Below are 71406 nucleotides of genomic sequence, written 5' to 3'. Positions count from 1 at the left end.
AACTCGGACGAGGTCTCACAGCTAGTGTTTGCTTTGGATCCAGCATTAAAAAAAAATCACATCATTCTGAGCTCAAAGTACTTGTTATTTTTACTACAACGATCCTTTTTAGGAAAAGAACAGTCAAGAAAGGGGAGGTGTTCAGAGAGGGTGTATAAGACTTTCTGGAGAGGTAGCAAAACCTTGCCAAAAATATAACTGGGTACCAGGTCCTACTTCAGAAACTCTATGAATAGACTCTAGAACAAAATGATGGGGGGAAATAAAAAGGAAAGAAAACAATCATAAATCCAGACTATGAGATGAGGTGCCTAGTGTCCCAGGTCTGTGACTTCAGTCCAGTCCAGTCCAGAACTTTCTTATGTTTCTATAATCAGGTATTTAGGGCTCACTTAAATTTAATAAAATGTCATTTTTTTAAATTCAGAATACCTGGGGTGATGACAGTCAAATTCCTTTTTTTTTTTTCAAGTTAGTGATTTTTATACCCTACAGGTGTGCATATGAGTCAGCGTTTTCTAGAGAAACCGAACTAATAGGAGATGGTCTGTCTATGAGGAGATATTTAGTCTAGGAGATTGGCTCCCGTGATCCGCGAGGCTGCCAAGTCTGGAAGGGGCGGGCGGCAGGCGGCGGTGGGACCCAGGAAGGAGCCGACGTTGCCGCAGGAGCCTCCCGGCAGCCTGGAGACAGAACTTCCGCTGCCTTGGGAGGAACCTTAGTTTATCTCTTCGAAGACCTTCGGCAGATCGGATGAGGCCCACCCACACAATGAACAGGCATCTGCTTTGTTCAGAACCCACTGACTTAGATATTGACCTTGTCCATATGCAAGAAAAGAATCTTCGGAGCAACCTCCAGGCTGCTGTTTGACCAGCGCGGGAGTACCGGGGGCCTGGCTCACGCGCCGCAGAAGCAACCGTCACAGGTGTGAGTCCTGCACCAAGTGCTCACATCGACGTAGACGCTGCGGACGCCTTCGGTCATGGGATCGGCGGGGCTGTTCCCGAACACGATGGCCCACTCTCACGTGTCCGGTTGCGGGCAGAGGAGTGGGCGCACCACTGAGGCCCACACGCACGTGCGGGAGGTCGGAGCAGAGCCCTGGACGTGAACATCAAGGCGCAAGGAGCAACAGAGACCTGGGGCCGCAGAGGCCGCCCTGGGCATGGTTCTGGAGCCGTCGCCGTCCTGCCCCAGCCCTGGCTCCGGACGCTTCTCACGTCGGTTGAGCTCCCTGCTGCCACTTGTCTGATGCTTAACTTTTCTCCGTGGGTTTTGGCCTCTCATCCTCTTGTAGCTGACTCGGAACGTATTTTTCTCTTTTTTAATAAGCCGAACACGTCCCGTGGTGTCATGTCACATTCCAGGATCTTTCATCCCGGAGTCTTCTCTGCCGTGTTTTCGCTCCTCTAGCAATGGTATCCCTGGAGGCGCTTCCATCCATGTACAGCCAACAGATAATTACTTTCATGGGAAATTGTCAGGTGGCACAGTTTTCCTTTGGGAATAGATATAAAAAAAAATCCACCGCAAGCACATCTTAGCAAGTTATAATAAAGAGCTTAATTAACAGGAGATGGCATCGATCTGTGATGAGCGGCCCCACGTCGACAGCCAACCGTATCGAGGACCCAAACGGGAAGGGAACCCTGCTCTCCTGTCGTCTCCGGCCGTCCTTTGCGTCCAGGAGCCACAGCTGCACGTTGTCACAGGGCTCGCCCGGGCGTGCTCCTCGCAGAGCTCCTCGCAGAGCCCTTGGCACCCCTGGCCGGGGCGTCTGCTCCAGCCTTTGCTCCATCTGTCAGCTGCGTCAGGTGCTGGAAGGCGTGAGCAGGCCCTCCCTGAAGAGCTGCGCTGTTTTCTGTTTTTTCGTTTCTGTCTTTGTCTTGAGGATGCCTCCAGCCAACGCCTTAAGACTTCCGCTGGGATGCCCTGTTATTGCCGTCGGCTGGTAGTCTTTGCAGGACGCGTCCCTGTTGGATGCTCATCTGGACTTCTCCAAATGTAAAGCAGTATCGCTTTGCTGATTCTAGAAGATACGGCCGGGACTTGATTTATTTTGCAGGTGGTCAGACCACCTTTGTGTTTTATTCTCTCGACAATGAATTATTTCCTGTTTGCATCTGTAAAGTGATGAACTTGGATGCCCTTTTCATCCTAAAACCCAATGAATAGTATCTCCACAAGCGAGCTGTACAATTTTTGGAATCGGGAACGGCGTTTCGTGTTCGTGGGGTATCTTCACACAGCAGCAGCGTTAGGTACTCTACAAATATTTAGTGAGTGTTAGAGGCTCAACTCCTGTGTGCCTGGATGGTCTTCCGTCAAATTGATAACCGGGCGACAACGATGTAAAGTCTGTCTAAAAATGTCTCCTTTTGAAATGTTAGAGACTAAAATTTGACTGAGGGACAGAGTGGATGTAAAGGAGAAAGTATCTTTGATAGAAAATATATTTCTAAATTTTTTTTTTTGAAAGGGGAGAAGTATGAAGAGTAAGTGAATTCCATGTACCTGGGTTACGACGAGACCCTCTGTAAGTCAGCATTTGGGTGAAAAGTATATTCGTGGAAGGAAGCACATGGTTAGCCGGGTGGTCACCAGGGTGACGGGCCACAAGCTCACCGCTGTCGGCTTCCCGGGCAGCTTTGGGAGGTCGGAGTCGGTGCCGAGAAGCGGGTGGGCAAGTCCCTTCTAATTGTGACCACGCAGGTCGCAAGAGATGACCTGCAGACACAGGAGATGCTGTTACTCAGGCAAAGCAGCCAACACCGCAGGACTTTGCCCGCAGTTTCCTTGGGGGCAGGTGTCGCCAGCAGTTCCCTCTCCCAGGGCAGCCTCCTCTGGCTCGGGCCCGGGGAGCGGCTGCATCGCCCCGGACCTGTGGGCCGCTGTGTGGCAGGGTCCTCACGAGCAACACGTCCGAGAGGGCCTAGGGCAGCGGGGACCACACCCCTCGGAGAGGGAGAAGGAAAGCAAGCAGGAGAGCAGGGGGAGAGAAAGGCCTACGGATGAAACGCCGATCTCTTTAGACTGGTTGGAAACGCTATTTTGGTTAACAGGAAGCTGGCCCTCCTTCCTGGTCAAAAAAGAAAAAATCCTTAAAAATATCCTATAACGCTAAAACTGAGCATCCCTGAATTTACTTGCTATGATGGTCCAAGTCCCAGGACTTTATCTTGTGCATCTTTAAGACAACTCTGGTCCTGTCGCGCCTCACGGGTAGATCCCGCTGTCCGCAGAGTGCGGCGGAGGCGAGGGGCTCGGACCCCTTTGCAGTCGCGGGTTACCCGGCTCTGCTCTGCCGATTCCAAGGTGTTACTTCAGCAGGACAGAGGAAACCCCTCGGCGAGGGAGGAGGCAGGGAGATCCCAGGGGATCGGCACCCGAGCGCCCACCCGCCTGTCTCCGGGACGGGGCAGGTGCGCCCGTCCACACATCTTCTCCTTTTTCTGGACACAAGTTAGGCGACTCCCTGACTCCCTGTCCCCCGGGAGCCCAGGAGACCGCTGGGGCTGGCTCAGGCCTGTGCGGCCGACGAGGGGTCCGTGAGGACGGGTCGTCCAGCGGAAAATGCCCTCTGCTCACGGTCGTGCCCGATGTGCTCCCACGCGCCTGGCTGCTGCGAGCCGACGTGTCGCAGGCCCTGCGGACGGTGGACAGCGTCGCTCAGAGGCACGCGGCCTGCCCTTACCCGCGGCCTGCGCAGGCGAGCTCGCGGCCTGCGCAGGCGAGCTCGATGGCTCTGCACCGGGCCCACCACTTCAACTTTTCTTTAAATATTTTATTCATTTATTTGAAGCGAGCAAGCATGGGGGGTGGGGGCAGGGGGGGTGGGGGGGAGAAGCAGGCTCCCCAAGGAGCAGAGAGCCCCACACGGGACTTGATCCCATGGCCCCAGGGTCACCACTGAGCCCGAGGCACACGCTCAGTCGCTGAGCCCCCCCAGGCACCCCAGCCACCACTTTAACGAATAAATTGTTTTTTCCTCTCAAAAGTAATTCTGGAATTCTGATGTAAATTACCGTAAGGCTCAAAGGGACGTTTTATTGCCGCGTTTTCTGAAAGATACCCCAGGTAGATGGACGGTAACCCCACGGTCGATTATTCAAAACCACACGTGCGACAGTCCTTCAGAAACATGACTGATTTCTGCTTTTGATCATTATGGACATAGGACATGACCTTAGGGTAAGAGAGGCGGAGGGAATGGAAAGTTAAAGGGAGAATGTGTGTTGGACTCCTACCATCTGCGGGAATGGCGAAGGCGCTGGGCGCGCAGTGGCGATTACACAGATTTCACGATTCCTTCCTCTGCTCAGTTACAAAGTTCTCATCTAATCCTAACAAAGTCGTCTTCTCCGCAATCCAAGCCCGTGTGCGTCTTACACTTTCCTAGAAAAACCTTAATTTCACTACTTGCTGAGCAGAGCCACCAAGTTAAGCACTTTCTAGGTGTTTTCCAGATTTCGTGGTTTTCCTCTCACACCTGTAGAGTCAATAAATATTGGTGCCCACGATTAGCAGGTGAAAGAACTGAGGTGACACCAAGTGACGTGCGCTGCCCCATAACACGGAGGCGCTGATCTGGGGCTTTCTCTTGCAACCCAATGACCCAACCAGTCGGGACATTAGTGCTCACTGCAGTGAACGTAGTCGGCGTCTGACACTGAACATTATCACAACCTTACTGAACATATTCCTTGTACTGTTTTTTAAAAATTTTTATTATTTTTAAGATTTTTATTTATTTATTCACACGAGACAGAGAGAGAGAGAGAAGCAGAGACACAGGCAGAGGGAGAAGCAGGCTCCATGCAGGGAGCCCTTTGTGGGACTCGATCCCAGGATCCCGGGTCACTCCCTGAGCCTAAGGCAGATGCTCGACCCCTGAGCCACCCAGGTGCCCCTTACACTGTTCTTTTTGTCTCTTGATTTATTTCGTAACTGGAGGCTTATGCCCCTTAGTCCCCTGGATCTGTTTCACCCGCCCTCCCCCCAGTTCCCCTCTCAAAACCACCCGTGTGTCCTCTGTATTTGAGGGTCTGTTCATTTGTCCCTGTTCTCCTTTGTTTTGTTCCTTAATTTCTACACATGAGTGAGATCATCTGGTATGTGTCTTCCTCTGACCGACTTCGCTCACTCAGGATCCTACTCTGTGGCTCCATCCAGTTACAAATGGCAAGATCGCATTCTTTCTTACGGCTGAGGAATGTTCCAGTGTGTCTATGTAGATCTCCTCTTCTTTATCCGTTCATCAATGGATGGACAGTTGGGTTACTTCTGTATTTTGGGTATTGTAAAGGGTGTTGCCACAAAGATAAGAATGCATATGACTTTTTGAATGATACCAGGGAGTTTTGTTGTTGTTGTTGTTTGCGAATACCCAGTAGTGCAATTACTGGGTCATGTGGAAATTCTATTTTTAATTTTTTTGAGGAACCTCCATACTGTTATCCATAGTGGTTGCACCAACTTGCATTCCCACCAATAGTGCATGAGGGTTCGTCTTTCTCCACATCCTACTGCCCTCCAGATAATTATACTGTAAAATTCAATGAAAGGTTTTATAGTCTGGGCAGAGCCAGGGCCCACCATGGTGAAATCTGATTCAGCGATCCGTATAAAAATTTTGCAGGTTTATTTTCCATCTAAGGAACAGAACATGTAGCTACCATATTGGATATTTTACGGTTCTTGATAGCCAGTGTTCATTTTGAAAGAACTTAATTATAACTGCCACCAACAGTGGGTGAAATGGCCAGAATATATGCCATAGTATGCTAAGGTTGGTTTCTCAAATTAGGGACGTGGATCTGAATTTGAGATGACATAGATGCTGAACATAAGAAAATGATCTTGCTGGAGAAGAGGAATCCGATCACTCTTTTGGAATCAGTCTTTAGCAGTACAATTTAAATGTGGAAACCCTGATTAAGAAATAAAAACAAAGGAAGACAGAACATGAGAGACTCCTAACTCTGGGAAATGAACTAGGGGTGGTGGAAGGGGAGGTGGGCGGAGGGTGGGGGTGACTGGGTGACGGGCACTGAGGTGGGCATTTGATGGGATGAGCACTGGGTGTTATTCTGTATGTTGGCAAATTGAACACCAATAAAACATAAATTTATAAAAGTAAAAAATAGAAATAAAAACAAGATTTAAAGAAAAATGCCTGCTAAGAAGAAAGGCTAATCTTTTCCAGTTGGAGAGAAAGTAGTGGACATCTACCGTATGGTGAGACTTATACAGAGCGCTTGATACTGGTCTAGTGGATGAGTTTATTGACTTTAACGATCAACTAATTTATGTTATTAAAGATCAAATGTAAAAAATATTTTATATATAGAATAGGTAAGACCGAAAACAAAAAATAGGTAAGACCGAGTGAATCTTGGTTTGCATAGAGCGCGTTGACATTGTTGTGCTTGGCCATTTTGTTTTAGATGGGAAGGTTATAGTACAATAAACATTTCAAATCCTTATGCAATTAATCTGTATGTTTTAAATTTGATTTGCACTTAAATCACTGCAAGGTTGGGTGGTAAAGACCACTATGTCTAAAGAAGCTTTTGGGTTTTTTAAAAAGAATCATTTCTGTCAGTTTTTAGTGAGAGCAAGATGAATTAGAGAACCAGAAGGCTTCACAAAGTAGAGCCAAGCTGTTAGAGCAAGTTGTACATTGGGTGTCATAAACCCTTTCATTTTTATCGAGACGCGTCTCTGAAAATAAAAATGAAAATAGACGATATTTAAAACATGGACGGCACAAAGGTAGTGAAGGAGTCCGTGTCTGAAGCCAATATTTTCATCATGTCATCACTTAGTAATAAAAACAGTACATCTCCTCATTTGGTCTCTATTTTCCCAGAGAAAGAATCTATTTGTGAAAAGGCTGGCTGAGCTCAGATTAGTACAAGCGGGAGAGCGTGTCCCTGCTGCCAAAGGAGCCTTGTCCCTGGCGGGGAGACAGACCAGGGCCGGCACACGATGAGTCCATGTAGTACGTGCTGGCGCGCCGTAGCAGAGCTTGGGGTGTGCTGGGACGTGGACCGGGAAAAGATGACCCTGGTAGAGGACAGACTGGGGAAAGCTCAAGGGAAGAGGCCAGAGCGTGAAGATCTCGCCAACTCCAACACCTTAGCTCAACATGGGTAGTTGTGCTGGGAACAGAAATAGAATTGCCTGTAGGTTTGGGCTTCTCCTGCCTGGAACGGGCCGCGGGTGCAGACCCATGCTCCTGGCAGGTGAGAGGAGGGATGTAGGGCAAGCAGGTGCTGGCAAAGTGGTGATAAGACAGTAGTGGGATTTCTTCTACTTTGTGATTTTAGTTCTGTGATGAAGGAGACTCTCTCTGCTTCTGTTCGAGTCCTTCTGCCCCCAGTGGGGATTCACCCCACAGCCCACCTGGCATCCTCTTCAACCTGTTTAAGGCTCAGCTCAAAGGACTGTCTGTTCTGTGAAGGCTTCTCTTACTCTCCAGGAAGAATTCTCTACTCTCTTCTCAGGGGATTTAATAATACTGCAGATTTAAAAAGCTCAAAAGCACCCAAATCTTGGAATCATTCCAAAAAAGATTAAAAAAAATCAACATACGATTTTTTTTTTTCAAATATGGTGCTATACTAACTGAAGGCTAATAGCTCGGGGTCCCAGCACACAATGGTGCCAATGCCGGGGGGTGGGGGCTCCCCACCAAGGCCTCGGCAGTCTCCCTGCTGACGTGTGGCGCAGGAAGGCTCTTGGCTCTCCTTGATCCTAATGCTCCTTTGGAATTAACCTGAGTTCCTTAATCTGGAGCAGTGAACTCCCAGGTATACAGTTAGCATCATCTACAGTATCTTGGTTCCACTTCCGCTCCGTCATAGCTCTCGTCGCTTTGCTTAAGGTGAGGCCCGGAACACTTGCCCCTTATGTGTGCTTCATGTGCAGTCGGACCTATAAACAAACCAAAGACAAAGAGGGGAGGTGCTGAGAGGAAAACAAGGAGAGAGAGCTAGATGAAAAAACCCCAAGAAAGCAGGAAAGAGAGAGAGAGAGAGAGAGAGAGAGAGAGAGAGAGAGAGAGAGGAGTTGATTGAAAAAGCATATGCACTTATTTAAAAAGGAGTGGGTTTAAGCCGGGAGACCTAAATCTCACTCGGGACCAGCTGAGCTCAGTTTCTCAAGCTCCCATTGGTGGGTAGCTCTCCCGCTGAAGAAGGATCTAGTATGTAAGTATTTCCCTTTTACACGTGATCTGAACCTGAACGCAGGACGACTGACTCCTTCACCAGGGACCCAATCAAAGAATAATCACTTCTCACCCTGGAGGAAAACCCAGCCCTTTCTTAAGGATTTTCAAGTGGAATCTGACATGAGATTTATTCCAATTTCACCCCGCGCGCTGCCTCTGGAGGGGCACCCCCAGTGACACGCGGTCCAGGCCACCGGTGTGCCTCTCAGGTGACGGGGACCAGGCCCGAGGCCAGCGGGTTCCGTGCCCGCGGGGCAGAGAAGTGCCCAACGAGCTCGGGTGAAGGGGGAGCGAGCACACGGGCATTTTTTCTGCACCTCAGAAGGGCCGGTGCCCACGTGCTCTGCTCCCAGGCCCGTGCTAGACGTGGACCCAACGGCCTTGTTTGCGCCTTGGCCCCCGTGCTCCCCGGGGGCAGTTCACAGTCTTCAGACCTGTCCCCAGGGAAGGGGCGCGGTGGGCCCGGGCTCTCCAGCGGGTGCGGCTGGCCCGCTGCTTGCTCGGCCACGGCTCTGGCTCCTGCCTTGGGGCGCAGACCAGGCTGAGTGGCTCTGGGGGGAAGTCGGGCCCAGCCTTCCTCCCACCGCTTGCCAGGCCTGGCGGCTGTGGGACCCCAGGGCTCGCTCCCCGCCCTCCCCCCTGGGCGCGGGCTGGGGGCACTGCGGGGGCAGCTCGCGGGGGCTCAGTGCTCCGCTCAGCTGTCTGGAGGCCGAGAACTGACCCGGCCGGAGAGAGGCTGACTCTCGGGGCGCAGGTTCAGCACGGCACTGCCTCCAGGCCTGGCCTTCCCGATGGCCTGGAAATGCGGGGGGCTGGAATAATGGGGCACTGACAGAAACCCCAGCGAACCGGGAGGAGCGACTTCACGCTTCAGATGATTGTCCGGCCCTCTCCGGCCTCCTCCCGGCCGTGGGCCTGGGGCCCTGGCTTGGGGTGCTCATAGAGCCTCACCCCTGCTTGGGGTGTTTGTACAGCCTCACCCCTGCGGTGCCTGCCATCACTGGGCCTCCGCCGCCACCAAGATGAGCTCCCGGGCTGTCGCAGGGCCTGGCAACCCGAGGAGAGCAGGCCGGACTGTGCAGCCTGCCGAGTGGGACGCCCTGCGGCCGAGCAGCACCTGCCGCAGCCCCTTGTAACCGATGCGGCCGCGGGCAGCCTCCAGGCCACCCAGGCTGCACAACCCTCCCTGGTCCCCAGGGACCTTGGCGGCGCGGCCTAGGCTGTCACGGCCCCGGAGCCCGATCGGCAGCCTCTACTTACCTCCCCAACGGCTTGGAAACGGGGAATTCTTCTGGCATCAAAGGACCTAAAATTTACACTAACAGTCAAAATGATCCCAAATCTGAGTTCTTAAGACCAATATTATATTTTGAAAAAGCCACAGGAACCCACATAACAGATTTTAAGGTGATTCTAGTTGACATCAAAAAGAGCGATTTCCCTTTGAATTAGCTTGACGGTAAGGAGCCAGGGGTGCTTATGTCCTCTAGGTCTTTTTATACGATGTTTAGGGATAAAATCTTTTTTTTTTTTTTTTTTTTTTTAACACGGGGAAAAGCAGCAGGTTCAAAGTGTATGGGAAACTCAGACGATGGTCATAAATATACAAGTAAGTGTACCACTGTTTATTTTCATCGGAAGGTGGAACAAAAGCCTTGGGTTCCATCAGGTATTAGATTGTGATGAAATTTTTCATTGATTCCATCTTCTGTTTTTTGGCACTGGTTTCCATGTGTCTGTAAGGAGGCACCGTCTTCCCCCAGCAGCCAGCACCTGGCTTCGTGTGTGCTTATCACGCAGGGAGACAAAGCCGGAGGCGTAGGAACTCTGTAGGACTAAATAAAAGGAGCACGGACCGAGCAGTAAGGGGCATTCTGACTTGGTTTTAAATATGATTTCTATTTGGGGGCGCCCGGCTGGCTCTGTTGGAAGAGCATGTGACTCTTGATCTTGGGGTCATGAGTCCGAGCCCCACATTGGGCCTAAATACATAAATAACTTACAAAATAACCCACGTATGTTCTACTTAAACAGACAAGAATCCTCTCACAACTTAGAAGACATTTCTAGGAAATCGGTTTTTTGGTTTAGTTTTTGTTATTTATTTTTTTTTTTTAATTTTTTTGTGAGGAGAACTTCAGTGGTAAAAACAGAGCAAGGAAAAGATACGGGGCCTCCTTTTCTTCTGCGCCCAGAATAAGTATCGCTCATATGTGCTGTTGTTTCCGGAGATGCCAGGAATAAGGGTGTGCGAGTCTGCCCAGCGCTGACCTTCTTGCCGGAGCCAACACACGACGAAGAAAGGATGAGAAAAAAACATTATGAAAAAAAAATCCCTCTGCCCCTCAAAAATCAGACCTTGAAGTTCGGCAGAAAGACAGGGACATAATAAAAATTACACTGCATTCTCTCTCTCTCTCTCCGTCTCTTTTTAAAGATTTTATTTATATATTTATTTGAGAGCAAGCGAGTGAGTGATCGCGACCCAGGGGAAGGAGCAGAGGGACAGGGCGAGGAAGGGGAGGGAATCTCAAGCAGACTCTGCCCTGAACTTAGAGTCTGGCCTGGGGCTTGAGCCCTTGACCCTGAGATCATGACCTGAGCTGAAACCTAAAGCCTGACGCTTAACCAGCTGAGCCACCCAGGCCTCCCGGCACTGAATTCGGGGTGTTAACATCAAAGAATACTTTGCAAACATTAAAATGTGAATTTCATACAAATACAGAATGAATACCTGCCAAAGACCTTATCCGACTCCTTTATTAATGAGGAAGTCACTAAATCATAAAGCTGGCTCAAAGGCACCTGAGGGGCAGGGGGTCTGTACGAAACTTAATAAAGGGATGTTCTGGGATCCCTGGGTGGCGCAGCGGTTTGGCGCCTGCCTTTGGCCCAGGGCGCGATCCTGGAGACCCGGGATCGAATCCCACATCAGGCTCCCGGTGCATGGAGCCTGCTTCTCCCTCCGCCTGTGTCTCTGCCTCTCTCTCTCTCTCTCTCTGTGACTATCATAAAAAAAAAAAAAAAAAAAAAAAAAAATAAAGGGATGTTCGGTAGATTCTATGTTAGAAACAAAGGGTCAGTCTCCACCAGTACGATGAACTATGACATTGGGGTTACTTTTTCATTTGGGCAAAAAAAAAAAAAAAATACTGTGTATTAGACACAGGTCTGTAAGAGGACATGTGACTTCGCAGAACCTGAGCCTTTAATGTCTGTGTTATTTTATTATTTTTTTAATGTCTAGTTTTATTTTTTATTTCTTTTTTTTTTTTTTTAAAGATTTCATTTATTTATTCATGAGACACACAGAGAGAGGCAGAGACACAGGCAGAGGGAGAAGCGGGCTCCATGCAGGGAGCCCGACACAGGACTCGATCCCGGGACCCCGGGTCCACACCCTGGGCTGAAGGCAGGTGCTCAACCAGAGCCCCCCAGGTGCCCCTAATGTCTATTTTCAATAGCAAAGTCAAGCAGAGGCGGATTGTTTTGGAAAACTAAGTGATCCTTGAGCAGACCTGTTCAATACTATTTCAGTGTGGCATGGAAACAACAACGCTCCGCCTTTTGTTCTTGTCTCCAAGTTACAGGTAACTTTTCTCAACAGGTGACATAAGGAATCCTGAATTCACCACCTAATCATCTCCTTTTTTTTTTCTTTTTTTGACAGCATGATGCTTGGTAAAAATGAAATTTTAATCGAGTCTCTGTCAACCTTTCGTCACTTCCTTGGTTCTCTCGGTACCGGTAGTCGGAGCGCGTGTCCTTTGCAGCTTATGAATCAGGCCGCTGATGGTCTCAGCCCTCCGCCGCCCCACTCGCCGAGCGGGAAGGACGCCAGCGACCGTGAGAATCTATCGTGTCCGTGGCACGCAAGGATATTGTGATGCGAGCTGCACCAAGGCCCCCCGGTTTCCTCTCTCTCTCTCTCACACACACACACACCGGAATTCACCCAACGGGAGTGATGAGTGTAGACGGTTTAATGAGGAGCAGAAAAGTACAATACTCCAGAGGGAGCTAATCGTCCTTTGGGTCTCTTAATTAGCTAAGCAAGAGAAGCACAGACTCTGCATTGGTCTGGACCTTGGAGGTGAACTATTCCCATTTCTCTCTCAAAGCAGAAGTCCCCAGAACAGTCTGTGATCTTTGCAAAATGCAAATTTTATCGTGTCACTCTTCTGTTAACATCAGTCGAGGGCTCCCCGGCTCGCCGTCGCCCTCAGATGAAGCCCGGCCTCCCTAACACGCCGTGCGAGGTCTGGCCCCTCTGGCCTCTGCAGCCCCGGACCTCTTCACTCTTCTTTCTCCCTCGGTTGTGGGCTTTGTTTTACTCCTTCAAACATGCCCTCTTCTCATTGGCTTGTGTGCCTAGGCCGTGTCGTCTCTCTGGACAGCCCCGAGTCCTCGGGGAATTCCCCCCGGAGGCCCTCGTCTGCCCTGGTGTAGCCCTGGGTCCCTTTACGTCCTTGAGCTGGAGCTCCGTGGAGGCCCAGGTTGGCAGACCAGGCGACTACGGGGACGACAGGCCCATCACACACCGAGCATTTGGTCCGTATCTGACCAGGCGCCCTTGGTCTCCTTGAGAGAAATGCAGGGGGTGCGGGTTCGGGAGTGCCGAGGGAGCTTTGCAGCCGGCTGAACCCGGGACCCCGAGTGGACACGAGTGGGCGGTCGGGAGCATGCCTGGCGGTCGTCTTTCTCACTGCCTTTGGCAGGCAGTTGTTTCCACGCAGGTGTGGGAGGTAGACTTGGGTGGCAGGATGCTGAGATCGTCAAGTGGGTTTGGGTTCAAGAAAGTTCGTGGTCTAGATGTCAGTTAGGTGACAAAACGCTCTGGACATGTCGAGATACTGGGTTCTAAGCAGGCAAATATTAAGTGGGTGATGATCACGAGACAACACGAAGGGAGGAAAGGGTGGCAATGATTTGGAACGCGGTTTTGTGAGTCACGGGAGTCCTCCCAGGGACGGGGCTTCCAGGGAGAAGGCAGACCCTTGGCAGAGGTGGTGAAAGCCCCAGCGTTTATATCCGTGAGGGTTTTAGGGTCGTTCTTAACATTATATTCATCAGGAAAACATGCTTAGTTCAGGGATGGGGATCTGTTTAGGGACAGGCACCGTATTTCAGGGTGCTGGCAAAGCAGGATGTGTTCGGGGGACATCCACGAGGGGGAGAGGTGGCCGAAGCCTTGTGTCGGGGAGGGCGGTGGAAGACGGCGGCGGCGTTTAGCTTGGACGCGAGGACGTGACTCTAGTAGCTGTTTTCAAATACTTGGAGGCTTAGTACGTGGATAAAAGATTTATTTGGGGCGGCTCCGCTGACAGGACTAGCAGTGACGAGGGAAGGTAGTAGTTAGGAAAAGTGGCTTAAAATAGCTCCCTTCTGATGGAGAGCGCGGCACAACCCCAAGCCCCCCCAGGAAGCCGTCAGTTCCTGGTCGCCGGCCACACGCAGAGGCCGGGCCAGCAGGGCCTCGGTGGTGAGGTAGAAGCCTCGAGAGCTAGGGGAGGGGGCCGGATCGTCACCCGTTCGTGTTCTTTCAACTTTTCTGTGATCGCCTCTTTATTAGGGCCTGTACTTTACATAACACATGCACGGAAGTATGTCTGCGGAGCCTCTTTCTCAATAGCTCCTTATGTAACTGGGGTGGCGTGATGGGAAAAGCCCAAGTTCTGAGAACAAATTGGCATGATACCATCTGGCTGTCTCGTCTTGGGCAAATCATTTAATTTCTCTGAATCCCTGTTTTGCAAACTGAAATAGGACTCAGATTCATTTTGTAGTTGAGATAAAGCAACAGGGGAACATGAATCTACATTAAAACTACAAGTGACAGCGTGGAAATGAGCTACGTGAAGGTGGCAGCACTGAAAATGAAGGTCACAGGAAGTCCGACGAGGACTGGATCCCTGCGAACCGGAGAATACGCGCCAACACTTCACGGCCCCGCGCCGTGCCAGGTACCGCTCCAAGGGCCTGCGTTCCGTAGCGCATTTCATCCTTGCCAGAGCCCACGCGGGAACGTCCCCGCCGAGGAGGTGAGCGACTTCCCAGGGGCCGCAGCATCGGCCGGGCCGGGAGACGGCCCCGGGTGCTCTGGCGCGGCCTATGCACGCTGATGTCCCCACTGCCCACCGGGAGGCCATCGGCTGAGCGGGACCGAGCCTGCCCTGCAGGGCGAGGCCTGCTATCCCCACAGCGTCGCAGCTACCCGGGCGGCTCTGGCTGAGGACTGAGTGCGCTGCGGGGCCAGTGCTGGTGCGGCCCGTCCCCCGCCGGGGGGTGAGGAGGGGGTCCGCCCAAAGCCACTGCGCCGCGGCACCTGGCACACAGCAGGCCCACCCGCAGCACTACGGGGCCCGCACGAGCGGAATTGCCGGGCTGACGGGCGGCTCCGAGCACCGTCCACACTGGCCCACCTGGTCCAGCTTGTCCTGCAATGAAGAGGTTTCGGGTATCTTCTGCGGCGAAGGAGGGAGACGCCAAGGGATTTAGCCACTGGGGCAATGTCACTCAGCCAGTGGCTGGCAGCAGGGGGTTCTCCTTGGACGCCTGGAGGACAGCCACTCGCAGCCACCTACGCCGTCATGGGGTGTGCTCCGGGTGCATCTCCGCCTGGCCAGGGCCCCTTCCTCCCACGCCCCCCTGCTCCCAGGCCCAGCGACCGCTGATCTTTGGTCTATCCTTTTGCTTTTCCAGGGAGCCTTACGGTGGGGCACCAGGCAGCTGGGCTCGGAGCACGTGGCCGTGGGGCCTGCCGCCACTCTGCTAGAGCTCCACGTGGGTCCCACAGATGTTGCCCAGCAGCCTTGCAGCCTCCGCGTGGCACCTGTCGGACTCGGGCTCCCGTGGGCTGCCCTGCCAGGTGTGTGCAGCGCATGGTGGGAAGCTGGGAGTGTGGGGCCCTCTCCTGCCTTGGGGCCCCGTGTCTTCCCTGTGACTCCCGACGTGGGCACAGCTAGGGTTCCCTGGCTGCCACCCGGTTAGGGGCCAGGAGCCCTCCAGCCTCGGCCAGGAGCCTTCGGGTGCAGCCCTGCTGCAGGTACCGCACCCGGAGCTCCGCGAGCTGTCCCCCCCTGGCTGCTTTGTGCCGTGTCCCCGAGGGCAGCTTCGGACAGTCACAGCCCAGCACCTGGGGCCTCTAGGCTGTCCCCGCCCCACCCCCCTGGGCTCTGACGCAGGCCTCCGGCCTCAGCAAAGCCCTTGACCCAGGCCCTGACTCCCCACCCTCAGGGTGCTCGCCCTTGGCTGCCACCCGCAGCGAGGGACTGTCGGGCCCGGACCTGTGTGGCCCCGTACTTGGTCTCCCAAGCCTAGCGGAGTGAGCTGCGTGGTGGGTGCTCCTGAAATATTTACTGCGTGGATACCTGGGCGAGTGCTGAAGATGCCAGCTGGGTCTGGCTTTGGCTTTGGGTAAAAGCAAGTGCATCCTAGACGACTGAGGCAGTGATGCTCTTGTAGCTGGGAAGGAAGGGGGATGCTGGGCCAGGAGAAGGGAAGGCGAACGGGAAGGGTCGTTCCCAGGAGAGGCCCGGGTGTCTCTACCCAGGAGGACCCAGGGGGCATGACCTTGTTTTCCTTGGGGCTGGGGAGTTTCTGGAATGTAATGGCCAGAACTGTGGTGCGGCCTTCGCTTCTCAGCCCTTCTGCCCCCGGGGACAAGGTCCTGGTGCCTCGACAGGTCACCAGCAGACGGCTGCCGAGCCTGCATCCGCGGGGTCCACCCGCCGCCAGACTGGAGGCCGCAAGCAACTGGGTGCAGGGCATCCCTCAGGCCAAGGACCCGCCTCTGCGGGCGAGGCTCCCGCACGGAGGCCCAGAGACCCCGGCAGGTGTCACCTGGCGTCATGCACGGAGACAAGCACAGAAGAGGAAGCGATTCCAGAGAAGGACTTGCTTTCCCCCAAATAGGGGGAGCTTGTTTTTCCCTTATTAACGTCCCCATTTATTTTTTTGTTCTTTGAAAAGCAGCAGGAACCATGGAGCTGAAATGTCTGCCTGGTCAGTTACAAATTAGTGACGTGGCATTTAGACCCCTCTGTACCTCGGAGGAATGAGCAAAAATTGGGAGCAAATTATCTTAAATGCTCTAGGACGCCGTCTTACGTCGTCTCCGTCCCTCATTTTTGGAGTGACGTGTTGGCTGTCACATCCTCACAGTCCCGCGTCAGACCCTGTAGTTCTCCTACAAAGAGGCATCTTCTGGAATGAACTTTTCACTCAGGAAATAACAGGGCGTAAGTCACTGGTCAGCGCCAGATTGAGCAAAAGTGGAAATTCAGCCTGGTTTTTACATGTTTTACCTACTTGCGATATTTAAATATATACTCTTTTAGATTTTTGATTACATTTAGCAAAGCTACGTTGCAATCTGTCATTTTTATTTATTTACAGCGAAGTTGCGGAAAACTAATGGTTTTCTTTCTGTTTGCGATCGCGTGGGGAAAATGTGTTACTCCTCAAGATTGTTGGAGCTGGAAATATTAGCTTGAAGTCTTGCATATTGATGAGTTGCAATACTTTGGCGAAAATCTTTGAGTACTCAGCGACCTGAAATTCAAGGAAGTGCGGCTAAAAAGATTTCCTTGTTATCATAAAGATGTGGAGGTGAGGTTGATGGTATCCCAATTTGGAGCTTAATTTGAGAGAAAGCACATTCTCAAAAGTTCTCAGAAATATTTATTGAACGCTTACCGGGGGCAAGGCTGAAGTCCCGCAGAGAATAAGTCGATGAATCGGATCCATTTCCTGCCTTCAGTGTACAAGTTAAAGGGAGATGAGGCAAAAGTAACCCTAATCCAAAGGGAGGTGGGAAGTGACGGATACGCTACGGAGTTTGGAAAAGGCACGTCGTGCTGCTCACAAGAGATGAAAGAACAAGCCGGGAAGCATTGGTGGCTCTTGAGTTATTTCTGGAAAGATGATCTAGGAAGGGAAACCCCTGCAGGCTGAGCAGGAGGTGACATATACGTAGTTTGCAAACCTAAGGGTACAGGTGCCCCTTTGAATTCGTGTTTTTGTATTTTTGGGGTAAATACCCGGTAGCGTAATTGCTGGATCAAAGGGCAGCTCTATTTTTAGTGTCCTGAGGCCCCCCACGCATCTCCACGGTGGCTGCCCCCGCCTGCATCCTCACCCACAGGCGAGAGGGCTCCCCTCCCCCCCACACCCTCCCAGCACCCGTTGATTCTTGTGTCGTTGGTTTTAACATCCTGACCGGTGCGCGGCGGGATCTCATTACAGTTTCGACTTGCATTTCCCCGATGCTGGGTGACCACGACCATCGTTGCGCGTGTCTGCCGGCCGCCTGGACGTCTTCTTTGGAGAAATGTCTCTTTGTATCTTCTGCCCGTTTTTAAGTCAGATTACTTGGGTTTGGGGTGTTGCGTTGTAGGAGTCCTTAACATATTCTGGCTACTACCCCTCAGATAAAGAGGATGTGGTGTAGCTACACCAGGGAATAGTATTCAGCCGTGAAAAGAATGACATCTTGCCACTGGCAATGACACGGGTGGAAACCGAGTCCCCCGCTAAGTGAAGTCATCCGGTCAAAGGGAAATGCCATGTGGTTCCACTCTGCCGTGGAATCTAAGAGAGCGAAAGAACCAGCAAAGGAAAAGAGACAAACGGAGAGACCGATTCTTGGGTATCGAGAGCAAACAGGTGATTACCGGAGGCGGTGGGGGCGGCTGAACCGACGGATGGGGGAGAGCAAGGAGCGCGCTTTATCCTTTGAACGTTATGCTCTTCGCCTGGAAGCAGCATAACGTTGTCTGCTAACTACACTGGGATTTAAAATAAAAATGAGGGCAGCCCCGGTGGCTCAGGGGTTTAGCGCCGCCTTCAGCCCAGGACGTGAACCCGGGGTCCTGGGATCGAGTCTGGCGTCAGGCTCCCTGCATGGAGCCTGCTTCTCCCTCTGCCTGTGTCTCTGCCTCTCTCTCTCTCTCTCTCTCTCATGAATAAATAAATAAAATCTAAAAAATAAAATAAAAATGAAACCCCAAATAAATGTCATTTAGAAATGACTTGTACTTCATTTACATATGAAGTAAAAAAAAAAACAACGTTCTTAGGTTTGGCCCAGGGGCTTAGCGGAGGTTAAGTCCATTCTAGTCACAATGTCCCTGGGATATTTTGTCCTCTTCTGGCCTGGGGGTATTTATGCTTCCTGTCCCGTCCCTTCTGCCTACAATGCGGCCTCTGAATGCTGCATGGCCTGCTGCCTCCAAGCCCCTTTAGGCCTCAGAGAACCATTTTCACACCAGTGAAAATTTTCGATGCCCCCGCTGCCCGCTGCCCGTCTTCCCTGCTTTGTCGCCGACACACTCATCATCACATACTGCATGACATTAGTATCTATTGTGCTGTTGCCCCTCACCAGAACATATGCTCAGAAAGAGGTTTTTTAAAAACGTTTTGTATCCCTACATCCTAGGACGGTACACAGTGCAGAGGGTGCGTTCACCAGATAGTTGTACCGCGGTTGAGGGAAGAACAGATATGGAGAAACAAAGTGGTTCCAAACAGTTTATTTTTTTTTAAGATTTTATTTATTTATTAATGAGAGAGAGAGAGAGAGAGAGAGAGAGAGAGGCAGAAACACAGGCAGAGGGAGAAGCAGGCTCCATTCAGGGAGCCCGATGCGGGACTCGATTCCGGGTCTCCAGGATCACACCCTGGGCCAAAGGCAGGCACTAGACTGCTGAGCCCCCCGGGCTGCCCAACAGTTTACTTTATTTATTTATTTATTTATTTATTTATTTATTTATTTATTTATGATTTTCCAACAGTTTGCTTTAAAACGCAGCTGACCCATGGGGCGCCTGGGTGGCAGGTTGGTTAAACATCTGACCCTTGATCTCAGCTCAAGTCTTGGCTTTAGGGTCTTGAGTTCAATCCCCACACTGGGCTCCACCCTGGGCACAGAGTCTACTTTAGAAAAAAAAAAAATCCAGTTGACCCTTGGACAGCATGGAAGTTAAGGTCATCCTTCCCTCGTGCAGTCAAAAATCCTGATACAGCTTTTGACTCCCCCAGAACTTAGCTACTGAGCCTACCGGGGTCCAGAAGCGTTACTGGACCAGGTAGCACATGTCGTATGTCATACGTAGGTACGCTGTGTTCCTACAATAAGGTAAGCTGGAGACAAGAAAATGTCACTACAAGGATCCCTGGGTGGCGTAGTGGTTTGGCGCCTGCCTTTGGCCCAGGGCGCGATCCTGGAGACCCGGGATCGAATCCCACGTTGGGCTCCCGGTGCATGGGGCCTGCTTCTCCCTCTGCCTATGTCTCTGCCTCTCTCTCTCTCTCTCTCTGTGACTATCATAAATAAATAAAAATTAAAAAAAAAAAAGAACTATTGGGCTCCTTGGTGGTGAGGGCTGCTTGGTCCTCCTGTTTAAAAAAAAAAAAAAAAAAGAAAAAAAAAAGAAAATGTCACTACACAAATCACAAGGAAGAGAAGACACCGACGGCAGTGGGCAGTGTACGTCATCACTGAAAACAACCCTCGTGTGAGCAGGCCCGTGAGCTCAGGCCCGGTTGCTCGAGGGTCAGCTGTAATTCCTGGAGGTCCTAACACGGTTCTAGGCTGAATGTGGCGGTCACCTCTCGTGCGATGTCCATCAGCACGTCATGGCTCTCATGCTCTCTCGTGCGACCTTGGGCCCAGTCACCTGACCGCTTTGGGCCTCAGTTCCCTCATCTGTAAAATAGGACAGTAAAGTAGGCCGGCGAAGTCCCCGCCGGGGAGGAGCACCGTAAGCATTGCCCGAGTGGCTAGACTTACGCGCACCTGGCCTGTGGCAATTGCCCCACGAGTGTTCACCATCCTTACTCACTTGCCTTTCACAGGCTTGAATCTGGCGTCGCCATCTAATGGGTCTTCAAAGACTTTGAGGACGTTGCAGGCCTTGTGGGCTTCTCTAGAGACGTGTATGCTGCAGGTTTCGCCCCCTCCTCCCGAGCGGTCACTCTGCCTCCCTTGTCAGACCCGTCCCCGGGGCTTGTCTTCGCCGCCGCCCTTGTAGCGCCCGTTCTGGTGACCTTCCATAGGCGGCCTCCTCTCGTCTTGCCTTCCTCCTTCCGTCTGTCCTGCCGGCGACTCTGGGCACAGAGTACGTGCTCAGCTAGCCTGTCTGTTCGTCATCTCGTACGTGGCTCTGGTGCTCCCCCTGGCATTCCTATGCCAAGGCATCATTCACTCCTTGGGTTTCCCCTGCACCGCACGGACACGTATTACCTGAACGTCAGAGCTGCTCTCTCCAGCCATTGCCACACCTTTTTCTACCCCGGACTATGAAGTCCGTTCTAGGTCTAAGGTGCAAATAGCAACAGAAGGAGCCACAGAAGCCTTTTTTTTTTTTGAAGCCTTGCTCTAAATGCAGTTGGCATCTTATCCACTTGCAATGAGAAAATGCCACTCCCTCCTCATCCCATCAGTTGCCTCCCCTTCCTGCACCGGCTCAGTGTGCACCGAAGAACCCAGTGGAATGTTGACAGTTTCTTTTAGATGTTGGGACAAACTGTAATCATGAAGCTTAGTGCCTGGAGTCTCGGTGCGCCCGGTGGCTTGTAGGCACAAGTCCAGACTTTGTCTCTCTCCTTCCCCAGATCTTTGCCGTCCAGCGGAACACGTGCACAGAAGCTCAGCTTCTGGGGCAGGCCCCTCTGAGCTGGAAGGCTGGATGCATCTCTCTGGTTTTTCTGTCTCTGGAGCCACTGGGGAGCTCAGGGTTTGTCATGTATAGTGTCTGTCCCCAGGCTGGTACAGAGACGCTGCCTCCAGGGGAGAAGTTGTCTCTGTCTGGGTAGCAGAGACCCATTTTGGGCACTTAACAAAATGGAGAAAAATGTTGAACAGACCAACATTATTATTATTATTATTATTATTATTATTATTATTACTTTTTACATAAAAGACTTTCCCCTGTGCCGTCATGCATTCTGGGACTCAGCAACCGAGAGCAGAAAAGTGAAAAATGGACTGTCTTTTCCCTCCTAGACTCTCTGTTCACTCCATCGCTGACAGTGAGTTAAAAATACTTGGCTGGTGAGAAAGGTGAGAAATGGATGACTCAGTCCCTCCAAATAAAGAATCTGCCGCTGGAACGGAAGGCTGGTCAGAGCCAGCGCGCTGAGGAGTCGTTTTTAGGCCCTGTCCTGCGAGGCGACATTCAAGGTGAGCAACAGGGGCTGCCTACATCTAGACGTAAGAACCTTGATACGAGTGACAAAAACGTCAACCTGACAATTTTGCAGGAAAAGAAGAAGTCAGTGCCTCCTCCTAATTAGGGAGCCCAGGGAGGACACGCCCCACAGGGGCTCTTGCGACAAGCGTGGACTCTGTTTACCCGACACTTTCCTCCTTGGTCACCTTCTCTCATTTTAGATGCTTCGTTGCAGGACCTGCTTACGACCCTGGGCGGCTTGCTCGCCCACAGCTGCCTTATTTTTGGGTCCTAGTCAGTCAAGGTGCTAATTGTGTTTATGAATCCCTCCCAGCTATTCTTAACACATTGTTCCAAACAGCTCCTGTTGGCATTTAGAGACGAATTTTGACTTTTTTTTTTTTTTTTTTCCCTCCAGGGCTGGCAGTCCAGGCTCCAGCGGATTGTGGCTAGGAACTTCTATTTCCTTTTAATAGCCACCTCTTACTTTTTTCTTTTTCCTATATCCAACTTCATTCTTCTTCTTCTTCTTATTTTTTGCAATAGAAAGATACAGAACAAGATGAAAAAGAATACAGGGAGCATCCCAGAAGTCCGTTGCCCGGTCTCCCCCGTTATTAGAATCTGACATTAGCATGCTGTGTTTGAACCAGGGTGGTTCAAATTTTAACTAAATCCATGCTTTTGACTAAAGTTAGTTAATTTTAACTAAAATCCATGCTTCATTCAAATTCCCATCACTTTTCTTCACGTCCTGTTTACCTTCCAGAGGCCCAGTCCAGGGCAGCACATTACATTGGGTAGTCATGTGTCCTTAGGCTCTTCTTGGCTCGGACAGTTTCTTAGACTTTGCTGGTTTTTGAAGACCTTGACAGTTGTAGGGAGAACGGGTCAGGTATTTTGTAGAGTTTCCTTCAGTTGGGATATTCTAAACAGCCATTTATAAAGGTTTTTCCAGGTCCTTCCCCCCCTTTTTTTTCCCTCTTCCATAATCTCAAGACAGTCCCAGAAATAATTTATTATTTAGACCCTGCTGATAGAAACGCTTCCAGTTTTAGAAAACTGCTCAAGTTCAGTGGATCAGAGCCCTCCTCTCCCCTCCACTTTGCCAATCTAGTTAATTTTCATCACGTCCTCTATATGGCATCTTGAGCACTGGCTCTCGATAAATATGAAACGGTGACCAATACAAGGTTCTAGGTATTCTCAGTTGTGAAAGTGTTGACTAGAAACACAAAGGCATCAAGTCATAATAAAATTATTATTTTTTCTTTATAGGTGGTTAGTCCAGTTTGAACTTTCTGGATCTAGAAGATGGAATATTATGTCCAAAATACAATGGAAATCTATTTCGAGCAGGCTTTTTGAGGACAAACGGACATTTTGAGCTCTTAGATATGTTGTTCGTCATATATTTCTCTTTATTATATTTTTCAAGTTCATCTTGAGCCAAAAATGCTAGTGTGGCCCATGTAATTGAGGTTCTGAATTTTGACTTTGCCACACATTCAACCATTTGGCTCCTTTTGCCCGAGGAAGGAATGGCTTGTTATTATTGAACTAGAATGTTCCATCTATTATAATGGCCTTCACGTATTCTTCTCTATTGAGTTCCAGCCACATGTGCCATTCCAGTTATTAGAAATGGAGCTGAGAAAATCTATAATTACTCCCTAGACAAAATACCCTTTTAAATGCTGTTCCACTGGTTGACTCGAGTCCAGTGTTCCCTAGAAACAATTTCCACTTTGCTTAGTAGCAGTCACTGGATCCTTTCTACCAGAGAAGGATCAGATGATGAGTAAGCCCTTCTTCTAGATTACTCCTGCTTCATCCTGGCTGCCTTACGCGGAGTCTCTGCAGCGCGTGCGATGTGTGATGTTGGAAAAGCCAGGCCGTTCCTCTGTGACTCCATGGGGCCTTCCCTGTGGGTTGCTGCTCTGGCTTGGCCCCTCCAATGTTCAAGGATGCTGTGAGGCGCATTTACCTGCTCTGCGGTCTGGTAGGGGTCGTTTATTTATTTCTCCAAGGCTCATTCCACAAAGGATTCGAAAGTGACGGGCTTTCGGCTGACACTTTCTTTGGAGCCCCTGTATGTAAATGCTAGGGTGCCGGCATCTGATCACCCATTTGTGAGTCCAGGTGTGGGCTGGAATGTAAGACCATACAGAGGGTTGGGTGGTGTCAGGTCGCACCGGGAAAGGAAATGGTGCTTGCAGAGGGGCCACAGCTGTGGTGGTAAGGCCTTGGGGCCCCTGGGAGGCTGGCAAAGCCTAGCACGTAAGGGAACAACCCTTGTGTGAGAGGTACATGGCCGCTCTCTTAGGCATAGAACCACTGGAGAAAGTCTTGGGCTCGGGGACTGGCGTCCTGCGCTCTGGTTCTGGCTTTGCCTCCAATAGGTTGTGTGACTCACCCCAAATCCCCGAAACTCTCAAGACCCCTGTTGCCTCATCTGTGACTACGTGGGTTGGACTAAGACCCTCTTCACGCTAAGGTTCTAGGATCCTCTAGCGGATTTTGAAAAATGTTCACAAAGGTGCTTTATTTTCCAAGTTAACATAGAATTGAATTTTGTGGATATGAAAAATTAAGATGGGTTTGGACCATTTCTTTCTCTCTCTCTTTCTTTTTTTTAACCAAAAACACAGCAAGATGAAAGACTAACATGGATTTAAATGCATTGCTTCTGCATAGATTTACTGAGCGCACGGTGCTGAGAATATAGCAGTGAATGAGACCCAGCCCTTGACCTCAAATGTGCTTGAATTTAGATATGAAACGTGCCAGCCCCTCCCCCTCCTCTCTATTCTCCTACCCTGTCTTGAGGGAAGCTCAGAGCTGGCGTCATACCTCTGGTTTGCCTTTTTTATTTTTTATTTTCCAAAAGCTCCAACATCCCAGGCTTGTAGAAGGGTGAGTGAGACAAAGACCCTTTAAGGGGCCAAAGTGAATTCAAGAGACTCCCTAAAAGGAACACTGCTAAGTTTCAGCATTGTCAGGCTTTTGGACTCTAAGGCATGATCCAACCTATTTGTTACTCATCTTGCAAGCTGTTAGCACACATGATGCCTTTTTGCAGATGTAAGGAGACGTGTCCCCTCTAGACAAATAGCACAAACGAGGCCTCTCTTCTTGTAGGCGGATTCAAGCCCTCACGAAAGCACCCCATGTCCTGCCCCTCGGTAGGTGCCCTGCAGAACCACACACCACACCCTATCAACAACCTGGCCAACGAACTCATGAGTCTTCCTTAGAACAGTGCCTCCCTCCAAACGTCCATCAGCAAAGAAGAGGTCTCTGGGAATTGCTGTTCTAAGGGGACTAGGTTTTTAAGACAGGATCTATTTCTTCATGTTTAAAATACGGCACCATATGTGTGAGCCGCCTAAGAGTTTGGGTGACGAGGCATCCTATTTTTGTCAGATTGCTCTGGGTTTTACTACTATTTCCACCCTCCTCCTCGCCCGTCCAGGGCCCTGAGAAGTCCTTCTGAGTGGCAAGCTGTCCCCTAAAAAAAATAAAAAAATTAAAAAGAAAAAAAACAAAAAGCAAACCGCCCATGCAGGATCACAGCCCTTGGAACGAGCCCGCATGGTGGGACGTTGAGGAGGGCAGCTGTGGGTGGCTCCTCCAGAGCCAAGCGAGCCTGATTCTCTGCTGCATACATTCTGACTTAATTGCCCTAATGAGTCTGGGCCGATGGGATCAAATGATCAATCCAGTTGGAGTTATGAGATGTTGAAAAATGGGATTAGAGAAGAAGAAAGGCATTTGGCAAATCGACTACCAGGTCGGGGAGCCTAGGAAGTCGCGGGTGATGGGTTGGATACGTGTCTTATTCCCCCCCATCCCTTGAAGGCTAAGTCCTAACAAAACCTTCCTAGATGTGCTTGCTTGCTCGTGTTTCACTGGAACTCATCTCGCCGTCCCCTTCTGTTTTGATTCAAAAGGCTTTTCTCTCTCTCAGACACAATAAGCCGGAAACTCGGCCATGTCGGAAACGTTCAAGAACCGACGAACACCTGCCACCCAGAGAAGTGAAGCGCCCTGTGGAATTCCTCTTACCTTTAGACATGAGCCTTCACAGTGCATGGAACGGTAGTTCCACGTAAGTATTAGCCCCTCTCTGTTCCCATCCATGTAGGGAAGCAGGGGATTGGCCAAGGAGGGAATTTGGGTGTGCGGATTTTTTTTTTTTTTAATCTCTTTTTGAGTGATTCTTAATGGGGAGACGTCCTTGGGTCATCTCAGGCCAATAACTGAAACTGCTTGAGACGGACATTCTTCTAGCTCCGGGAAGGTTAGAAACTGGGTGAACTCCTCAAGCTTGGTTGGTTTTCCACTTGACTTGCTGTGTCCAGGTAAATACGGGTACCCTGAGGCACGTAGAGTTCTGTTGTTCATTTACAGAGACCTAGGGGCTTGGGTTTTTTTTTTTTTATTTTTATTTTTAGGGTGGTTTTTGTTCTTGAAGTTTGGTCAAACTTCTAAAACGGGTGTGAATTTGTGCCTCAGTGCGGGGAGCGGGAAGTGTTGTATTTCTTCATGTTCAGGTACATCTGGCTCTGTTCCCTCCTTTCCCCTGCAAGGTTGTTGGAAATTCAATCTTACCCATTTTTGCCCTGCAACTTCCTTTGGTCATTCAAGGAAACTGAGGGTCTTAGACCTTCCAGAAAACCTGAGGAAAGGCCTCTGGTCTTGTTGCTAAAGTGGCTCATTGAAAAGCGTGTGGATTTGGTGCCACGGTCTACGTGTCCAGTGGGGCCATCGGATCTTTGATCCCTCCTGGGCCAGAGGACCCAGGGTTTAGACCTAGACATCTAGACCAACACCAACTAGGATAGAGTCATGTCTTTTAGAGATTTTTGAGCTTTTTCCCTCTTAAACAACCCAGCCACTTACTTTGGGAGCCTAAACTTCTGAAAACTCCCTTCCTTGGGTGATATCCAGGTTACGAATCCTTGTTCTTCCCTGGAGACGGGAGGTAAGGAAAGTATCTCTCAGTCTTTCCTAGTAGACCTAGAGGCATATACTTAAATTCTTATTTCGTGTTCTCGACTACATTTGAATTCCTCTTAATTCGATGTCTCACTTTTGAGCTGTTGCATAAGCTACCAGCTTAAATACGTTAAGGGTCACGTTGCCAGGAAATAGTCTCTGATGTCTGTGGCAACGTTTTGTCGCTTGCCTGTGCTGCCTTTTCTTCAGAGGGGAAAGTATGCGGTTCTCTTGCTCACTGCCATCCTCTTTGAGTCCAAGTGCAAAGCTTTTCTGAAGGGCAGGCTTGATGGTTCACGTGGCATGTAAATAGCTCACGTGACCTCATTTCCAAGAAGCCTTCTTGAACCCTGAGGCTGAATAAAGTACGTGCATTCTCCTGTTTGCTACTCTACCCCGAGCGATACCCGGAGCGGACTCTTAAGATACATTTACTAGTCGTAGTCCCAATTCTAGGGACAGCTCTGACTTCTCCTCTCATTCACCCCAAGCAGCAGCAGAAGAAGGGTCAAGGCCAAGGACTGTACTGGACCAAGGTTCTTTTCTATGAGTGTGATGGCATAAATGCCAATTCGATGGGAGAAGAGAGAAGACTGTCTTCACTGCGTATGGCCCCTGGTCTGTGCTTGGTGTCTCTTCTCTAGGGCCGTGCGCTGAGTCATTCGTCATCTATTCATTCAAGAAACCCTCCCTGCTGAGGGCTCACTAGATGACGCATCCTGTAGGCCCTGGGAGTAGCACAAAGATCCTTCAGACAATGCTCTGTTCTCCTAAACGTCCACTTCTGCGGACTGTCTCTCCGGAAACTTCCACGGCACAGTGAGAGTGCCTGGGGCCGGCCTGCAGCGTGGGCGGGGTTCCCTTGGCCTGAGAAGGCTAACTGGGAAGGGGGTTGTTTCTCAAGGGAAGTAGGTGTCATTCACATATGTGCTTCCTTAGTGTAGCCAAAGAGCTGATGCTCAGGGACTGTCTGTCCCAGCTCACGTCTCCCCGAATGCAGAGCACCTGCCATGAGCCGTCGGGGGGCATCGGGACTGGACTCAGTAGGATCTCCCAGTCGTGAAGACCACACGCGTGTTTAGCTGCATCTCTGCGACTGTCGCTGCCCCGAGGGTCTGAACGTCCCTGGATCTGCCGGAGGAGGCCAGTAGGTAGCTCCTGATCCAGCCTTCCACCGTCACTCTCTTTCTAAGTTATCTGAGAGCTGGAACTACCGATCGTTACATTATTTCAACAGCTCACTCCCTCTTTGGTCTCCCCACCTGGACGTGGGTGGACAGTTCCTTGTGTTCAGTCTGGGGCCCCGGGGAAACCTCGCAAAGGTCCTCCTGCCTCTCATCGTGGGATACATGAAGGCAGAGGTCCACTGGGGGGAAAAAAACAGAATGGTCCTGAAAATAATTCCCTTCTGCATTTCAAATGCTTGTCTTATTTTTAACCAGATAGCAATTTTGAACTTAGAACGATGTACGGATGGAGTGTAAATGAATTAATGTTGAAGCATTTCCTTTATTCAAGGTGCTGGGTAGGACCCGTGGGTTACAAAGCACTGAATTAACATGCACTTGATGCTTAAGGTACGTGGCAGGGCAGGTAATAAATGGGATCAAATAGCATCACGACTATCCATATGTTTGTTTATTTATTTATTTATTTTTAAAAGATTTTATTTATTTATTCATGAGAGAGAGAGAGGCAGAGACACAGGCAGGGGGAGAAGCAGGCTCCATGCCGGGAGCCCGACATGGGACTCGATCCCGGGTCTCCAGGATCACGCCCTGGGCTGGAGGCAGGCGCCAAACCACTGAGCCACCCAGGCATCCCCCATATATTTATTTTTGAGTTATTTTTTTAATAGCATCACAGTAGTGGCGACTTAATTTGCTTATGGGCATGAGTGATGGTCAGATTCAGGGATTTTGAGTTGTTTCCAAAGAGGCACAGATTCCCGGAGGAATCTACTTCTGCTTCCCCGTAGCTTTCACGCGCCTCTACTCTGTTACCTCGTCTACGTTTTCACCCTGGTGTGCGTTGCCTACTTCCGATGTGCTCTGCACAATGCACTCCATTATTTTCAAATTTGCCTCAATGATAGAAATTCTCCGATTTGCGTCATTTTTCATTTAATAAGATACCGTATGTTAGATCACTGCCTTGAGTTCCATCCTCTGGAAACTGTCCCTGCCTGAAGCTATAAAAGGTCAGAAAGATCTGGGCACGTGACATTTTATTAACACGTAAGTACCGGAGGGGGGGGGTGTTTCATTGTCTACTTGTGAGATTCTAGGGTTCTAGGCGTTTTGATAGGGCGGCAGCTGCCGTGGAGAGGGGACGCAGGGTGTTTTGAAACGGGGCCGCCGAATGCCAGGCCGGCAGCCAGGGCCCAGGTTGGCTGCGTCCGTCACCGCCCCGGGCTGGTTCGGATGCGGCGGGTGGCTTCTCTGCGCGGTCCCAGACTTTGGTAAGAAGCTAGGGAAGGCGGGCTCACAGCTGCCCCAGCAGCTCGGAAGCCGCGGGCCCGTCCGGGGCTCGTGGGGAAGAGCGAGGGCTCGTGGGGAAGAGCGAGGGGAGCCCGAGGAGGCCGGCGAGGCACCACTGGCCCGTTTCCCCGCGCAGCCCTGCCGGCTCCCTGCACAGGGCCACGCGGACGTCGCCTCGCCTCCGCTCTGCCCCCAGCCGCCCTGGCGTCCTCGCCTGTGAACCGTGCGCTCGCGGTCACGGGCTGGTGGCCTCACAGGCCCGGCGCGATCGCGGGTGGAATTTTCGCAGACGTGGGCCACGCTTCTATTTCATCACAGGACGTGAAGCCGGAGCGGCTTGGAGTCACACTAGCGCATCATCCGCATCTGCTCTGCAGCTCCCTGGGCGGTGCGGGGTCGTGGCACCCTGCCTGCACCCTGCCTGCTGCACGGGCCTGCCTGGTGCCAGGACGCTGGGGAGCAGGGGACAACGTCGCCTCCTCATGGGGAGATACCGAGACTCTGGGATTTACAGCCAGAGAGCGTCGTGGGCAGAATCGTCCCGACTATCACCGGGCTCCGGGCCCGACGTTCAGTGCTCGGTGCCACCAGCGCGGCGCCCGGTGTCCACGGCCTTCTCCCCAGGGAGATGGTTCATTCACCTCTGGGCTCCAGAAATCACCTCTCGGCCTCAGTTCTGTGTCACACGTGTGTGTGCACCCACATTAACCAGAGGATCCCTCGTGGCCAAGGACTCGGCCATCCTTCCAGCCTGAGGCAGACCCGACTTGATGATGTTTCTGATCGTGGGCCGCCGCGTACAGTTGCACAGGTCGCTAGCGGCGCGGCAGTTCCTGGGCTGGAAGGTCCTCCCAGCCAGCTGCACCCGCCGCTCAGGACTGTGTCTGCTGTGTCTGTCGCCGACTGGCTCCTGTGGGGCCCCAGTGGCTTTGCTGATGCAGATTCCTCGCAACAAATGAGCAACCCAGGAAGGGAACTTGGGGCCTCGATTTCTCTTCTGTGTCGGCATCTTGGGGTGTCTGGCTCTCCGTCTCTCCCCCTTCCTTCTTGTGCGTCCTGGGACCGTCCCTTGAAGTCCGTCCGTCCCACTGGTCTCACTCTGGGACTAGACCCAGAGGGTGGCCGGTGGGGACCCTCCTCCCCTCTGCCTCGCACTGGGCCCGGGGAGCCAGCCCTGCAGGCCGTGCCCATCGCCTTTCTAGGTGCGGCTCGTCGCAAGCTGCTTGGATGATGCTCATGTTATCATTTCTTGCATCCCTTCCTCCCTCGTGGGTGGCCGGGAAGGTGTCTGTGTTTTAAACCCTCAGAGTTTCACACGTTGGAAAATAGTCTAAAGAAGAAAATCGACTGAAGGGCTACCTGTCGGCTCTTGAAATGTTCAGCTGCAAAGAGGAGTCTTCAAACGTACAAGGAGGAAGGGGTCATCGTAAAGTCATTTTTTGACTGTTGAGCCTCGGTGTGATTCCCGTCCCCGCCGTCTGCCCCGCGGGCTGGCCCGGGCCTCATTGTCCCCATCCGTGGGGGAGCCCCTCTCCGGGATGCCCGCCCCAGGCTGTCGCGTGCCTGGAGAGAGATACTGGGGGCACGGGGCATTCAAACGTGGGAAGGCTCTTAGTATGTTTAAGGTTTAATTATCCTTACGGAGAAAGATGAGAAGCAACCTGAGAGTTTCCTTAATGTTTTTTTTTCCCTTTTAAAATGACACATACTCTGTGTAGAAAACGCCATGAGACTAAGAGACAAATGAAAAGAAAACCCCACAAAAATCAACTAACTCTTGGCCCCCCGGGGGGGGCTGTGGTTAATGTTTTGATGTATAATTTTTTTTAGTCTTTTACAAACGTAGGTTCATTGATCATAGCTGAGCTCCTACTGTATACACATGTCCGAACCTACCCCATTATTCAACTTTATATCAGTTTAAAGGTTTACAGGAGGCGCACGGACAGCCGACTTTGGGGCTATCGGCAAATACCAGCGTTAGAGAGAGGGCCGGGTCTCGCCCAGGGCACGTCGCACCTGATTTCCGCTGGACTCGGGCACAAGGGCAACACCTCTCTCTACAGTCACTGGTATGTGAGCTCAGACCATGGTGGTTTTTTTTCCACTGATTGTTTTTAAGTTTTTTTTTTTTTTTTAACCTAAACCTAGATGTTCAGGGTTTTAAATCGTATGCTCTGCTGGGGGTTGAGACGTGCGGCCCCGAAGAAGGCATTCGAGCGAGAAGGCCGCACGTGGGCTGATGACGCGGAAACAGGGGAAGCCCCGGCCCCTTGGCCCCAGCGCTGTCGCCCCCTGGTTAGGTAGTCCGGCCCGATGCGATGCGGATCCTGAGCCTCGCCAGCTTTGAATATTAGGCTCTCAGGTGTCCGGGCGGTGTAGGAGTCACAGGAAACAACGATCACGTGGGAATCTGACTCCTTTGCAGATTGGAACTTTCAGGAACAAAGAGACGCGCTCGCTGTGTTGGCCGGAGGCTCGCCCGAAGCTCCAGGTGCCGGAGGCTTTGAGGGATGCTCAGGGTCGCAGGGCCGCTGGCAGGTGCGCACGGGCTCCTCTGGGCCATTTAATTCCCTATCAGTGGCTCCATCTTGCTTGGAGGCTCACACCAGGGCGCTCGTGGTCATATAAATCATCGTAGGTAAAAATCAATCAATCAATCAATCAATCAATCAATCATCGTAGGTGACGGGATCCTTCCCTCCTTAATCACCGTCGAATGCAAAGTGGTGAAAATGGTGAAAACATTCCTTGTGGGCACATCCCCCCCCCTCCCCTTTGCAGCCTGTTCTATCCTGAAATAAAACAAACGGGATGGAGGCAGGTGCAATTACAAGTGTGATAAGGCTTTATCTTATCACACCTGCCGGGTTTCAGCCCCCAACCCCCCTCCTCCCCGCTGCCCCCCCCAGCCTGCCCTCCCCGCTGCTGCCTCTCTGGGTGTCGGGATTTAACGGGCAAAGCAACCTCTCAAGGACGCTTAGAGGGTGAGACGACGCCGGGGTGAACCGGAATCTCCTTATTAAGAGCAAGTTGCATAACAGATGCCAGGGGGTGGGGAGAGCTAAGTGTGTCTGTTAGACATGAAGGGCGCTCGTGCGGTCCGGGGCATTGTTGCGGCGCCTGGAGACGGCCGGGCCAATCACACGCGCAGGTTTCCATGGGAGCGCGGCCGCGGCTTCGTCTCATTCTCGATGAAATCCACAGGGCGAGACACATCTGCAGGAAGAACCCATGGAGAATCGAAGCAAGATATTTCTGGGTGTTTGCTCTATGCCTTTTGGGGTGTGTGTGTGTGTGTTTTCCATTTAAAAAATAGTCTACAAATATCTGGGTGCCTAGGAAAGCTTCCCCCAGGGCGGGGGCTCCTGCCCTGCGGGTTGTTTCTGTGGCCCTCCCGGTGCGCCCGAGGGGCTCGGCCCTGCCGGCTGTGGGGTCCGGGTGCCACCCTGTAGACCAAGCCTCGCAACGGGAAGCAGGATGTGGTGCACGTCTGTTGAGTACAGGCTGCTGCGAAGGGCGTTGGTTCTTGATCGTCCTGCATGAGGAGCCTCGCCAACTCCCCAGGCTCGGCACTAGGACCATTTAGAGGCGAAAGCGGAGCCCAGAGAGGTCACTAACCCCCTCAGGGTGCACAGCCAGCGGCAGCAGCACCTGGTCCCCGGGGCGGACCGGCAGCAGGTGCGGCAGGTCCAGATCGCAGCCTTTGTTTTCAAAGGAGCGCGTGGGCATCGCCGTCCGTCCGGGGAGCGAGCGAGCGAGCTGTGTGCCCACGCGGGGCTCGCTCTCCACTTGTCGGGGCGCATGTGTGCATCACACGCGCTGGCATACGTCGTGCTCGTCGCCCCACGTAGCCCGTCGTCTCCTGCGGTGACTCGGGGGGCCTGGTATCCCCAGCCGCGCCCGGCGCCCTGGGGGCTGATCCAGGTGCTCCGGGAGGCCGGGCTCCGCTTGGCACACCTGCCACTTGGTGTCAAGGCAGCGGACTTGGAATCTGCTGGAGTCGGGGTGAGCCAAGATGAGCCAAGGGTTCTGTGCACAGCAGCCCGGTGGCTCCGGCGGGGGCTGCGCGGGGGGCCAAGCCCCGCTGACTCGCGGCCCTGCGGCAGCTCGGAAGCCTTTGCTCTTCCATTTCAAAGAAGTTAATTGGGGAGCGAGCTTATCCGATCATTCTTCATTGCAACAGGCCCTCCAGGCTTACAGACGCCCTCCCTGAGGACACGGCGTGGCTGGCCTTACGGGCAGCCCGTGGCGGCGTCTGCCTCCGGTGTCCTCATTCTGGAACCGGCTTGGTGGAGCCACGGACATGTCGGGCGGGTTAACGTCGAGGAGCGAGATGCTTTCAGTGCTTCGTGTTGTAAACATGCGTGTAACGGATCAAAGCTTTCTGGAGACTCGCTCCCACGCAGGATCACCTGGGAGGCATCGGCATCTCCGAGTCTTAATAAGCCGCTGACCTTTCCCTTCGGCTTGGTCCCGCCATTGTCACCTGGGAGCCGTGGGGTTGCGTGGCCATCCTCAGGCGCCATGGCCCACGGAGGCCGGGCCTGCTGTCCCTGCGACGTCCCCTCCGTCCTCTGCCCCATGCACGGGGCCTGCCTCTCAAGTACATTCGGTGGCACCTCTACTCTGTCTCCCTTCACCGAGGCACACCTGCGGGGCTCACGGGCACACCTGCGGGCTCCAAGGCACACCTGTGGGGCTCATGGGCACACCTGTGGGGCTCACGGGCACACCTGGGGGCTCCAAGGCACACCTGCGGGGCTCACAGGGCACACCTGAGGGGTCCTGTGGGGCTCATGGGCACACCTGCAGGGCTCACGGGACGCCCGCTGAGGAAGCAGGTCCCGCTGGGCGAACGCTGACGGCTCCAGGTCCCCCCTGACGCTGCAGCATCCCTGGCCTGCAGGCTCCGGTGGCCTCGCCGACCTTCCCGTGCCAGGTGCACCCGCTTGCTCCAGGTGCCTTTGTCCTCCACCTTTGCAGTCTTCTGTCCTGGTCGTCGTCGTCGTTGTCGTCCGATTCAGGACGGAGCGTGGTGGGGTTTCCGCGGAGCTGCCTGCGGACCGTGCGGGGCCGTCAGAATCGGTGACGAAGGCCACAAGCTACGTTGTAATTTGGGGGAGAAGCCATGGAAGCCGCGTCCTTTGGGCGCATGTCTAGGAATAGTGACTTTGTGGACGGGTGACTCTGCGCCCCTAGGAAAGGCCATAAGGACACACACACGTGTTTCTATGGAGTCACTTCTTGATTGTGCCTGGAAGAGTCAAGGAGCAGCAGGTGCCACGGCAGAGGGCAAGTGTGAGATCCCGGGCGCTGGGCCTCGGCTGCCGACGTCCTGCCTGTTGGCCCCACAGCCTGGCGACGCGCGGGGTCTAGGCCACGGACCTGCAGGCCGCTCCTGGGTGGGCTGATGCCTGCCTGCAGCCGCGAGGCCCGGTGCCCACACGCCCCGGACCCGCTTCCAGCCTCGGCCAAGGCCGGCTTCCCTCCTTAGGCTACGTGACCTCCCCGCCAAGGGGTTTATAAGGGACACACGCACCAGTGTCGTGTATTTTCCACGATGAGGTCACGGGCAGCGTTTGAGAGAACCAGAAACGCAGGAGCGGGGGTCTAGAGGGAAATGGCTCCGGCGCCCTCCTGGAAAGGCTCCCCCCTCCCCTGTGGCCCGATGTCCCCCCCCGGGCCGGGCCTGGGGCTTCCAGGGGAGGACGCCCGGGCCCCCGGGGCCACGCCGCCAGGTGTCCAGCTGCGACACAGGGCGCGGCCGCTGCCCCGCTGTGGCCCCGAGGGCAAGTCAGCCAGGCTGCCCGTGACCCCTGCGCGGTGGCCTTGCGGCACTAGGCTGGTCCGCGACTGGGGAACCTCCGGGTGAAGGTTTTGTCTCCGGAAGGCCCCGGGGAACAAGACTATGTCCTTCCTCCATTACTGGCGTCTCTGAACACACGAGCAGACCGAGTCGGCGCCTCCCCCTCCCGGGGCGTCGTGAGCTGAGCCTGGGGATGGGGACGGGGACAGGGACAGGAGTGTACCCGGGAGGTGGCACTGGGGAGGCCCGGGGGTCTTGCTCCCGACGGTCGGCGTGTCAGCGACATGCAGGCCCTGAAGGGCGGAGCCAGACCTTGCACCAGATGGGCCTCCTGCCACCAGGTTGCGGGGTCAGCCCAGAGCCGCCCTTCCCCGGCTTCCCCCGGACTCCGCGCCGCCTAACGAGCCGGAGCTTCCTGGCCTCTGCGTGGCGGCTCTTCGCTCCCGACTCTGGGACCACGCGGGTTTCCAAGTAAAAGCATCTAAAGGCGCCGGGCACCCAAGGCCGCTGTTCGGCGCGCGCCGAGCTGGAGCCCGGGTCCCAGGTTGTTTTCCCCCTTGCTACCGAGGCCGGACGTTCCTTTTGCGTCTGAGGGAGAGTAACGAGACCTTAGCTCCTGCTTATCGCTGGCGGCGCGCTCGCCCCGAAACACCGCTGCTCCTCGCAGGGCCCCGCGCCCCAGAACTCGCCTGCACGGGCCGGGCCGGGGGAGCCCTCCACGGCGGGGCGCGGCCCTGCTGCATGGGGGAGACCCCGACTCCTGCGCCCTCCTCCCTCCGCTCGGCGCCGAGCCCCCCCGGAGCGGCCTCTGAACCAGACCAACCCCGGGCCAGAAGGGCTTGTGCTGACATTTCGAGGAGAACAAGACCGACCAGACGGCTTTGAAGGTTCTGGGACCGTCTCGAAAGGCCTTGGGTTACTTCCCGCTTGCTCCCAGGGCCCCGCGTGTTCCCTCATTGTCCTCACCGAGAAAGAAGGTGGGATTCAAGCCAGGGGAAGAGTCCGCCCTTTCAGGAAGACACCCGTGTCCTCGGGATCCCAGCCGCTGAGGCGAGCTCTTTGGCGGGTGGCCCCGCGCTTTTACGCCAAGAGGACGTGGGCCCGGAACGCGGCGCTTCCACTTAGCCAGTGTAGACGCCAAGGTTGGTGGTTTGGGAGAACCTCGGAAAAGGCGCGTTAGAGGTTTAGCCGGTCACGGAGGATGGGGAGCACCTGTAACCGCGCCGGGACTCGCGCCTGGGCCGCTGGTGACGCCGGGGAGCGGCCGTGGAAGCCGCGGGCCTGGCGAGGGGCTGGGGACGGACGGTGGCGAGGGAAGGAAGGCTCTTCTGTTCTCAGAAGAAAGGACACGATTTTCAGCAAAGTAATTGGTTTCCTCTACAGATGGAGTAATTATTTGCCAATTCACCTTCCTTTTAGTCTTTATTTTTTGGGGGTTTGCTTAGTGTTGTTTTGCATTGTTCTCATTTCCTGCTTCGAGGCCTAGCTCCCGGGCTCCAGTTAGAACTTTCCTTTTTGCTCCCCCGACTTCCCTCCCCGCCAGCAGCGCCCGGGCCATAGCAGGGGCCTGACTGTCCCTTACTGGCTGAGGGGACATGCTGGCGGCAACAGGCGGGCCTGGGGTCCCCGCGAGCCATCCTGGACCCGCAGCCTTCTGCGCCGTCTGCACGTCTTGCCATCTTGGGGACACCTCGGTGCCGCCAGCCGCAGCTTCTGAAGATGCTCTGCAAGCCGGGTGCTCGGCCGCCGCCAGGCTGGTGCAGGGCAAGGCCCGGCCCGATGCCCTCGGGCCCCCACCCAGCCCGGGGCCTTGCTCCACTCCAGCCGTGGCCCGTGTGGATCCACCGAGCGCCCCGACCCTGACCGTGTCCTACCCGCGGGGCTGTGGGACCCCACCCACTGAGCCACTTCAAAAAGCAACGTGACCTGGATGGGGAGGACCAAGGACTGAGGGTGGCCTTTGTATATCAGTGTGTGGGGTGAGTTCTAGATCCCTCCCTCAGACATTCCAGCAGCGCAGGGGGTCCTGCCGCCCGCCTGGGCCAGGCCTAGCCTCCGGCAGAGAGCTGCCAGCAGGCTGTCCTGGAGACTTGACGCGGGCAGAGAGCGCCGGGCTTCCTTCTGTGCCAAGCAGGCAGCCTGTCACCCGTCCTGGGACCACCCTGCGCCTTCACTTCTCCTCGATCAGCAGGGCTGCCGCTGCTGGGCTACAGAAGGGGGCCCCCAGGCCCAGCTCTCCCAGCCCTGGCCCCCCAGCACCCAAGCCCCCCAGGCCCCCAGCTCCCAGACCCTCAGCCCCCAGGCCCTCCACTGGTGCTTCAAGTGTGGAGCTCCACTTGGGGCGAGAGCCTGCGCTGTCATGCAGGCCGTGTGTATATGGACTCGGAGCTCGGCCACCCGCCCCTCGAAGAGACGATTTCTTACCATGTGTAGGGTCCACTGGTAGTGCATGGTGTGCATCTGTGTGCATGTGTGTGCATCCGTGTGCATGCGTCCGTGTGTGAGTCCGTGTGTGTGCACATCTGTGTCCATGTGAGTCCGTGTGTGTGCACATCTGTGTCCTGTGTGTGGGCATCCATGTCCGTGTGTAGCAGCTGAATGAAGAGAAAGCCAGGCATGTCTCCGAGAATTCTGGAGCGCTGCTTGGGACGGGCTGTGCCGGCTGTCGGGGGGCAGTGCTCACGGGAAACGCTCTGACACGAGGTGACCGTTGGGCCTGAACCCAAGGCTGTGCTCTCTCGGGCTGGTGGGCAGCCTCCTGGCCACGCGGCGGGTCGGAGGGCCCGGGGCGCCCGCCCCTACAGGGCTCCGGGAGCATCTGTGCCCAGGGGTTCCCTTCCGCAGGGCCTGCTGTCCCGCGGGCACCAGCCGGATGACGCCGACCTGACGATGCGCCTCTGCCCTCCGGCCCGCACACGCAGCTCACCCGCCCACCCTCCTCCGCCCGGGTCACAGCCACAGCCCCCGCGTGGAGGCCGTGACCAGGCCCCGGGGGGGGGGGGGCCCTCAGGCCTGGAGTCGGTGCACGTGCACACATGGTCTGCGTGGCAGGTGTAGGTTCTGTGTTCACGCAGGCGGCACCCAGACGGGTGACAGGTGACCGAGATCTTCCTTTATAAATGGGTTGTGAGAAAGAAAACCCACTTAATGAGATAGAAGAAGACCTGAGAGGAGTGTTTCCAATTTCTGGGGTGTGAGGTCCTTCTCTGCAGATCAGATGGCCCCTCACCTAGGCCCTAGGTGGCCTCTTCCCTTGAGATTCCCAGAGTCCTCCCACATTCATTGCCCTGTTCTGTGCACTTACTGTGTGGCTGACACTTACTTCTGTTGCTAGAATTTGGTAAAAGAACAAAACCAACAGCAAACAATGAGATTCTGTGCATCCCCCCTGCCCCGCCCCCGTTCCCCTGTGCGGACCTCATCCCACACAAGGCCTCCCGGCTCTCCCCACCTTGGCCCCAGAGACCAGAACACTTACTGCTGTGTTTTATGGGTGTTCTGGAAATAGGCATCGGCTCCTGCAGACTGTAGTACACAGAATTTTAATGAGCACAAAGGCAGCAGCTCAGTCCCCTCCTCTGATGTGAGTGGGGTGACGTCAGCGTGCCCAGGAAATACTGCATTGATTTTAAAATTGCTCTGAGGGTGAATAAACGGGTGGCCTGTACATTCCCTGAGATGCCCTACACCCCCCCCCCCACCTCCCCGTCTGTCTCAACACCAGGAGTACCAGAGCCACCGAATAGATGTCCTTCAAAATAGAGGTTGAGGCATTGGGGTGGGGGTGGGGGGTGGGACATGTTGATTTTTTTCTTTTTAGGCCTCAATTTTGCAAGTTGCCATTATCCTAGATTTAAAATGGTCTGACATTTTTAGCTTCCAATTTGAGTATTTTCTTTCTAATTCTAGGATTTGGTTCATTTACTAAAACTGGGAATTGCTCTTTTGCATCATCTCCTCTGCCACTCTCTCTCCATCTCCCTCCTACATGTTTCTTGAAGCATATTTTGGTGCTTCGGCATAAAGGGCACTACGTGATGTTTTCTGTGCCTCCCATTTCACTTGATGAGATGAAAAACTCCAGTGTCCAGTGTGTGAAAAGCTGGCATTGTGGGTTGTCTTTAAGAACAGGCACCAGCTAGCAGGGCACTGTCCGTTCCCAAAGCCAGATCCACTCCCCATGCCCAAACCCAAACACGCAGGGACAGTCCCCGGCCCCCTACGTCACCAAGGGAACAGCCACCCCTCCCTCAGCTCTCTAGGCTGCGGTTAGGTTTCCAGGTTGCTGCCGATACAACCGTTTACCTTCCTTTTTGCAGCCTTCTCTCCTGCTTGCTAGTTTAGCTAGTGATTAATGAATGAGTGGATTAATTAGCAAAGATTTCTCAAGTTCTCTGAAGAATAAACGTACTCCTTACTGCAAGCCTGCATTAGCTATGTGACATTAGGTCAGTTTTCCCAGCTTCTTAGGAAAAAATAAAAAAGACCCTTTTAAATTCAATGGCAATTGCTTCAGAACATTTAATTTTTTGGGGATCCCTGGGTGGCGCAGTGGTTTGGCACCTGCCTTTGGCCCAGGGCGCGATCCTGGAGACCCGGGATCGAATCCCATATCAGGCTCCCTGCATGGAGCCTGCTTCTCCCTCTGCCTGTGTCTCTGCCTCTCTCTCTGTGTGTGACTATCATTAAAAAAAAAAAAAGAACATTTAATTTTTTGAGCAACTAACTCTAGTATCCCAAGGTCTTTATTTTATTTTTATTATTTATTTATTTATTTATTTATTTATTTATTTATTTATTTAATTGATTTTTTGCCTTTTAGTTGATTCCGTGGGCACTTTTCTGCTGGAGAAAACTTCCAATAAATATTCTCTAGCTACGATGATTACTATCAGTGCTGTTAAAACTACCACCCATGCCAATGGAAGAATGAACTTCCATTCATACAGATCTGACCGTTTCATAATTTGTTAAGCTCTCAGAGACGTGCAGGGAATTGTCCCCACTGTTCCTTGTACTCAAAGAGCGTACGGCACACAAACTTCTAAACAATCATTGATCATGTGAGGCAGCGTTGGATATGCCAAATGCATGGTCTAGAAAAGTAGTCAGTGTCCTGGGAGGCTGGAGAAGGAGCGCTCAGAGGGGTTCCCAAGGGAGCCCCATAGAGGAGGCTGCACTTTAAGCTGGTCTTTGAAGGATTCCTCGTCTTTGTAGAACCGGCGCATGTTCCAGGTGGGAGGGAAGCGGCCACACCCCAAGGTGGGCACTCCTGACCTGCTTAAGGGTCAGCACATCCACAGGCCTGACGCGAACGCTGTCCCGTTCAAGTCTGGGATGAGCGTGGGCAAAGCACCCAGAGTACCAGGCTGGAGAAAATTGTGTTTTAAGTTCCAAAAAACAGAAAATTCCATCGCATCTAGACTCTCCGACCGAAGAGGTCATGAAATTCTTTATTTCACCGTCTTGGGAGTGGTGGAAGAGTACTCTTGTTTGCAAAATGCTGAACCACGCCAGAGAGCAGGAGTCAGGCCACAGAGGAACAACGGGGCGTTAGGGCTCACACCGTGCCTGGTGTGGGAGCAGAATTTGCTTGTTCCTCCTTTTCCAATAATTACAAGGTGGGGGTGGGGAGGCTCAGATCTGTCAAAATGCCTTCCACGTAGCGGTGTTCGATCGGTGCTGGATGGATATATGAATAAATAACCACTGGGTTGATGAACCCAATAAAATGAACAAGAGCCATCATGTAAAGCCTGGAAGGAAATTGCCTTTATATAACTCACTTTCTGCTTCATTAAAGATTAACTCGTTTTTATCTACCTGTGACACGAGGCTGGACAAGGAAACTGGTCCTTTCTCGTCTCTCTTTGAAAGGTGAAGAGCACAGAGAGCAACAGAAAACAAAACAGAGGACAGGAGAAAAGCCTGACACATCCCACATGTTAACAAATTGAAATCCTGCATCGTTGATTGGCTGCCCCTCAGGGGGAAAGTGGCTGAACAACCACTGGAAAAAGGGACGTTTAAATGTTTTCCAGGTGGCTTTTACTCTGTCAGAACCCATTATGCTGAATGGGGATACATATTTACAGGCTGCTAATACCCAGCTGATAAGAAACCATATCTGAATTATTTCTAAGTGTCCTGGGAGCCCGGAGGGAGCTAAAAGCATCTTTGCTTAGATGTCACTCTCAATCAATTGCAGCTATTACCTGACTTGTCATTTACCCATAATCAGGGACTAGGACTTGAACCTGAATCAAGCTTCAATTTCCTTGCACTTGAAATTCAGTGAAACAGTCAAGAACTAAAAAAAAATATGTGGTCAATATTCATAATGTGATGTTTTGCCTTTTAAAGGCACAAGGTGATAGAGTAATAGCTTTTGGACTAATCACTCAAAAGCCAAAATCGATTTCTAATCTTGATTGGCTTTTTATTTTTTGGCGGGGGGAGATTGGGAAGGGTTTGTTGTCACAAATGTGGGCCTCCCTTCGATGAGGATTTCGTTTTTGGTATGATCACTAGGGAGAAAGTCTATAAGCTGTTTAATAAACTCGGGGTACATAGACTAAGTCCTAGTTTAATTTCTTGATATTAAATATCACTCATTTTTATTATGCAAGTTCTTTTTGAAGAATAAAACTCTTGGGTTGCTATTAGGAACTGGATGTAGGCAAGCCATGTAATCTCTCTGATTTTCAGTTTCTCCGTCTAGTCTACAAAATAAAATGATCTCTAAGGCCTATTTCATTATTAACTCTCTGATTATCTATGGTTCTGTGATTTCAATCTGGTTTTCATCCAAACTGGCAGTAACCTCTAAAGGTTCAAGCCTGGAGGACGCTGTGTGTTTGCCGTGGTTCATCAGCCGTGGAAGGGCGTGGCCCTCCCCGCGACCAAGCCCATTCGTGGGCACCCGTTACGCCTCCTCTTTTCCAGACATTTGTTTCCTTTGCTTAGAGCGCTGTGCTCCAGAGGTGGTCCCCGCACCAGCACCGTCAGCATCACCTGGGGACTTGTTAGAAGTTACAGGCTCACAGGCTGCGCCACAGACCTACTGAGTCATAAACTCTGGAGGTGAGACGGAGCTCTCTGAGTTCTAACAAGCTCGCTAAGCGTTGCTGATGCGTGTTAGACACTGTTCATGAGGTTCAAGTTGTAGGTGCAAACCGTGAAGTGATTTTGTTCTGCGCCCTAAGCCACCATGTTAAAAATGTCCTCAGTCATTCATTGAAGAGATTGGGACACGCGGCTTGGCTGGATCCGCTCTCCTGCCGGTTGTGGATCTTGAACTCTTCGTTGGATTGAAAGTGTTTTTCGATAAACCTTAAAGGGCATCTGTTGCTCTGATCCCCAGCTCCATACAAATAGCCTCTTCCATGACTCCCCGTGACTCTTGCTCCATTAGGCCTGCTCCCTGGCCGTATGCTTCACTCACCCTGTTCCTTCCCATATCCATATCTTGATTCCTATCATTGTCTTTACGGCCTATAATAAATTTTGGGTTTTCTCTCAACAGTCCAGATCCATCAAAATCTGCAGATAATTACCACCTCCAGGAAGCTTTTCCCTGATCTCATCCCATGAGCAACCTTCTTCCCATTTAAAAAATTCTGTCCCTTGGATGCCCTTAAAATCTATCACCTGGAACAACATTTCTCAAATGGAATGATATCGTGTAATCCCTCGAACAGGGTTTTTAAAATTCAGATTCTTACAAACCACTACCAGCAGCCTACTGAATCAGAACCTGGACTTTAACCAGCTTCTCAGCAGATCCGCTTGCAACTAGACGAAGTGTTTAGAAATTGTTGAACTAGAACAAGGTTGGAAAACTTACTCTGTAAAGGACCACAGGGTAAATATTCCGAGCTGGTGGGTCATATGAGCTCTCTCACAACTTCTGGATCAAGTTTTCATTTCGCCTCTGCAGGTGTAGTACAAAAACAGCCCTAGATAATATGTGAATAAATGGGTGTGGCTCTGTTCCAATAAAACTTTATTTACAAAAATAGAGACGAGGGGCTGTAGTTTTCTGGTCCATGAGCTGGATTATTTCATTTAATAAAAATGAACTACAGCGTCTAAAGTGTTACTCTGCACTCAGTAGGTGCTCTTGGAGTGAATAAATAAAGGAACCCAAAATAATGCAGTTGGTGGAACATTTTAAATTCAAAATAGACAATTATCACAAAGTAATGTTACTGGATGATCTTCACTAGAATCATGCTGACATATGGAAACTCTTGGTGGTTGGGGAGAGGGATAATGGGAAGCATGGCGTACACGTCTGAATTCTAATTAAGCCTGCTCATTTCTTGGTTTTCCATCTACAAATTATATTCCACCTAATTGACTTCCTGACAAAGGGTTGGTTGAGGAGTAATTTGTTTGATGTTTTGAAAAACGCTGCATAGATGCTAAGTGTTATTGCAGAAGGAGGTTTCTAAGGAAGAACCAGCATTAAAACTGTGTTTTTTATTCCTGAGCAAAAGGTTTAGTTGAACGTCTCCTGGAAAGTGGCACTTTGCCCCCAACTCAAATGTCACCCTGTTCTCCCATTTTACTCAGGAAAACCTCAAATACATTGTGTGGGTGATATTGAGAGACGTCAGGATCAAAGCGTATTTAGAGTTGCTAAGAGGAAGCAGATGTTCTCCCTAACTGGGCAAAAGATTCTCAGAGTTTCCAGTGAAACATAAACTTCTCGAAGGCCCCATGGGATCATGCCTTAAAATGTCATGCTTTTGTTTATGCCTCCCATATGCAAAACAGTGGTGAAATGTGTTGTTCTGGGAGAGATGGAGGAAAGTTAATGAGCTAGAAACAATAAGGGACGCTATACTTGGAAAAAAATTGGAACGGATGTTATCCTTAAAACAAACAAAACAAAACAAAAAAAACTAGGGCAAGATTAGAATAGTCACTTCCCTCAATTCTGTTTCTTGTATATGTCTTTAAACATCTCTCTCTGAATTACCCTGGTTGGCTGGATTACCAACGTGTTTTCTTTCAGATTTTCTGTTCTCCTGTTTTTCCGAGTAGAACTAAGTTAAGAAGTTTTTTCTTAGCCCCTATGGATTGTACCTTTTTGACTGCAGCTAGCAACCAAAATAGAGTTGCAAGGGAAAGAATGGTTGGTGGCTTTTAAACTCAAACTGAAATCCGAGGGAGAAACTAATGCTTTAAAGAGTGATCTGAATGCAGACAATTATGGTTTTCAGCCAGAAAGAAAGGTCCAGAGACTTGTGTTTCTCCCCGATCATAGTAACGTCAAGTCGTTGTCCCTGTAGAAAAATCTAAATAACTGTAATATTTTATCTGTTTTATTTTCTTAAAAACTTGATGAGAAGGTAAATTTAGAGAGATGAGGGATCCCACAAGGTTCAAGACCAGCCTACAGTTGAAAAGAGGGGCAAGGGAGCAACGAGAATATTCTCCGTATCTGAATTACTGTAGAATGATTTATATGCTGAGAGTGGTGAACTTGGTTGTTTTTTTTTCTTCCTGTTTACTCTCTCTGGATAAATCGATGAGGGATTAGTTGGTCAAAGTTGACCAATTATAGCTCTAATGACCATAGCTGTTTAAGCACACAATCGATGAATCTGGCTTTCCATTCATTTGTTGAAGTTTATTAATTTAGGAGTAGATCCCAGTGCCGTCACTGGGAGTGAGGCAGATAAGTCTAGAGAAGGAGAGTAGAATCCTGAAAAGCAAAGAGCATTTATTTGAGGGACCATTGGAAGGCTGGCTTGGCCTCACTCTAAGGCAAGGGACGAAAGTCTACGCACGCAATAAGGAGCGTCCATCCCATCTACGTGGTTGGAGGGCAGCTCAGAGTGTGGGTGGCCCACCCGGAAACCGTGTCCTAATCACACCGTCATGCGAGGTGTCATGTGCGGCCTGGCTCAGACCAAAAGCCTGCGGTGAGGACTGCTTGGGGGTGAACACCTGCCCGCACAGGTGGGGGCACAGCGCAGACTCGAAGGCTCATCTCTGAAGCGGGGGGTGCTGGTCACCGGCTGCTTCTTCCTCTTATCTCAAGGACCTGAAGGAACCATGGAGAAAACTGTCAGACTCGGAGAACATTAGGGCCGGAAGACACCTCACGATTCCATCTTCTGTGCACGGAAACCCTGGAGTCCAAAAGCGAGGATTTCTTCCTCCAGCACCTTTCTGCTGTTGTTGTCCTTTTCAACAGACGTGCGGAGCTTTTCAGTTTACAAAGGGAGGCAGCTTCCATTACTTTTTCATTCCTACAACAATCCTGCATTGTAACCATATTATGTTAATAAATGCATTTTATAGATGAGAAAATCAGAGTCCAGGGAGATGATGTGAGCATTATCCTGGCCTTCTCCATCTCTTCATCTTATATTCACCAGGTCACTTAGTCCAGTGGAGACGAACTCTTCACTATATCCTCAGTTCTTCTCGGGTGCAGATATCCCCACCATTCTGGTTACAGAAGCTCAAGATTGACCCACTTGCTGCCCTGATCCAGACCCTGATCCTATGATCCCATCTCCAGATATACTAAAAAGAGAGAGAGAGAGAGAGAGAGATGATTCTGCTGCTGCTCAGTTCAAAACCTTTAATCAATCCCAGAGGGCATGTCGTCAGCATCCGGCCTCGGAAGCGCCTGAACACCTCTGCCTGTGGGTTTAGCCTCAGCACACACCCCTTGTTCTCACCCCTCCTCTACCACAGCCGTCGCCTGGTTTCTACTTTTTGGCTCTCAGTGGGTCAGCTGGTAATGGGAGAATGACACGTGGCAGGAACGGGAACATCTCTTCCAACTTGTAGCTCAGTTGATTGAATCCATCTGAATCTCCTGGCTAACATGGTGCCAAATATTTGGTAGATGCTCAACAACAATTGGCCGGATGAATGGATGATGGAAAGATGAGTTCCTTTAGTTCTACTCAAAGCCAAAGCTGCAGCATCTCTCCTGATGGAAAGGGGCATGATTTACTCACCCCAGAATTCGGGCCCTGTAATGTGATCAAAATGAAGGTTTCATTTAGGGATGTGGTTTTTCTCCAAACCTCTTCGAATACTCTTCAATCAGTTTAAGTTTTGTAGGTGTCGGTTGGTCTTCTCTTGTAGATAGTATGTATATCCTTTCTAGAACTTGACTTTTTAGGATACTTAATAAACACACTATTAGTTTATTAAGCCCGGTGTAAGCTGTGAAGCTTGGATGAATAAGCAGTAGGAAGCCCTTTTCTGAGTTTGACAGGAGTTACTTTCCAAGTATGGAACATTTTAATGTATGTCTGTTGTAATGTAGATGAAGATTCCATTTCTTCCATTATCAGAGGTGTGAAAAGAAGGACAGCTTTCTCATTAGCCTTCCATCAGGCCATGTTAACATGGACATTAACCTTCAGCAATGATTACTGACTTCTATTTTCTGCTGAACATATTAATCGTACGCTAATGTTTTGCTCTTATCAAGACAGAGGTTTATCAATTTCTTAATTGACCTCCAATATGCTTGAAAATTAGGAATAATAAAAAAAAAGAAAAGAAAATTAGGAGTAATAAACACATGCAAATTAAGGCTTGTTTATACTGAGCAGAAAAATCTTTTGGGTTGAACAGATTTTGGCCCACACACTGCCTGTATCATTTGCTCCATTTTATTGTTGTATTGACTTTTTTTTTTTTTTTTTTTTGGTCAAAAGCATGAAGAATTTGCAAGCTATAAGAAGTATTTTTCCCTCCCTTGGGGATCTTGTACCTTTGATTTTATGTTATTTACTATTTAGTGGGTATTGATACAGTTTTAATAAACACTTTTACTTTGACCGCCAAAATGTTAGCTAGCTGGGCAGGGCTTGAAGGTTCCTCTTTTGACGGTACTCTCACAACTAATAGAGGTGAGTGACAGGAAAGGAAGAGGGGGTGGGACCCTTGGGGGACATGAGCTGAATGTGGAGCCTGCGATGGTCCTGCACGTCAGCCTGGGCCCTCCCGATTCCTTGGGGGGTGGTCACGTGTAGGATGGGTAGCAAACCTGGGCGTGGAGCCCACAGCTGCTGTGGATGGTGTGTCTCAGGCTGGAGCAGAGTCCCCGTATCTAGAAGCCCAGCTCAGTTGTCTTGATGAGCAACAGCACAAATGGCCGAGGCCACTGCTGGTCTTACTTGGGCCGCACCATTCCTGTGCCAATTCTGGTGGAGCAAAGACCCTCCGTGAAGCCACGTCTCCTGCCACTAACTGCAGTCCAGGCTGTGGGTTAAGAGTGGAGTGATTTCCAGGCACCTTGGTGGCTCAGTGATTGAGCGTCTGCCTTCAGCTCAGGGAGTGACACCGGGGTCCTGGGATCGAGTCCCACATTGGGCTCCCTGCAGGGAGCCTGCTTCTCCCTCTGCCTGTGTTTCTGCCTCTCTCTGTGTCTCTCATGAGCAAATAAATTAAAAAAAAAAATAATGGAGTGATTTCCACGACCAAGGTCCAGCGACCTGGCCATGACTGAGCTAAGAGACCCTGGTGACTGCTGCCCGGCTGTGTTCTGCTCACCGCCTGCTGTGAGCTCTGAGGGACTGCAGGGCCCGGGTCATCACCTGTAGGATACTTCCATCTGGCTGGCCGTTGCTGTCTACCTGCCCTACTTTGAGTCTCTAACGTACACACACCCCCTAGGATGACTGCAGCCACCTGAGTCTTGCACCATTGTGCCTCTCAAACAACCTGATGCTCAAATACTGGATCTCGTCCGTGTGGACCTTCTTATCTACCCCTGCCCCTCACCAGGTTTGCTGCTGCACCTGGGTCAGTTCCCCTAGTCCCTGCTCTGAGGAATTAGAGCGCTCTGCCTATTTTCCCTCTACCTCCTCCCGTATTCCTAACTACCCATCATGACTCCTGCCCAAGGTAGCCTAAGTTCTGAAGGTTCTAAAGCGCTACTAGTGTGCTTGGTTTGCCCATTGATTTGTAGGTGACAGATATGTGTCAAATGGATTTGTCCCCAGGGGGCAAAAAATAATTTGTTCTAGATGCAAGGAAATAGGGAGCCTTGGGCAGGAATGGAGGTTTCAGTAGCCCGTGAACTTTCTAATCTTACTTTTAATGTATGAGCTTTTCTTACCTGTCACAGACTTGCTGCCGTCAAAGGCCTTGTTATTGCGTGTCAGACCTTTAACAACTCAAGGTTAGCAGCAGGAGTAGAAGCAGAGTCAAGATAGAAGAATTAAGCATGGGCCCCTTGGATGTGAGAAAGTGGCAAGGTATGACGTGTCATGGGCTATTGGAAAAGCCCCCATCTGAATGGGCGTAGACATGGTCTGAGAAGCAGTGACTTGCACCTGTGCATGATGGGCCCCGAGAACGACGCTAGGGCAGGTGGGCGACCTGTGGATTGTGGCATTGTTCTAACAGGACAGGTCCCTGAGGTAGGCCTGGTGATTCAGATTCTTGGGAAGGATGCAAGCATATTTCTACAGGTTGTAAGTGATCTGGACGTTTCAGGAGAAAGCTAAAGACAGTTGAATGTAGCCTAGTTTATTGGAGGGTGCTCCAGGCTGCATTTGTTTAGTTGGCACTTAACGTGGCTAAATTTCTTGTACCACGTCAACAGATGGAAAGAAGAAACTTGAGCTATTGTCTTTAGTTTAGATTTCCTAAAAGTGAGGTCCAGGAATTAGCTGGGTCAATATCCCCTGGGTTGCTTGTAAAAATGCAGATCTCGATGACCCACCTGAGACCTACTGAATGAGAATATAGTGGCATCTGTGAATCTGTCCTGGTCTTACATACTCTGAAAATTGAGGATGGATTTGGGGACCATTTAGTTTTGTTCCACCAGGGCGGATTCTGAGAACCTGCATATCGATGACACATAGAATGGGCCCTGTTCAGAATAAGAAGTCAGCGAAAAGGTTTTATTTATTTATTTATTTATTTATTTATTTATTTATTATTATTATTATTTAGCGAAAAGGTTTTAAAATATTTTTGAGTATGGAGAAATGCTTTTGCTCTATGAATATACTGGCCTTCAGGGATGAGAAGGGTCGCCCCTAAGGATAGGACATGACCAGCAGGTACACAGGGTGGATGGTAGAAGGTCTACTGGGAATATCCTGGGAACCAAGGGAGCTCAGAAGGTCTTCAGGAATTGGAGAGACAACCAAACTGGTGTTCATTCTTTGGATTTCTATTGTTAGGGCTTGCGAGTGATGAACCTTGAAACAACTCGCCTAAGATTAACCCTCAGGGTGGTTTGAGGGTTGAACGGGGCTTCCCCCACCAGAAATTATTGTCTATGAATTCCTTCACTGAGGAACTCAAATTCCTTAAAATTTGAGACTTTCAAGGAGAGTAGAGCTGTGTAGCTGGTATCCACAGTCCAGAAAACAGGGTTATGTGTCTATTAAATGCCAGACAGGCGTCTCATATGGCTGAGGAGTGATTACCTACATTTGCACGATGCAACCACGGTAGGCACTAGCTATCAGGGGCAACGTCAACTTGAATCACTATTAAAAGTTCAGTTCTCCAAGTCCCACTAGCACATTTCACGTGCTCAGGGGCCACACATAACTGTCACATTGGATAGCTCCGATGTTGCAGGACATGCTCTTGGTCAGCACTAATCTAGAAGGACTAGATGTGGTGGGGAGGGTGAGCAGAAATGTTTCTCTCTACTGACAGACGCTGGCCAGCACAGGGTGGGGAAGGTGTAGCCTTAGTGTTGAAAGGATGAGATCTAATCCTGGGTGCACCCGGTTTGACCATTTTCAGCCCGTAAAACCGAACCAACGCTGTACTGTATTTCCAGTTTACGTCTGGGCCAGTTCCCAGGGTGAATTCCTGATGCCGCCCTGATTCTGAGTCCAGTTTCCGTGTTTGGAGGGGTCGTGTGGCGGGGGGCCAGGGGGGACGCTGGCGTGGTGGCCCACCAGGGAATGTACCTGTTAACGTAACACGTGGCTTACTTGTTAAGTTGCTAGTCGGGAAGTGGGCTTGCCTATTTGGGTCAGAAGGGCTGAGTCCCTCTGGGGTCCCTGTAAATGCTAATCCCTCTGAAGAATGCAGCTTTGGGGAGAACCAGCAGGAAGCCAGGTGCCTGCCTCCCCCAAGGCACCCGGCAGAGAGTGCAGGTGTGGAGACCGAGCTGGGCTCTGCAGGCCAAAGCCACCAGTGTAAAGGAAGTCTCGGCGCCCCTGTGCGTGGGGAAAGAAGAGGGGAGGAAGTGCAAGAGGGTAAGCCAAAACTACTCTGGTTTTGGTTTCTAGCAAAACTAACTCTGTTTTTGTTCAGAGTCTCCTTCCTCCCTCCCCCGGCCTCTGGTGTGGATCTATCAGAAAGGCGCCCGTAGGCGGCGGGCCGTGGCCCCGGACTCAGCCTTGCCCCATCACTAAGGCTCTTCTCGGGCCAGCTCGCCTGACTGCCGCGTTCCCTGTGGGTTCTTTCCCACGGGGCTCTTGGGTTCCCGAAGCTCAGTCCCGGGCAGACCCACCCACCCGGAGCCAGACACAGCTGATGTCAGGCGCAGGCCACGCAGCTGTGCCACCCGCTCCGACGAGCCTCGTGGGCAGCCTGGCGTGTGCCAGGCACGTTGGGGGATGACAGTTGATTCCTCACCATAAACCCAGGGGAGACGAGCTGTCATCTCCACTGCACAAGGAGCTGAACTGGGGTTCCGGGATGTCACATGACTTCCCTGAGGTCCTCAACCCGCCTTGCTGGATAGAGGATTTGAACCGGTTACAGTTGATACCAACACCCACTTGTGTTTCTGCTGCTAAACTACATTGCTCATGAGGGCCTGAGAGCCCTTGAAATTTGCGGCCGAGCTCTTTTCACCATAGGACTTAGTGCTTGGACAAAGGAGAGATTGGACGTGACAAGATCTGGTGGCTAATGTTATATGTCAGTTGGATTGGGCCGTGAGGTGGCCAGGTATTTGGTCAAACACTATTCTGGGTGTTTCTGCCAGGGTGTTTCGGGTGAGGCTGACATTTTAATCAGTAGAACAGATTATTCTCCATCATGGGATGGGCCTCATGCAATCAGGGGAAGGCCTGAACAGAACAAGAGGACTGGCCTCCCTGAGCAAGACTGTCTTCACGCTTTATCTGCAGCATTGGCTGTCCTGGGTCGTCAGCCTACGGCCCACGCTGCTCATCTGGACCTGCCATCCTCCACGATCACATGAGCCAATTCCTTGTAATAAATCTCCTTATATAACAATACGTGCATCCTATTGGTCCTGTTTTTCTGGAGAATGCTAATAAACATGGGATAAAAGGAGACTGAGACTCTTCCACATTGAACAAGATCCAGGAGGCTGAGCCTTGACAGGCACCCTTGCCGATTAGTTATCATAAGCACTTTCCAAAGCACTTAAAGTTAAAATTCTAGCTGTTTAGAAATTAAAAGGAATGAGAAGAAATGATTTCAAATGGGAGCCAGGCATGAATCTGTTTCGCCTAAGCATCTCTTTTCCTATATAGGATATTCAGGATTTCTTGAAGCTGACCTAGATCTGTACAGATAAAATTCATAATGGTTGTGCAAGTCAAAGAACAGTCACTCGGTGTGTATAAAAGTTCAGGAAAAATTGAGTAGACACGATAAACGTTCATTAGAAATTCAGCAGGTAAGTGAGCAATTGGAGCAGATTTGGAGAAAACCATACAATTTACAGATGGGTCAGCACAGTATCAACTGTGAGCCAGGCCTCCGGTGGGAGCTGTGAGCAAAGCTCTCGTAGGGACTCAGCTATCATCTATCATCTCAGCAGTTTGCCCCTGCTTGTGCTGGTGTCTAGGATCGTTGTGGTGGGTCCTTGACATCTTCCTGTTTCTTTGTGGGTTGTCTGCAAGGTACATCACCGTCATCCACTGCTGGCCATTCTCCACGCCCCAGTGCTTAGGTGAGTCACTTGGAAAATGGGGGAAAACCTATAGTTTATCCTCCCATAATATATAGATGCTTGACATGAGCTGGTGAAAACTATAGCACAGGAGCGCGTCTGAACCACACACTCAGGAGTTTGATGGGTTTACATGAGCTTTGTCATGTGGCTTGTAAGTTTTGGAAACCCAAATTCTAAGCATTCTGCATTAATGGGAGCCAATCAACTTGATAATTCAAAGCATTCCGAGCAATTTTTTTTAATGTCATTTTTTTCTTCCTAGATCTTAAGGTTTTCAAGTTGGTGCAGTAATTTAGCCACAAGTTTTACAGTTCGGTATGTGCATGTTGGATGCTGTCCTTCTTGCTCTTTTTTTTTTCCCCTTTATTTCATGAAAGTGGTCATGCCAAGTCCCTGATTGTCGTCCTAGATTAGATTATTACCCCGATATCATCTAGCCATTTGGATTCACAGCCTACACTGAGGCAGGTTACTCCAAGTAGTGGCCTGGTTAAATGATTTCCTTGAATCATTTCTAGGTTAACCAGTTTATAACCAGTGTTATAAATTTTTCATTCCACGAATGAAACCCATGCTTTGGGTTTACCAGATGACCAGCTAACCAATTTAGCTTTAGAAAACAACAACACAAGTGGGAGCTATTAAAGATTTTGAAGAGGAATTTAAAAAATAATAAAGTCTCACTTTAAATATATTATGAAGAGAAGATAAAATTGCAGATTTCTGTGTTTGGCTCAATACGTGTTTTTTTTTTTTTTTTTTTTTTTTTTTTTTTTTTTTTTTTTTTGCCCATGGAAATGTAGTTATGAATGGTCTTGAGGATCTGTGTTTGGGAAGCTTACATGGATTCTTACTAAACCAGAGTGCATTTTCGCATGCGATGGACTGGTGCACGCAGTTAGAATGCAGCCCTCGTATTACATCAGAAGAGTTTATGTAAAGATCTGGATCGTAGACATATCTGAGAGGTGTCTTTGATGTGAACTTCTTCATCAAGCCTTGCATCCAAGCCCTGAGCAAGCCCTGTTGCTCCTGTCCTCCCACCTATCTCTATTTGCACTATAAACCCTCAGTCTAGTTCTGATCGTCTTTCCAATTATGCAGTAGACTCCTGACACGTGGCTTGGCTTCCACTACCCCTCGTCAGTCGAGTCTCTGCAGGGTTCAGAAATACCACTTGGATTAAACTCCCACCTCCTGTCCACAGCCCCAGCCTGTGTGACCCCTTCTCCGCCCACCCCCTCCTTCCTCACTGCCCTCCGGCCTTCTTCACTCCACAGGCCTTTGGATGTGGCTCCCTCCACCACGAGGCACCTCACCAAGCACACACACGTTTGCTCTCTTTCTGACTAGTGGGTGAGCACCTTCTTAGCTTTTAGAGGTTAGCTTAGATGTCACTTCGGTGAAGTCTTCCCTGATTATTCAGTTTGTTTATTTCCTTGATAGCCCTCAGCACACTTTGTACTTAAGAAATTGTTTTATTCGCTTGTTCGTCTGTGCATGGAGACTCTAAGTTCCTTGACTGTAGGACTATGTTGCCTTGTTTGGCGCCATAGATTTGGTGCCTGGAACAGAGAGGGTGCGGCTGGATTATTGGTGGAATGAAAAATTTATAACACAAGTGAGGAAGTAGTTAATTGTTTTTAATAAAGGACTCACCAGATGATCATGCTTTGGGTTTACCAGATGACCATACTTTAACCGATGACCATACTTTGGGTCCTCACCACACTTCGTTCATATAAATGTGATTCTTAGACAAAATTTTAAGAGTCTGTGACAAAAGGTGAGGTGCATCTGAAATTTTGTGCTGAGTTGAACTTTGAGTTTGTTTAAAATACTTATAGACATTGGGATCCCTGGGTGGTGCAGCGGTTTGGCGCCTGCCTTTGGCCCAGGGCGCGATCCTGGAGACCCGGGATCGAGTCCCACATCAGGCTCCCTGCATGGAGCCTGCTTCTCCCTCTGCCTGTGTCTCTGCCTCTCTCTCTCTCTGTGACTATAATAAATAAATAAATAAAAATACTTATAGACATTTCCTGATTTGAAAAGGAAAAAAATACATCCGTATACATCTCCTGTCTATCAAACTGTATCTCCCAGGCTCCCTCTAACTTATTTACACACACAAATGCCTTCTTTTATGTTATACGGGTACTTGTGAAAGTTTCTTGAGCATTGAAATTTTATAAATCAAATTACATTTCCTGTAATTTATATTTTATAGATAATTCGTCTTAATTTCATTGATTTTGTTAGGTATGGCTTCTAATTACCGTCCTCTATCCTACCTTAATCTACAGTATATATATTTATACTTAAATGCACCAGAGGAAATGCTACATAAAACAACTCAGAATTATTTTGTAAATAAAGTTATTAGGCAAAGAGAACAACTTTCACCTCCTGCATCTGTTGATGGTGTATTTAGATATTCTTGGGTCTCCTAGAGTCAGATTATACTTAGCTCCTCTTTCTTTGTAGGATTTTGCAACACAGACAGAAAATATAGGTTGAGATGAAATAATAAAACGATTTGGAGAGTTGTGTTCTCTATGACTTACAACAAACCACAACCTCCCCCTCCCCCCCGACAAAAAAAGAAAAAAAACCCACCCTAGCTCCTGTTTGTGTTTAAATCCTCAATTTAGAGATTTGTTTGAAGTCTAATTCCCAATCCAGTCTTAGGAGGCTCTGGCTTCTGTTGTGGGTGTTGAACTGGCACAGTTTCTGTATGTATTACTTATGCCTTCCTTGGGGTCTGAACTGAAAGCCTCATGGATTTAGAGATGGATTAACGCTGGCATTTGGGGTATTACAGATGGAACACGGTGGAACCGTATTTCAAATAAGTACAATGTGTGTATTTCATTTGTCTTCTGTGGTTCCTGAAGGTGAAAGGGAAAAATATTTTGCTACTTCTGTTGAAACCAAATTAGAGAAGTTACGTGACCGCGATTTTAAAGGTTTGGGTTCACGCATTTATATTAGTAGATTTTTCATAATCAACCAAATTCATTCTTTTGGCTACAATGTTTTAATGTGCCTTTTGCCCAAATCTCTCACTGCAAGGCAGACAGGGTATCAGCTAATTGTGTTTCTTCACAGGTTTGACTGAGCTTTTCAAATGAGCAGAGACCTACTTATTTTATTAGCCTAAGTATTCAAATCTGATTAATATTTGGACAGTGTTTAGTTAGCAGGAAGAAAAAGAGTTTTCAAAAATTAGCCCTGTCATATTTTAGGAAGCAGTTTTCAAATGTGAAGCACGGGGGCTTCTCAGCTGTCCTCACGGAGGGCCTGGAGAACTCGCGCCGGGGAGGCGGCGGGGAGCAGGTGCACGGCTGTGGCTGGCGGGGGCCGTCGGGCAGCACTAGGGGCTCCACCTCTGTGACCCTCGGGGCGTGATGGAGAACCACGGCGATGCCACCAGCCTCAGAGACCCGTTCCCACAGAACAAGGCACCTTGGGGACAGCCCCTGGCAGAGGGAGAGCGGGGGTAAAGGAAGGGATGAAGAGGGAAGCGAAAGGGTGAGAGCGGAGGGGAGGCCGCGCCTGCTTTACCCAGCACAGTCCAGATCCTTCTCTCTCCTTCCCTGCGTCAAGCTGCCCTGGAACTCCTTTCCGACTGGCTGCTCCGGCTCCTTTTTCCTCCCGGCCCTGCTTCCCATCAGGGTCTGGTTGTCTTTTCTAATATAAAAGTAGGGATGGGGTGGGGGTTCTTGCCACCTGCCTGTTTCTCAGGCTTGCCGCCTCCCAAACCTGCATGGTGCTGGCCCTGGGCCGTGAGGACAAAGCACTCCTTGGGGCTTCCCTGGTCAGGGCACCTGGGGAGCCCTGGGATGCCCTCCTCATTTTCCTGTCCTTGTTGTCGTCTTCATCTTCTTCTTCTTTTCTTTTCTTTATTTTTTCTCTCTTTCTCTCTTTTTTTCTTTCTTTCTTAACCAGGACAATGTGGCCCACTTACGTCTACACAAGCTGTTGGCTGTTGAGTAATTCGGTGATGGAGAGGGCTTGGGGCAGAGCTGCCCAACAGAAAGATAATGGAACCGCAAACGTGGACCACACGTGTAATCTAAGTTGTCTGCTAACCACATGCAAATAAAAAGTAAAAAGGTGGGATTAATTTTAACAATATATTGTATTTAGCTCAGTATATCCAAGGTATTTATCACTTCATTATGCAATTGATATTATAAATTATTAATGACATATTTTGGGGGCGCATTTTGATTTGGAATAGCCACATCTCAAGTGCTCAGTGTGTCTAGTGGCTGCTATATGGTATAGGGCAGGTTTAGACAGTTTCTCTTTTAAAGCTGTACAAGAATTTTAGGAATAGGTTAAACCATCTCTCCCCAGTTCTCCATATGAAGAAAGTGGTGCATAGGCAAAGTAAATTGACTAATATTATTGTCCAACTGGTGGTGCCACAGTCAGAACTTGAACTCTGTTCCCTTGACTCCATTCATTGTTTATTTCCAATTAAACATCTAACTTACAGATTCCATTTTAGAGGTAAAGATAGTGAGACAAACCTTAAGAGGCTCTTAGCTCTAGGAATCAAAGTGAGGGTCGCTGGAGGGGAGTGGGTGGGGGACGGGGTACCTGGGTGATGGGCACTAAGGAGGGCACGTGATGGGATGAGGCCTGGGTGTGAAATGCAACTGATGCGTCACTGACCTCTGCATCTGAAACTCATGATACACTATGTCAAATAATTGAATTTAAATAAGATAAAAAAAATATGCAGAATCTCAGATGAGTGAAGTCACAGTACACCTCCCTGAGAGGAATGGAAAAATTCCTCCAAGAGTAAAATGACAAATGCCGGACAGGATTATGTGACAGGGTGAGTAAGACACCAGCCCATTAATACCAAAGGAACAATTCTTCCAAATTTTATTGAAAAAAAAGTTGTATTTCAACTTGAAAGTGGTATTAATGGTTCTTGGAGTGCATAGCACCATGCCTGGCCTGTAGAATCTCTCCCAAACCTTTGCTCAATTTAAGCACTTAGTAAAAAGAGTAGAAAATTAAAACTAGACTAAATATTGGAAATCGTTTACTTAGGCTATGATGCTAAGGTGCCCAGTAACTCAACACATTTTAATACTTTCCCCTCCTTTTCATGTTTCAGATGAGAGAAGTGACTTGCCCAAGTAGTGTGGCTGCTAATTTATAGAATCCAGGTCTCTGTAGACTGCCTAGTGATTTTTTTAAACGATTTTATTTATTTATTCGTGATAGACACACAGAGAGAGGCAGAGACACAGGCAGAGGGAGAAGCAGGCTCCATGCAGGGAGCCTGACGTGGGACTCGATCCCGGGTCTCCAGGATCACGCCCTGGGCCAAAGGCAGGCGCTAAACCACTGAGCCACCCAGGGATCCCCCCTAGTGATTTTTGTAAAAACATGATTTCAGCTCCTCTGATCAGAGATGAACTTATACCTAAGCCATGTCTCATGGATGGAGGAAGCTTGGGACCTCAAGACATGACATTTAAGCTGGAAATTTGGGAGAGCACTTGTGGAGATAGAGACCTATCTGTTTCTTGAGGGTGCTACTAAAAAGCGAGGGGAATACAGTTATTTTGGTCTCGTTCTAGTGCTCTGGTATTTTTAGGATCTCCCGTGAAGAGCTCCCTGGAGGCGCATGCTGCCCTTGGCATGCCAAGGAACCTCGGGCCGCCTTCTGCAAAAGCAGTTGACAGCATGACAAGACCTCGGGTGTGTGTGTACCTGTGGGAGCCCGGGTGCTATTCAAGACACTCTTGCTTTCTGACTCGAGGTTGCCTCATTCTTTCTTGAGCCCGAACGGTTCTAGCACTGAACCTGGGCAGCTGTGAGGATGGAGCCATCTCTGTCCAAACGCGCTGCTAGGCCTCAGCCTGCCAGGTGTTGAGCCCTGACGCTGGCTTCCAGGTACTGCAGGGCACGTTTGCAGGAGCGAGGGCCGGGCAGCAGCGTAGGCGCGGGGAAATGTGGTGACATCAGGACGCCGTGGGACTTGGTGTAGCACAGTGAGGCTGCGCTGAGAAGTGAGGTGGAAGGAAATATCCCCAGGATGAAAAAGAACAGGATGAAAAATCCTGGCTAAAAAACACATATGGAGTTTTTCCTTCCCGGACAGATGTTAAATAGGCTTCACTTGTTCAGTGGGGTCTGGTGATGAAAGCTGACAGGATAGGAAGGTTGTTTCAGGTTCGACTGTCTCCCAGGGTCACAAAAGCCTTCTGTTCCGCGTGCTAATCCACGGCCGCGTTCCCGCCAGGAGCTGCCCATGGAGGGCAGTCGGTCTAGTGAGTACCGTTCCCTTTGCAGGTTAGTGGGGACGCAAAACCCACCAGTCAGCAGAGCGTGTATTGGACGTCAGGTGGTGTTTACCTAGTTCTGAGGACATAGCCCCAAACTCAGTGATTCCTAAGTGGCGGATTCAACACTGTTTCATTAGAAACACGAAGCAAGAGGAAGGAAGCCGGACGTCCCTCCTCTCACCCTTTCTCTCTGGCGTGTGCGTGTGCACGCGTGCACGTGTGGACAACCGTGTCTGTGTGACACTGTGCGGTGAGCTGAGCGTCACAGACTGGAGATACTGGTGGGCTCCTGCCCAGCGCGGCCCCTGTGCTACTTGCCCCCTCGTCGGGCAGAGCGTGTTCTTATTTGCAGACTCCCACCAACTGTCCCTTAGCTGTTGGAGGGGAGCAGCATCACAAAGCAAACGCCGGAGACGTAATTAAATCTTGGTGAAGGCGAGATTACAGAAGTGTGATTCTAGAACTAATCCATTGGTAATCGCCGTGTGTCCCCAGTAACAGACTTTACTCTGGATGGTTCCTTGAGAGAGATTATAAACTTCTCGTGCTCATAGAATAACCAGAACAACCTCTCTGGCGGGGGGCGGGGGTGGGGGTTGGTGCTATTTCAACCTTAAACTAACGTATTCTGTACAACCAATGACAAAAGTGGAAAAAGCAAGAACCTTGGGATTCATCTGATTGGGTTAGGATCCCAACTTGACCACCTACGACATGTGGACTCAAGCAATTTACTAATCTCGCCAAGCCCCAGGTTCCCCATGTGTGTAATGGGAACAATTGCACCTACGTCTTGTAGAGACAAGTGAGTCTTGCACGATGTTTGGCTCCTTAATTGGTGATCTATTAATGGTTACTATGGTAACGATGAAGACAAATTCCAGCATTGGTTCTGGTAAACTATTAGCGCCTTTTGTCTGTTTGTTGAGCCTTGGTGACATTATACCAGAGCAAGGATGCTATATGGCCAAACCTAAGTGGTCAGCGCAGAAGACAAAAATACCTCTTTCTACCCACATTTATCTTTGAACAAAACCATAAAAGCGAGTTCCATTCTCCTCTCTTTTGATAAAAGCAAAATGTATTCACTCTAAGTGGCTATTAGAGGGCCAAACTCTGTACAGCCCCTTCCACATAATAGGTACTCAAAACTCATTCACTCTGTAATGGCTTAATATTTTCTGTCCAGTGACTAGTGGTGGTGTAGGCTCCTAATAAAACATTACATCAACTCTTGAACCTCTGAATCTTCGAAGCAGATGTTTTCCTAACATTCTGTAAATACTCCAATCATCTCAAACTGCTGGGATTTCACCTTTGTACCATTTTTAGAAATTTGCCCATTGAGTAATGGGCCTGTCTAATCTGTTTGACGTTTATTGGTGCTCCAAGGGTAGCAAGGTTGGGAGATGTAGCAGAACACAGTCTAAATAAATCAGCGGAAGAAAGCAAACCAAATCACAGGGGGAGATTACAGTGTCCAAATCATTTATACACTGGTGATTACCATTTCACCTGGGTCCAAGTGATGTCACACGAGAGTCTCCAAAGCCCTAGGAATCATTCATCAATCCGCCAAACCTGCTCATCCACGGTTCCACACGGAAACCGACCGGTGTGCTGGAGACTCACAATAGTCTAGGGCGGGAAGAGTAATTAGTGAGGAGGAGGAACATGGGGAGAAGAAAAGGGACTGGGTTTGAGGGTTTCTGGCACCATTTCCAGTATTAGTTAGGTGTGTGAATTTAAGGGAGTCACTTTGTATCTCGGGGCCTCAGTCTCCTTCACAAGGAAACGTAGGCATATCTGTGTGTTCGTGTGTTTTTGCAAGTGTGCATGTAGGGGAAATTGGCTGTGATTTTCATAGTTTTAAAAGGATCCAGAACCTCTATTTCGAATGATGTGTAAGTGAAAACTCAACATAGAAAACTGATAAAAGCAGCATTAAATGTTTGGGGAAAGGGACCAGAGCATACTGGGCTTCTCACATCTCATGGCAGCTCTAAATAGACTTGCATGGATACCTGGAGTTCTCTGGACTGTGGGATTAAATGACCTGTAAGGTCTTACCAACTCCAATTTTATTTAGGTCTGTGGGAAACTTACCCCCACGGATAAAATGTTGGACTTATGCAAATAACTTATTAATTTTTAAATTTATTAATTTGCAAATTATGCAAATGTATCAAATGATTATTAAAATAACTTAGCTTCAAGTTATTGAAGCCATAGCTCAAGTTATTAGCTTCAAGGCTCAAGAATCAGTAGTTTAAGTTTTTTTTTTTTTTTTTTTTTTACTAATCTACAGTCTGAATTAACATAAATACCTCTTGTGTTTTACGTCTACCACCTTTATCATCACTGTGACAAATGGCCAAATTGCATTCTACGCTGTAAGCTCCCTGGAGAGTCTGCTTCCAGCTGGAATGGGGAAAGTCCCAAGAAAGTGTTGCTCTATCCCAACAATCAAAAAAATCAGATCGCCTACAAAATCATAGATGTGTTTCTAACCCATTAGGGACTTGAGGGATTCAAAGAAGCCTAACTGAACTAAATTCCAGAAAATTCAGGTACTTCCTAGGGGAGGTAGAGGGAGACCCAGAGATGCCGTCACTGTGGTGGAAGAGCTGGAGCTGGAGGGAATCCGACGCGGACTGGAGAAAGGAAAAGCTTGGCAAACCTCCAGTGAAACTCTAACAGCTGAGTCTAAGGTGGCACCATGGCTTGGGCACCTTGGGGACTCCACACGTGGAGCAGGCCTGTATCTATCCATCGGCTCTCTCCCAGGATGCGTCCCCAAGTAAACGGCCTAGGCGATAAAGCCTAGAGGCAGAGCAGGAGGGCTGAGAGAGGTAACTCAGCAGGGGTTCCTCACCAACCCTCAACTAGACGTTGGGGGTAAGCTCGCCCGCAGGGAAGAGGGCGAGCTCCCAGGCCCAGAAAGCCGGGGCTGGGGTTTAAATTCCCTAGCAATTTAAAACTAGAGACTCCTAGAGTTCTCCAGGGTCTCACAGGTTCTCAGATTTCAAACCCAGATGAGAAGAAAGTCCCCATTCTGCCCAGGAAACTTAAAGTCAATGGTGACCTGACTCTAATTGTGAAAAAGATAAAATATTTTATCATCAGCTGGGGGGCAGATTGAACAAGGCACACGGTACTGGTAGCCTGACAGAGATATCCCTTCTCGGGTGAGGGTGTCGCGCAGATATTATATCTTTAAAAATCTTTTTAATTGAAGTGTGGCTGATACACAGTGTTACATTGGTTTTGGGCCTACTGATTTGAAGGCCTGTAGGCCCCCCACAAATGCAGCTACCATCTGTCCCCACGCTTTTTGGGGATCGTATTTGCCCTGTTGCACCTCTTATCGCCGTGACTTACTCATAACGGGAAGCCTGCGCCTCTTGTTCTTCACCTGTTTTGCCCACAACCCCCTCCTCTTCCCTCTGGCGACCACCAGTTTGTTCTCTGTACTTAAAGTTCTGTTTCTTTGTTCATTTGTTCTGTTTAGATTCCAAATGTAAGTGAAATCATAGGATACTTGTCTTTGTTTGTTTGGCTTATCTCACTTAGCATAATGTTGTCCATGTTGTCACAAGGGGCAAGATCTCATTCTTTTTTCTGGGTGAGTAATATTCCACTGTGCGTGTGTATGTCCACTCTAGCTGCCTTATCCACGCATCCATCAGTGGACACTCGGGCTGCTTCCATATCTTGGCTGTTGTAAGTAATGCTGCAATACACACAGCGGTGTGTGGATCTTTTTAAATTAGTGTTTTCATTTTCTTTCTTAGTAGAATTACTGGAGGGCATGGTATTTCTGTTTTTAACTTTTTGAGGACTCTCCACACTGTCTTCCACAGTGGCTGCACTAGTATGTTCTGACTAACCATGTAAGAGGGTTCTCCTTTCTCCACATCCCTGCTAACACCTGCTATTTCTCGTGTGTGTGTATTTTAATTTTAGACATTCTGACAGGTGTAAGGTGATAGTTTATGTGGTTTTTCTTTTTTAAAATATTTTATTTATTTATTCATGAGAGACACAGAGTGAGAGAGAGAGAGGCAGAGACACAGGCAGAGGGAGAAGCAGGCTCCATGCAGGGAGCCCGACATGGGACTCGATCCTAGGTCTCCAGGATCACAACCTGGGCCGAAGGTGGCACAAAACCACTGAGCCACCCAGGCTACCCAGCTTATGTGTTTTTTATTTGCATTTCCCTGAGGCTTGGTGGTATGTGTCAGTTTGCCACCTGTATGTCTTCTTTGGAAAAATGTCTATTCTAGTCCTCCATTTTTTTAAGGTTTTATTTATTTATTCATGAGAGAGAGAGAGAGAGAGGCAGAGACACAGGCAGAGGGAGAAGCAGGCTCCATGCACGGAGCCCGATGTGGGACTTGATCCCAGGACTCCAGGATCATGCGCTGGGCTGCAAGGGGGGTTAAACCACTGAGCCACCCAGGTTGCCCTAGTCCTCCATTTTTAATTGGATTATTTGTGAGGGTTTTTTTTGGCATTGAGTTATATAAGTTCATTTATTATTTCTAATAGTTTGGGGTAGAGTCATTAGGGTTTTCTACATATGACATCATGTCATCTGCAAATATTATTTACTTTAGTCTTCACTGTTCTTTTCTTTGTTCCTTTTTTTAAAATTCAGAATCAATGAGCCAACATATAGTACATTTAACTTCAGAGGTAGTGTTCAGTAATTCATCAGTTGCACACAACACCCAGTGCTCATCACCTCATATGCCCTCTTTAATGCCCATCACCCAGTTACCCCATCCTTCCACCCAACTCCCCTCCAGCAACCCTCAGTTCGTTTTCTATAGTGAAGAGTCTTTCATGGGGGGAAGGGACGGAAAGCTGAATGGTAGAAATCAGAGAGGGAGACAATCCACTCTTCTTTTACATATAATGTCCAGCACTCAATAAAAAATTACAAGACATGTGAAGAAACTGGAAAATGTTAACCATAACCAGCAGAAAAAAAGATAGTAGATCAATACATGTCCCAGTTATTAAAATTCTCAAGAGGGGCACCTGGGTGGCTCAGTGGTTGAGCATCTGCCTTTGGCTCAGATTGTGATCCTGAGGTCCTGGGATCAAGTTCCACATCGGGTTCCCTGCATGGAGTCTGCTTCTCCCTCTGCCTGTGTCTCTGTGCCTCTCTCTGTGTCTCTCATGAATAAGTAAAGTTTTTTAAAAAAAAAATTCTCAAGAAAAAGACCTTAAAATAGCCATATAGGAGCAAAAATAGTTTTTTCAACAGATAGTTCTGGAATATTTGGATGTCCAGGTGCAAAAAAAGTGAATAAGTAAGAATAAAGACAGATCTTACACCCTTCACAAAAATTAAGTCAAAACAAATCATAGATCTAAATATAAAATGCAAAACTGTAATACTCCTTAAAGATAAGATAGGAGTAAACCTAGATTACCTTGGGTATGGTGATGCTTTTTTAGATACAACACCAAAAACATGATCCATGAATGACTGATAAATTGGATTTTATTGAGATCAAAAACTTCTGCTTTGCAAATGACAAGGTCAAGAGAATAAGACGAGTCATAGACTGGGAGAAGATATTTGCAAAAGACACATCCAACGAAGAACTGATATCTAAAATACACAAATCCTAAAAGTTAACAAAAAAAGGAAATAACCCAATTAACAAATGGATCAAAGACATTATTAGATATCTACCCAAAGAAAATATACAGATGGCCAATAAACGTATGAAAAGATGCTCCACACCATATGTCATCAGAGAAATGCAAATTAAAACATTGACCTACCACTTCCTACCCATTAGAATGGCCTGAATCATGAACACCGACACCACCAAATGCTGGTGAGGATGTGGAGCGACAGGCGCTGCCATTCATTGCTGGTGAGAATGTAGGAGAATGAAAAGGTTCAACCCCTTTGAAAGACACTCTGATGGTCGCTGATAAAGCTGACGTGCACTTGCCATGCAATCCAGCCACCACATTTCTTGGTATTTACTCAGAGGAAGTGAAAACTTATGTCTACACAAAAGCCTACTTGTGGCAGTTTTATCCTTCATTGCCAAAACCGGAAGTAACCAAGATGTCCTCCAGCAGGTGAATCGATAAATAAGCTGTGATACGTCCAGACAATGGAATATTGCTTAGTACTAGAAGGAAATGAGTTATTAAGCCATAAAAAGACACGGATGAGACTTCAATGCATATTACTAAGTGAAAGAAGCCAATTTGAAAAGTCTATTGTGGGACACCCCAGTGGCTCAGGGGTTGAGCATCTGCGTTCAGCTCAGGCCGTGGCCCCGGGTCCCAGGATCGAGTCCCACATTGGGCTCCCCACAGGAAGCCTGCTTCTCCCTCTGCCTGTGTCTCTGCCTCTCTCTCTGTGCCTCTCATGAATAAATAAATAAAATCTTTTTTATAAAAAAAAGAAGAGTCTATTGCATGATTTCAAACATAGGACATTCTGCAAGATGTAAAACTATGAAAATAGTAAAAAGATCAGTGATTATCAGGCATTGGTGGTAAGAGGGACGAGTAGGAAGAGATAGAGGGTTTCTAGCGCAGTGAAAATACTCTGCATGGTCCTTAATGATCAATTAAGTTCCATCGTTTAGTTCCATCCCGTAAAATGCATACCAAGAATGAACTTTGGGTGATTATCAGGTGTCAGTATAGTTCCATGAATTGTAACAAGTGTACCACTTGGCGGGGGGGCGGGTGTTGATAACAGGGGAGGCTAAGCATGGGTGGGGGCCCAGGGGTATATTGGAAATCTCTATGTCTTTTTCTTGATTTTGCCGTGAACCTGAAATTGCTCTAAAAAACCATCTTTAAAAAATAACCACGTAAATATATTAAAGTCTTAATGGAAAAGGTTGACGAGAAACATGAATATATACAGGGAATGTTAGCCTACGGATGGAAATGTTAGAAATGAAGACAATTTTGAATGAAGACTTTATTTGATGGGCTTACCACCATCATGCTGTGTTCCCTTTTTTAAAGTATTCTCTCTGGAGATCACAACATGTTTGCGTGTTATCACGATCTACCTTCGGATCATAGTAAACCACTTCACAAACACTGACAGCAAAATTACACTATGCCCCCCCCCCTTACTCTCCTTCGTGTTTATGTTATCATATACGTCAGTGGTCAACATTTCGATTTGGGTCTTTCATGTCTTTGTCTGGCACGTTCCATTTTTTCCCCAGGCACCAGCCCGTGGCATGCAACCATAATAATGTCCTCGTCTATTAATTTTATCATGTGTCATCTCTAGGTCAGTTTTTAAAAAATTTTTTTAAAATTTATTTATGATAGTCACAGAGAGAGAGAGAGAGAGGCAAAGACATACGCAGAGGGAGAAGCAGTCTCCATGCACCGGGAGCCTGATGTGGGATTCGATCCTGGGTCTCCAGGATCGCGCCCTGGGCCAAAGGCAGGCGCCAAACCGCTGCGCCACCCAGGGATCCCTCTGGGTCAGTTTTAATTGGTATTTCCCCCCTACTTAATGGATTATATTTTCCTTCTTTGCTTGCTTGCTGAGGAACTTTTTTTTAAAAAGAGAGAGCAAGAGAACATGAGAGTGCACGTGCATGTGTGCACATGAGCATGAGTGGGGGTAGGGGCGAGGGGAGACAGAGAGAGAGAGAATATCTTAAGCACGGTCCACACCCAGTGCAAAGCCTGACATGGGGCTTGATCTCAGGATCCTGACCTCATGACCTGAGCAGAAACCAAGAGTCAGACACTTAACCAACTGAGCCACCCAGGTGCCTCCGCTTGCCAAGTAACGTTTGATGGGATGCCAGACATTGTGAATTTTACCTTGTTGTGCTTCTGAAGATATTTTTGAGCTTTCTTCTGGAACGTAGTTAAGTAACTCATTAAGTAATCTCTTCCCTTTAGATCTTGCTTTTAAAAAGAAGTTTTATTAGGTAGGACCAGAGCAGCGTTTAGTCCGTCCGGGGTTCGTTTTTCCCCCACTGCTGACACAAGGCCCTTCTTAGTACTTTAACTAGGTGTCCACCAGCAAACGTTTTCTGCAAAGGGCCAGATGGTAAATATTTTAGGCTTTGTGGGCTATCAAGTTTCAGTCCCAACTACTCAATTTTGTCCCTGTAGCACGAAAGCGACCCTAGCAAGTACAGAAGGAAATGGGCGCAGCTGTATGTCAATAAAATGTCATTCACAGCCTTGTGGTCAGTGTGGGGCTGCCTTGGCTGGCACCATAGCTGGCCTTCCCCTGCTCTAGTCCATCAACCATGATTTATGAGGTTTTGTCTCCTGTCTTGTGGGAAACAGACCCTGTCCTGGGCTCTGCTCCCTGGAATACTCTTGAGCAACTTCCTCACTGTCATTTGCTCGTCGGGACTTAGTTGAATATTCGAGGGGGGTCTTCAGCAAATCTTGAAGTTTTCCTCTCCCCCCAGGATTCTACTCTATGGCCTACTGATGCTCTGACTCCCCTGCTCTCCCTCCTCCATGTCCTCTGCCCTGCTCACCCTGGGTTCCCCTCCTCGCACCGTGGTCTGGAGTCTTTCTCTCGGGAGTGAGCTGGGGCACCTGCAGTTCTCACCTCCTTTGCTTCCTCTAACCTTCTTTGCTTGATGTCTAATATTTTAGGAGCTGGTCCTTCCAGCATTTTATGTGGGAGGACAAATCTGGCCTACTTCTAGGTGAAAGGATAAATCTGGCATTTATCTTTGCCAAAATACATAGTATTAATAGATCGTGTCTGTGACACATGAAGCTATATCTCCATGTTCTTTTCCCCTAGAACGTGCAAATATAACTCGTAAGCAAAAATAATCGACATCGAGCAAACAACAGATGACTTTAGCCATCTGTGAAAATAACCTCATCTTAGAGAATGGTTGGGAACTGAGCTATTGAAGAAGGCTTGGGAAGTAGCCAGGTCCAGTCAAGGTCACTATAGTAAATCCCCAGAAATTAATGGTAACTGAAGAAGCCAAAAATGATCAACTCGTCTATCTGAAGAATTTATTCATCATACTTATTTACGATTACCTGCAATATTTGCATTAGGCCCTAAATTTATGATCCCCTCGATGGCAAAGACATGCAACCCTTTTTTCCTCTCTGTTTTAATCTAGCATCTAGTGTGGGGCATAAGAATGTTTTAAAAGCTTATCAGGTAATTTTTTTAATGACTTATTTATTTATTTGAGAGAGAAAGAGGGGAGAAAGAGCACACCAGCAAGGGGAGGGACAGAGGGAGAAGGAGAGAATCCCAAGCAGACTCCCCGCTGACCGTGGAGCCCGACACGGGTAGGACTCAGTCTCAGCACCCTGAAATCATGACCTGGGCTGAAGTCAGGAGCCGGACCCTCAACTGATGGAGCCACCAGGTGTCCCTCAGGTAATTCTAATATGCAGTCGGGTGATTTTAATCTGCCTGCGTGCTAGCTAGCACTAATTGAAGCAATATGTCATATGAGACACCCCCCTTCAAACCACAGCAATCCAAAAAAAAATTATTTTCCGTAAGTATTTAATGGAGGTTCTGTGTGCTGAGCACTAAACAAGTGCCCGATACGTGCACAGTAAATAGAAGGTTTAGACGCCGACCTCAAAATGCTTTCCATCTACTTGGGGAAGCAAAACAAACACAAGTGAAACAGTTAAGCAAAAACCACAGAAGCTGTGGTGATTAGCCCCAGACTGCAGTGGACTAACGATATTTCCCATAAAACGTCAGTAAAGCAGAAAAGTGGTGCAGGTTAGAACAGTCACAGTCAAGGCGGGCTGTCTCGGAAGAGCTGGGATTTCACTTCAAATGAAATATTCTGAAAGTACAAAGAAAATTCGTGCTTGCTGGAGCCATCTCTTTTATTCCTCATTTTAAGGTGGATCAATGAAAAACTCGAGAACTACTTTACACGGCATACTCAAAGTTAATGATTTCCTAAAACGTGTTTTAATAGCCAATTTATTAGTCTCTTCAATGTCTCGCAGTTCCGTTCTCGGCCATTAAAAATTTTTTTTTCTGCTAAGAAAGCGTATGTGATGCCATTATTATTATTACTTCATTAGCGATGAAAAGGGAGAGCTGTCGGCATCTAAAACTATTTTTTCATGTTTTATTTTTCGCAAACCTAAGAAACTTTTGCCATAAACCCACCTCCTTATTTTCAATGCGTGCCTTTACGTTGGGGAAATATTTAGCCGTTTTGCCTAAATAGCGCTTTGTGAAAACAACCTTTGAGGCGCGTCTAGCTTTTCAATAAGCTTTCAGGACTGTTCGTCTGTCTGTCTCCCTGCCTGCCAGAAAGCCACGAGGTCATTCTGCTAGAGGCAGGGGAAGTTAGAGACCCAGCAGGGCTCTAGAACAGAGATGTGGGCCCAACCTCCCTCCTTCCACCATTTCCACTTCCCTCCTGGCCTGCCCACCGTGGGGCTTGCGCACTTGTCGGGGGGCCCTTGCCTTCTCCTTCTCGGCAGCGGCACATGGGGGCCTTTTTAAAATAGAAGCAGTGGCGCGGCACATCCTGTTCAAGGAACGGCGGCGTCCGTCCTTAGCGCCTGATGCCCCGAGCAGCTGTCTGAGGCCCTTGCCCCCAGATTGCCTTTGGAGAGAAGTAAACAAATGTGGCCATCCGATGCAGTACATTGGAAGCTGACCTCTGAGGCCATCTATTTTAAGCAGATTGTAATTTTGCAAGATGCATGGCCCCATTCCAAATGTTTATTTAGTGCTGAATGGTCTCCAACTGGCTGGTTGGCCTTTTTTTTTTTTGATGGTGTTGAAAGCATTAAGGAAGATCCCAGTAATAGATGTTGGACGTGCACTCGTCTTGGTGTCCAGTGATTCATCTTGTGGGGCGCCACAACGAAAATCCCCTTTAGGGAGAGACAGGCAGATAAGCCCGGCTCCGCGGCAGCTGGTTTGGTGGCAGCGACCGTTACTTCTACCCTTCACGCCCCGACAGGAACCTCGTTTGGAGAAGAGCCTCCCTTCTGAGTCCCCGCCCACGCAGGCCCTTTCGGGGCACACACTCCCCGCAAAGCACTGGGCTCGGCTTTCTGAACACGATCGCCGCTGGTCCCCACAGTGAGCACGGGGGCACGTATTGTTTCCCGACTTTATTTATTTATTTTTTTTAATTTTTATTTATTTATTTATTTATGTTTGTTTCCCCAACTTTAGAAATGAGAAAACTGCAGTTCTGATTGCGACTGACGTGAAGATCCACGCCGAGGCCATCCCCAGTCTTCATTCAGAAGTCACCCTCCTGTCATTTTACCCCATGAAAGATTTCATGTCAACGGGGTTCCCCCCCCCCCACACCCCCGGTGTGGCCATGCCGGAGCAGCTCCTTTTCCTCCTTCCTATCCCTGAGACGAATTTTGGCTCCAGGATGTGACAAAATGAACGCGTGGGGATGAATCTTCTGTTCTTTCCTAAGTGGTAGCGATGTATCGTCCGTGTGCAAAAGAGCCCTTCGGGGGATCATACACTGGACCATATACCCCTGCACGCATTTAGAGAGAGAATGAAAAACAAAATAATACAAAAAAAAAAAAAAACCAACAACCCTTGCATGTCATTGAGCCTCAGCTCACTTGCCTTTGGGCTCTAAATGTCCACTTGCTCCTTGAAGGCACAGCTTTGGGTAGAACCTTGGGTTAAAAACAGCCGTGGGGTACTTTAAGGGAGCAGTTGGCTGGGAGATTGGCCTGGTCTGGAGAAGGGGCGTGGACAGCCGCGGTCCTCCTGCAGTCTGGGGGGCTCTTTCGCTCCGTCCCTGACACCCAGGCTCCCCCCAGGGGCCAAGCATCACAAGGGAGGACACCAATTGTTGCGGCGCTGCCAAGTCCTCCTCTCTGTGACCGGCTCGAAGGGGCCGCAGGGCCCGGGCTGTGGCTCGGGCAGACCTTGTTCCCGTGCTCCACCCCCACGAGCTTGCCAGGCGGCCCACGGGGTGGGGGCTCCTGAGAGGTCCGGGTGCTAAGGAACGCCCCGTCTAGGCCGCTCCGTCGCCACCCTGTGAGCGCACCCGAGACCCTCACGGTGAAGGGAGCTGCTGGGAAGGCCGCAGCCAAGGGCAGAAGCTCGCAGAACTCTTCCCCGCCCCAGGACTGGGGGGCAAAGTCCTGCGAGACGCGTGGGGCACCAGGTGGAGGGGAGACGGCGAGGCGTGAGGCCGGAAATTGGATGTCACAGGTCTCTGCGCAAACAAGTAACTTTTCTTCTTTTCTTTAAATTTATTTTTTTAAATATTTTATTTATTTATTCATGAGAGAGAGAGAGAGAGGCAGAGACACAGGCACAGGGAGAAGCAGGCTCCATGCAGGGAGCCCGACACGGGACTGGATCCCGGGACCCCGGGGTCACGCCCTGAGCCGAAGACAGGTGCTCAACCGCTGAGCCACCCGGGAATCCCTTTCTTTTCTTTTTTTTTTAAACCGTGTTTATTGATGGATCTCTAAAATTCCAGGACAGTCACCACCTGGTTATGCTCGCGACGCGAGAAGGAGGACGCGGCTTCAGGGAAAGACGGTCCAAGTTGGAGCACGGGGTCGTGCAGCCCAGGGGGACCTGAGTGACTGGAGCGGGGCCATCAGAATCCAGCAGCCGCTTAACGAATACGAATGCTGCTGCCCTGAAAGGCCATTTTTTTTAAGGTCTTTAAAACAAGTTGTTTCTAAGATAAGCCCCAGCCACGCAGCTATCCCGTCACCTGGCCGCAGCGCCCTTCTCATCTTCCTCTCCTTTCTCTCTCTCCCTCTCTCCCTTTTCAACGCTGAGCATAAACTCCATCCCAGGTCAGGTCAGGATGTTCCCAAAATTGAAATTAGTATTTTGAATTAGTGGGAGACTGAGCTTTTAAATAAAATATTAGGTAATGGATGTACCAGGAATGGGCTAGAAAGATGCAAGCTTTTCTTACTGAGTTTAGCTTTATTCCCTGGTGTCTCTCCGCGGAGGAAGGTCGTGAGCAACAAGGCCCGGGCACACTGGATCCAGAATGGCTGAAGTACGTTTCCTCCTTGGGGGGGGACGGGGGGTCCCTGAGGAAGCTTAATCCGGCTGAGCTGTTCCGGGTTTCAGATTCTTCCCCAAGTAAATTAAATCACCAGCACATCTCAGCGCAGCGGCCGCGGGCACAAAGGGCTGCTGTACCTTCTTGGCAGCAGGGCTGCAAACGGAGCTTTTAGGGATGCTGGGAGCCTCCCTGTCCAGCCCTCTGTTGGGGCCAGTGAGCTGCATCCTGGCTGGGCAGGTGGGCAGGTGGGGGGGGCCACAGGGCGACAGGGACAGGGCAGTGGGGACAGACAGGGCGACAGGGACAGACAGTGCAACAGGGACAGGCAGGGCAGTGGGGACAGACAGTGCAACAGGGACAGACAGGGTGGTGGGGACAGACAGGATGACAGGGACAGACAGTGCGACAGGGACAGACAGGGCGACAGGGACAGACAGTGCAACAGGGACAGACAGGG

At 49.8% G+C, this 71406-nt stretch overlaps 1 long non-coding RNA gene across 1 annotated transcript; it reads left to right on the top strand.

Moving 5' to 3' along the window:
- Positions 1–21306: 21306 nt before the first annotated feature.
- On the top strand, positions 21307–69339 carry LOC121477239. Its single transcript, XR_005984157.1, has 3 exons — positions 21307–21425; positions 25385–25525; positions 69110–69339. It is a non-coding gene; the product is annotated as an uncharacterized LOC121477239 (long non-coding RNA).
- Positions 69340–71406: the final 2067 nt, after the last annotated feature.

The sequence above is a fragment of the Vulpes lagopus genome, chromosome 17, assembly GCF_018345385.1.
Source record: "Vulpes lagopus strain Blue_001 chromosome 17, ASM1834538v1, whole genome shotgun sequence".
Classification (NCBI taxonomy): Eukaryota; Metazoa; Chordata; class Mammalia; order Carnivora; family Canidae; genus Vulpes; species Vulpes lagopus.
The sequence above is the reverse complement of the archived record's forward strand: the minus strand, read 5'-3'. Positions and strand labels throughout refer to the sequence as shown.